Source organism: Dipodomys merriami, unplaced genomic scaffold, assembly GCF_024711535.1.
Source record: "Dipodomys merriami isolate MVZ:Mamm:240054 unplaced genomic scaffold, mDipMer1.0.p SCAF_5, whole genome shotgun sequence".
Classification (NCBI taxonomy): domain Eukaryota; kingdom Metazoa; phylum Chordata; class Mammalia; order Rodentia; family Heteromyidae; genus Dipodomys; species Dipodomys merriami.
This window is the reverse complement of record NW_027206068.1, coordinates 48,321,935-48,386,603: the sequence shown is the minus strand read 5'-3', so window position 1 is coordinate 48,386,603 and position 64,669 is coordinate 48,321,935. Positions and strand designations below refer to the sequence as shown.

General features: G+C 35.9%; 1 protein-coding gene across 1 annotated transcript; it reads right to left on the bottom strand.

Annotated features, from left to right (window-relative positions):
* Nucleotides 1-5,409: 5,409 nt before the first annotated feature.
* Tmem106b (transmembrane protein 106B) lies at nucleotides 5,410-27,071 on the bottom strand. The gene is made up of 8 exons (XM_069996589.1): nucleotides 26,900-27,071; nucleotides 23,958-24,179; nucleotides 20,425-20,488; nucleotides 14,068-14,227; nucleotides 9,927-10,067; nucleotides 9,064-9,113; nucleotides 6,969-7,022; nucleotides 5,410-6,310 (listed from the first exon to the last, which is right to left on the bottom strand). Exons 2-8 carry the CDS (start codon nucleotides 24,175-24,177, stop codon nucleotides 6,172-6,174), a joined length of 828 nt encoding a protein of 275 aa, XP_069852690.1. The 5' UTR covers nucleotides 24,178-24,179; nucleotides 26,900-27,071; the 3' UTR covers nucleotides 5,410-6,171.
* Nucleotides 27,072-64,669: the final 37,598 nt, after the last annotated feature.

Sequence of the window (64,669 nt, the reverse complement as noted above, 5' to 3'; positions counted from 1 at the left end):
TTTAACAAATGTGCCATGATGGTGTTCAGTGTATAAAGAGTGTTAAATGTATTTTTACATATGTACTCCATAATTAGAGTTGAGGTTTAGAATATAGTAATATCGTCATTCAAATATCTGACCAAGTTAATGCTGTAACCAGTGAGCATGCCAAATGTCTTTCCAAAATCTTATTTTAAGTTTAGTTCTAAAAGAAGATACTAAAATACATAGACATGGCTTGCTGTTATTTTATGATTAAGGTCAACCATTACATAATGAAATTTGGCATCTTTTGAAACTTGCTATTTGCTCCACCTCAGCCAATGTAACTAAAACACGTATGTCTAAGCACTTAAGTGTACCCACTACAGCATATTGTGTCTCCTAGGCTTGCAACTTCTAACATTCTGGGGAAGTAGAACAATTTGAACTGTAATAATCTCCATGGTAGTAATATACTCTTTTTTTAGTATGCAAAATATCCTGAAAATATTTCTTAGTACATTTTAATTAATGTAATTAAACAGAGGCAACAATTTCCTTACTTAAACTATGAATGAAAAACTTGCCATATATTTGTTAATGTATGCAATACTTTTAAGAGTAAAAAATAGACCATACTGTACATACTCAACTTCAGAATTGATGTTAAACACACATATAAACTACAAATATAATCACATTAGTTTAAAAATTAAAATTCGGGCTGGGAAGGTGTCTCAGAGTGCTTGGCTTGCATGCATGAGGCCCTGAGTTCTATTCCTCAGTACCACATAAGCAGAAAAAGCCAGAAGTGGCTCTGTGGCTCAAGTGCTAGAGTGCTAGCCTTGAGCTAAAGAGCTGAGAGACAGCGCCCAGGCTAAATTCAGGCCCCATTATTGACAAAAAAAAATTTAAATTTAAATTTCATTTTATCCTTATAATAATCATTTGATTTTATATCCATTTTGCTTTTCTCCAAGGATAAATCTCAAAACTTCACTGGGAAATTTATTTTCTTTTAATTTTTTTTGAATTTATTTTTTGTTATTATAAAGATGATGTACAAAGCGGTTAGTTATATAAGTCAGGTAATGAGTACATTTTGTTTTTTGGACAATATCACCCCTTTCCTTGCTCTCTCATGGAAATCTGTTTCCTAAATAAGCAGTGATATTCAAATGCTAGTTCTAATAAGAAATACACTGACAAGTGAAAATTTGTATTTCAATAGAAATAGATAGGGGTTATAAAAGTTTTTGATACAAGAACAACACAAATATATTTTGTTTTAATGTAAAAAATTAAAGAAATAGTGCTCCATGGTCTTTTTTACTTTCCTATCTCAAATATATTTTTCCTTAAAATAAAATCATTTAAGGTATGCATATCATTTAAGAACTTCACATAAAAATTAGAGAAATAAAACTAATTATTCTTGGGATGAGTTTGAGGCAGTAGCTGCTGCTTCTAGATACTGTGAACTAAAAATCTTTACTTGTAACACAGCAAATAAACTAGTCATAGGACTGGGAGATTACACTGCCTAGCAAACTCTGCTATGCATCTTAAAATGTAAAAATGTCTTTCATTTAAAAAGTATCTAGCTGAAATAATCATTTCATTTATTTGTTTGCCATTTTTTTTATCAGTTCACGCTAGTTACATAGAGGGAAATTTCACTGAGATATTTCCATACATGATTACAATATGTTGCAATCAATCTCACCCTTACCCCTTCTATTACTTTTCCTTCCCCATTCTCAAAACAATTTCATCAGGTTTCCTTGCTCAGTTTTCATAGAAACAAACACAAATTTCGACTGTATGCATCCTTTCCAAAATTACTGACCCTCTATTACTCTTTTTCCCTTCTCACTTTGCTGTTCCTTCCTAAGTACTCGCTTATCTAGATTCATGTTCTGGGTTTAGATGAAATTATTTTCATAAGAATCATTCCATGAAGAACTGTTTTCTCTAAGTAGTGAAAAAAAATTAAAATTTCAACATTCAGAACTAATCTTCAGTAATAGGGCTCAGAACCACAAAGGATGCATGAGACTAAAGTTGTCAGTCTCCTAATACATGCCACTTTACTGTGTTTTGACATTAGCCTCCTCCATTTCTATACTGTGCTGTATCATTTACAAACTACCAATCGGGAGATTGGAAGTGAGTTATGTTTTCTTGTTAACCTTTAGAGATAATAATTACCTCATATGCATAAGCAAACAAAAAGGGTACTAAAAAACTGCACATAAATAAAATTCATTTAAACATTTACACAGTAAAAATGATTTAACAATTACATTTATCTGGAACCTAATAACTAATTATTTTCATCCTGAATTCCAAATCTCAAATGTAATCTCTGTATTGTTTATAAATACTAGCTCTGATAACACATTATTCAAATGATCAAGAAGCACTAAATCTTTTCTCTTTTCCTTTTTTTTTTGTAGTACTGGAGATAGAACTTGGGGTATCATTCTTAAAAAGCTATAAATCATAACAAAAATATATAGCTGTAGATTATTCTTAAAAATATTCCTCAAATGTTCATTCTCATTTAAAATATTTCCAACAGCATAATCTTATGCTATCTGCATCATTGGATCATCATTATTATGTGAATTCTTCCTCTAATATTTATCATATTAGCAAGGCTTTCCAATGACTATTTTCAATGGTTTCCCACAGATGTGGGAGACAGAGAAACAATGTCTGTTCTCGGCTAAACTATTTACAAAATACGCACTCTTAAAGCAAGTCTTCAATGTCTCTATATCTTCCCTTCCACTTCTAGAAGAGGATCCTTTCATCCTCCTTTGAGAAGTAATGAGAGAAGGTCTCAAGAACTCTTACAACAGCCAATGTGTTAGACACACACCACCATGAAATCAAAATGATGAGGCTTTTAAGGTATAACTTAAAGGAAAGTTATTCCTGAAAGCATTAGGAAAAGTTTATCTTTGCCATGTCCCTGCGTAACATGTGCGAGTAATTATAAAAATATATATTAAGACTTATCCTATTTCCATATAAGAAGCTACACTGGCATCTAAGAAAAATGAAAACCTTCAATATTCTTTCCAGATTTTTTTTTAATGGCTATACTTTTGTGTCTCCAAAATACATTTCTTCAGTCTATGTATTTCTAGCCTGTTTTGATCCAGGCTTTTTCTGGTAGTTTTTACTTCTCTGAAAGCAGTCCCAGACAATCTTGAGATCTCTTCTATTGTCCTTTTATTTGCTTTAATATTATTGTGATTCAAATTTCACTAAAACTAAATGAAACTGAGTTTTCAATTTAAAGAATAAAAAGAAGAGATAAAAACTAAGTGACTAAGTGCAAATATGCCTCCATTTCCTGCCTCTGCAAGAGCTATGATGCCTGTATTCCAAGAGGATGTATGAGTCACAGAGCATCAGACAAATTTGTTTAATTTATGGTGTTTAATCTTCCAGGGTTACAATATACAGAGCAAGAAAATGAGAACTGATTATCAGATAATGTATATCTAAAGGATATCTATGAAGAAAGGATATAATTGTATAAGAAAAGATATAATTGTAGCATAAAGATATGGTGAGAAAAAAATAAATTATAGAAAGATTTGTCTGCCAGGTGCTGTGATTGACACCTGTAACCTTAGCTACTCAGGAAGCTGAGATCTCAGGATTGTGGTTCAAAGCCAGCCTGGGCAGGAAAGTCTTCCGTGAGACTCTTATCTCCAATAAACGACTTAGAAAAAGCTGGAAGTGGCACTGTGGCTCAAATGATAGAGCACTAGCCTTGAGCAAAAGGTACTCAGGGACAGTACCTAGGCTCAGAGTTCAAGCCCCAGTAATGGCACAAAAACAAAAACAAAAACAAGGATTTCTCTAACATTTTTTTTGTTGTCCCACAGCAGAGAGTCACTGAAATAATCTAGTTCACTAGATAAATATGAACCTATATATGTGCCAAATTTCACAATTCAACAATGTATTATACCATGATTTTCAAAGTAACAAAAGTAGAAATTTTGATTCAAAAAGGTCTAGTTCATTCATAGACATAAATCATGTCAAAATAAGAGAAAGAGGAAAAATGAAATTTAATTGACTTGAAAAGGCTAGTGTGGTGACAAGTGCTTATCAGAAAGGGAAGGAAGGAGGCTTATGAATTCAAAACCATCGGGGCAAAGTTAGTAAAGCTTTACCTCAAAAATGGAACATCAACAAAAAAAGTATGGGCACGAGTGGTAGAGTGCTTGCTTAGCATGCACAAAGCTTCAGTTCAATTCTAAGTAAAAAATGGAAGGAAGGAAATATAGAAGGAAGAAAGTACAGAAGGAAATATTAAAGGAAGAATGCATGGAAGAAAAGAAAAGGAGAGGAGAGGAGAAAAGAGGAAAGGAGAGGAGTAAGAAAGGAAGGTAGAAAAATGTTAGTAAAATCAATACATTGGAGAAGTCTATGTTTTCAAAGAGATTGGGAGTGGCCAGAAAAGATGGTAGGAGAAAAATCAAAATAAAGTTTGTGTTTGAGCGGAAGGTCTTAGTGAATTGAAAGAGTGATCTGAGTTTAATAGTGAGGAGAGTGAACTTGTCAGTGGATGCAGGAAAGGCTAAACAAAACCAAAAACAAAAGTTAAACAAAAACAAAACATTCCATTTATTTAAACTGCTCATTCTGGAATTCATGGAGCAATCGATACGAAAGCTAAGGGAAGACATGCATTTAAAGGCAGAATAACAAAGTTTATGTTCATTGTTGCAAGAATCAGACTGCTATAGGCAAGTTCTAGAACTGAGTTAGGCACTTGGGATGGGAAGAAAAACCTGACTCTTGCTACTAGAGAACCAAAAGGGAAAGTGATGTGCTAACTTGACCTATTAGTTGGTTGGTGTTTTGTTTTGTTTTTGTTGTGTTTTTGTTATCATAGCTCCTATACTTAGTGTTTAAAAGAGCCTTAGAACTTGGTAAGTGAGAAAGGAAAAAGGCATAGTAGACAATGATATTGAAAACATAAAACAATCAAGTGAGTAAGTCAAAATTTATGGCCGAAAACAATTTTAAGTAAAATTAAAAACAAAAGTAGAAAACCTTACAAATGTTACAGCCAGAGGGATCCTGTCATATAATGTACAAAGTGATTACATTTTAAAAACCACAATTTAGGTTTCATCATTTGATGACAGGATTTCTTGAATAGTTTCAATAAAAATATAATCCTATCCTCTAAGACTCTCACAAAAATGATGACTAGGCACCTATTCTAGTTGAATAAACAGTTAGCATATGTACCATTTCTTAGTATGAAAAGCAACATAAAAAAGTGAAGCATCAAAATGTTTTATTTCAAATCTATTTTATGCCAGATCCAACATATAATTAGAATCTTTTCATACTTTTTAGACTTCTGAATTTCATTTTCCTATTTTATTTTTCTGAACAACTTACTTTAAATTTTGAATGTTTATCACTTTATTGGACATTTATCAAAGCTGTATAAAGGCATGCAGTTTATTTACAATATTGTACATTAAAGGGCTTTGTCACACAACACCTCACAAAGCTATGTAACATGGAAAAACATGTGAAACAGAAGTTTTGAAAGTTTTAGGTAAAATATTTTACAAAGATCATTCTGGTTGGTACGTGATGCAGTGATGCAGTCACTAGGTTGAAATAAGTGAAAGACATGCAAATGAATAGAATTTCAACAAATTAAAACTAAAAATGTTTAGCTAAAAGCTAAAGTGTTATATGGTTGAAATGTTACCCTGTGAAACAATGCCATATATAAAACGAGAAGAAAAGGTTATCTTTTAAAAAAAAACAAAGTCCTCCATGAATAATAGGTTCTTGGTAATTTTCTATAAAAAACATCTAGAAATTAAGTTTCTCAAATTATTTTTGTCACCAAAATTACCTGGCTTAGAGTTAGGGATTCTCTTTATGACTTTTAAGTTATTATGTTACAGGGAAAATATGTTTTTTCTCTTTTAGGGTCAGAGGGTACAAGCCAATCAGTAATTTATGTTCAAGTAAAATATCATGGTACAACACAGACTGGAGAGCTCCAAGTCCACTTTCTCTTAACTGAACTCTTAAAAGAGGCGTAAACTTTAGGGTTTTCAATTTAAGATCGGCTATTAGAAAGTACCTCCTCCTAGAGAGGTCAGAAAGTACCATCTTGTCTCACTGCACCTCTTTCCGCTATCACTGTTCAGGCTGAAGGACATTCAGATATTCAGACTGCCCCAGCTGGTAGGTCGTGTTCCTTCCACAGTCCACATACTGGTACCTCTCCTGGGATATCTGCTCAGAGTGGCCAAAGTATGCTGTGGTCACGGTAACTCTAAAAAGGAGATTATAGATTATTTGTTGTAAATCCAACTTAATCCTAGTTAATACAACACAAGTCATTATATTTTTTTATGAAATAGAATTATTCGTTATGATTAATGATCAATTATTTAGTATTCATAATATTATGGAAACAAGTCTTTTAGAAAGTATTTTTCTACTAGACACAAAAATTCTGGTGGAATAAAACCAAATTATTAAGCACAATAAACATAAAAATAGTAACCTTTAGTTTAAAAGTGGAGTAGTTCATTGCATGCTTAAAAATAATTATACAGCTCCCTCCTCATAGGTAAAATGATAGTCAAATGCTCTGGTTAAAAGACTCAAGCTTTAACCAACCAGGTTTTATTGGCTTAAATACCTCTTCCCAACCCTCGGCTTCATTTCTTTTAGGATTTACAATGACAGTAAAGAATGAAGCTAGGAGTTAGACTTTCTCCAGCTTCTGCATATTCTGAGCTCCTCTGCATCCAGCAGATGATCCTTTACTATCTGAGCAACTGTTTTCCAAATACCTTCTCTAATCATAAAGGGAATACCAGTAAGGCTTAAGATATCATTTGTAAAGATGCTGTGTAGGCCACAAGACAACCTTGCAAATATAAATCTTTAAAAAGAAATGTATTTTCAAAAAAATTCATACTTACTGCATCATGAGTACTATGTTATGCACTTTGATGGATATCAATGTGCAGAAGTCACTGTTAAAATATTAAGAAGTGAATAAATACATGTAATTAATTATAACATTAAAACTCTTCTATATTAAGGGTAATAGAGACTATTTGTACACTTTTTCTTTTTTTTAGAGATTTCCATACATTGCTTGTGGGCTCAAGTAATCCTACCCAAGACATCTAGGAGTGCAAGCACATGACTGGCAAGACACTACTGAGAACACACACACACACAGACACAGACACAGATATAGTGCACACAACATATGTGTATATATATATCATATTCACTGTTCAAGCATTTGGTAGACTTCAAATAATAACAGATTTTTCATGACTTCCATAAAGATATATGCATTCATACCACTGGAGTTGCAGAGTTGTAGAGTTGTTTTACTATACACTATATAATACTTACACATTTAGTTGGGCATCGTGGCTTATACTTGCAATCCCAACTACTTGGAATATAGACAACAGGAGTGGTTTATCAGGGTAAATAGTTAACAAGAGTCGTCATATCTCAAAAATAAGCCAGACATGGTGGCATGAGACTGTGGACATAGGAATGCAAGAGGCCTTAGGTAGAAGGATGGTGGTACAGGCCGCCCTGGGAAAAACCATAAGACCCAATCTAAAATAGTAACCTTGAGCAAAAAAGGGCTGGAAGTGTGTCTCAAGTGGTAAAAGCCTGTTAGCAAACACAAGGCCCTGAGTTCAAATGGCAGTACAAAAATGTTACACATTTCATCACCATTGTGTGTGTGTGTTGGTGCTGGAGCACAAATGAACTCAAGGCCTTTTGCCTTTATGCTCAAGGCATATTATATACTATATTATAGTATATATGATATACCATATAAAAACTATAGGATATTCTATATGAAATATTCTTGTATATGAAATAGTGTATGCTATATGAAGTATGTATATATATAGTATATGAATATATACTATATGTACACATATAAACACATATATACATATATACTCTAGTATATGTATATACCTATATACTAGTATATATAGTATATTAATAATAAATGATATATAGCATGTTATATACTATTTATATAGTATATGTATACCTATCTATAGGTATACATATATACCTATCTATAGGTATACCTATCTATAGGTATATACTATACATACTATACTGCATATTCTATATGTAAATATAAAATATATAGTACATACACATAAGTTATACATACATAGTATATACATACACTATATAGTATATATGTATAAGCATAGTACATACTATATATGTAGCATATACATATATATATACAATATATGTGTATATTTTATAGTGTACTTTTATCTTCTTACATTAAAAGAACAAGAATATTTTAAGATATGCTTCTTAGTATAACAAATAATAATGAAGAGGGACATATTTATATAAAGTAAATTTAAGTCTATAGATATTACATATAATAAGCCTGACTTATTAATATTTTACTACACATGGTTTTGACCAAATATGGTCATAAATAAATATCAAAAAGAAATTTCAGAAACTAAAAATTCAAATTCTCATAGGTGTACTACATAGCTTAGATGATGTGGCGAAGCAGTCGCTTGGTCCCATATTACCATCAGTTGTGTTTAAAACATTGTGTGCTCTACTGTCCTTAATCTACCTCCCATAGAATAATGATGTCCAAAAAGCAAGATCAACTTTATGATACTTAATTTAAATGTTAAAGTTAAATGTTTTATTAATTGAAAGGTATTGTGTCTTTAGTAGAAGTATTATGGGGAAAATATATCAAGCATCTGGAGGTCATTGCTAAATTCTGTATCTTGAGCATCTGTGGGTTTTCTCAATGGTGGTCTCGTAGGACCCAGAGACCCACAGATATCATATGTCTACTGTACATAAAGATTATCTATGTTAAGACAGTGGCATGAAGAGAAAAACAGATGATTGGCAGCCAGAAGGAAAATAAGACAATGTGGTTATTTTTTAATTGAAATTATGAAAATTAAGAAAGGGAAAATATTCCTTATACTTTGTTATTAGATAATAAAATCAGCAAAAATCCACACTTACTACATATAACTCATTTCCTCTGCTATCACAGTAGGTACTGTATAATCAATCTGAAAGGCAAAAGAAAAAGAAACAATGAAATCTCTTAAAATTGTATTAGTCAGGGGAGGGATGAGAGAGAATGGTTGGCCACTGATTACAATAAAATTGTAATACAATTTCTATAATGAAATCCTTCCTTGTACAGCTAATCAATGCTACTAAAAAAATCAATGGCAAATAAGACTAAAATACCAAATATTTCAATTATCTGTCAAATAAAGAACTAGAAATCTCTTTTTTGTTTTTGGTCGGTCATGGGGCTTGAACTCTGGTCTTGGGCGCTGTCCCTGCACTCTTCAGCTCAAGGTGAGCGCTCTACCACTTGAGCCACAGCATCACTTCTGGTTTTCTAGTGGTTTTTATTAGCCTGGGCTGGCTTTGAACCTCGATCCTCAGATCTCAGCCTCCTGAGTAGCTAGGATTATAGGCGTGAGCCACCGGCGCCTGGCTAGAAATCTCTTTTTTTAGGAGATTGATTCTAAAATTTAATATTTTTGTTTATTTATTTGCCAGGCCTGGGGCTTGAACTCAGGGCCAGGGCACTGTCCCTGAGCCTCTCTGTGTTCAAGGCGGGTGCTCTACCACTTGAGCCACAGCACCACTTCTGGCTTTTTCTGTGTATGTGGTACTAAGGAATAGAACCCTGGGCTTCATGCATGCTAGGAGAGCACTATACCACTGAGCCACCTTCCCACCCCACTGAAATTTAATCTTATACATGTATGGGACATATTTGAAAATCAAGTGTTTGAGAAAGCAACCCTCCTCTTTCAAGAGAGATAACACACATGGCTAAAACCTATCTCAGGACAGAGACTTACCTGTTTCATATCTAGAGGCCCAATATTGGTAATGTTGTTTAAGCGTGCCTTTCCAATAACTGTTTTTGAAAACTGAACTTGTGCAGTGATATTTTCAACTTCAACTGAATAGTAATTATTGTTTGTTATATTTAGAGTATTCTGAAAAAGAAAGGCAGAAAACATACAGATTATCTGAAAATAACATATTTATACCTATATTATATATATATATATATATATATTTTTTTTTTTTTTTTTTTTGTAGGTAGGAGGCTTGAACTCTGGGCCTGAGTGCTGTCTTTCAGCTCTTCAGCTCAAAGCTAGCACTCTACCACTTGAGCTACAGCGCCATTTCCGGTTTTCTCGTGGTTTATTGGAGATAAAGAGTTTCATGGACTTTCCTGACTGGACTGGCTTTGACCCCCGATCCTCAGATCTCACCCTCCTGAGTAGCTAGAATTACAGGCGTGAGCCACCAGCGCCCGGCTAATATTATAGTTATAAAAACAAAGACCAAGCAACAGTGGCTCAAGCTTATAATCGTAGCTACTTAAAAGTCTGAGAATGGATGGAATGCAGTTTGAGGCCAGCCAAGGCAGAAAAGTTCACTGAGATCCTTCTTAACTCATACCTGGGTGTGGTGGTATACATTTGTCATCATAGCTTGGTGTGAGTCTAAAATTAATAGGATGGCAGATCTAGGTCAACTCAGAAAAAAAGTCCAAAAGTCGCTTCTTTGTGGAAAGAAGCTGGGTTTGGTGGCATGTACCTGTCATACCAAATACAGCAGAGAGCTTAAAATAGACAGATTGTGGTTCAACTGCAAACCTGGGCAAAGAAGGCAGACCCGATCTCAGAAATAACCACCACAAAAAAGGCCATGAGGTATGGCTCAGAAGTAGAGTATCTGTCTAGCATGTGCAAGGTCCTGACTGAATTCAAACAGCAGAATCTCTCAAAAATCCCCCAAAACAAAACAGATTAAACTTATAAAAAATAAACTAAGATAGTCTAAATAGAAATTTAGTAATAAAGGACAGATTTTTGTCACTGGGAGCAAGGAGAATCTATTTAACTTAAAATTTAAAAAAGAAGAACCTCCATACTGCTTTCCAAAGTGGTTGAACAAGTTTACATTCCCACCAACAATGAAGTAAGGTTCCTTTCTGTCCACATCCCCTCCAGCATCTGTTGTTGTTAGAGTTCTTGATTTTTGCTGTTCTAACTGGAGTGAGGTGATATCTCAATGTTGTTTTGATTTGCATTTCTTTTATGGCTAGGGATGTTGAACATTTCTTCATGTGTCTATTGGCCATCCTTCTTTCTTCTTCAGAGAAGCTTCTCTTTAAGTCTTTCGCCCCCTTATTTATTGGGCAGTTGTTTCTTTGAGGATTTGTTGTTGGGTGGTTTAATTTTTTGAGTTCCAAGTATATTTTAGATATGAGACCCTTGTCCGTTGTATGGCTAGTAAAGATCTTCTCCCAATCGGTGGGCTTTCTATTGATCTTGCTAGCTATGTCATTTGCCCTGCAGAAGCTCTGCAACCTTATGCAATCCCATTTGTCCAACCTTTCTTTGATTTGTTGTGCTTCCGGGTCTCTATTCAGAAAATTTTCGGCCTGAGCCAAGGAGACCTAGGGTTTCTCCTATTCCATCCTGTAATGTTTTCAGAGTGTCTGCTTTGAGTTCAAGGTCTTTGATCCATTTGGAGTTGATTCTGGTGCAGGGTGATATATAAGGATCTAGCTTTAGTTTTCTACATGTAGTTAACCAATTTTGCCAGCACCATTTACTGAAGAGGCTGTCTTTCTTCCATTGTATTGTTTTAGCTTCCTTATCAAAGATTAGATGGCTATAGGTCTGTAGGTTCATTTCTGGGTTTTCAATTCTATTCCATTGGTCCTGAGGTCTGTTCTTATGCCAATACCAAGCTGTTTTGATTACTATGGCTTTATAGTAGAGTTTGAAAAAGACTTCACATAGATCTCCCCTATGATCCAGCAATCCCACTTTTGGGCATTTACCTAAATGTTTACAAACAAGACCACACTAAAGCTACCAGCACAACTATGTTTATTGCAGCATTATTTACCATAGCTAAGATATGGAACCAACCCAGATGCCCCTCAGTAGATGAATGGATCAAGAAAATGTGGTATATATACACAATGGAATTCTATGCCTCCATCAGAAAGAATGACATTTCCCCATTTGTTAGGAAATGGAAAGGTTTGGAAAAAATTATATTAAGTGAAGTAAGCCAGGCCCAAAGAAGCATAGGTCCCATGGTTTCCCTTATTTGCAATATCTAGTATAGGTATGAGTCAAGCGGAAAAGGTCAGATAATGTGATGTTAGGAAAATGAACCCTTAAATATGTATTTTAATGTTTTCGTTTCTTTCATGCATGTGTTTCTAACGCATTTATAAGATGTCCCTCCCCCACAGTGTAACCCCCGCTTTCACTATATTTGATGTCAGTATAACATGTGGAGGAGATGGGGACAAACAAGTCGTTTAAGGATTCAGGTGGACCTGTTGCAACAATGAGAAGTACAAAATGTCATGTCAAAACCAACTTTACAATGTCGGTGTGTGGGGGGGGAGGGGGGTATAATTGGGTGGGGGGAGGGGGGAGGCTGGGAAGGGAGGTGAAGGGTAAACAAAGGAGGAGGCTGCAATGCTTGGTAAGAAATGTATGCATTATCCTGCCCATGTAATTGTAGCCCCTCTGTACAGTATGTTCTCAAATAAAATAAAATTAAATTAAAAAAAAATTTAAAAAAGAACCATGATAATCAGTTGCATATATATAATATGCTCTATTACCAAGACCTTAAACTATCTATGATCGTGAATTGGCAATTTTACTTTCAGAAAATTTACTGGGCAAAAAAGGCAGACCCTATCTCAGAAATAACCACCACAAAAAAGGCCATGAAGTATGTTAAAGAAATAGCCTTAAATAAAAACAAATTTAAACATAACAATGTCTTCTAACTAAATTTCTAATAATAAAATAAGACCACCTATTAAAAAAAACATGAGTTATAAAGCAGTCATATGAAATATCATAAAATGATCTAATTTGGGATAACAGTATTATTTCATATGAAATGTGAGCATGTATGCACACACACACACACACACACACACACACACACACACACACACACACACACACACACACACACACACACACACACACACACACAGTCTGTCCCGTTTTCCTAAAGATGAGATTAACAAACCACATTTTTAAGCAAATTTTAACATGCAAAAAGCAGATGGAAGGGGTTGGGAAGGTGGCTTAGTGGTAGATAGAGTGCTTGCCTTGCATGCATGAGGCTATGAGTTCGATTACTCAGTCCACATAAGCAGAAAAAGCTGGAAGTAGTGCTGTGGCTCAAGTGGTAGAGCGATAGCCTTGAGCTGAAGAGCTGAGGGCACAATCCTTCCCAAGAAACACAGAAGGCACTTTCATATATACCAATTTACAACCAAGAAAACAAACTGTCATTTGTACTTCATCTTTAAACACGATAAAGAAAAGATCTGGTAAAGATGGCAGAACTAGACTTCACAAAATTCAAAGAAGCAAAAGTGTTACCTTTATGACATCAACTGAATCAACTATGTTAACTCCTTGCTAAGAGCTTTGAGACTTGAATATTGAAAAGTAAATTGACTGTAGCACTTTTTTTTTTCTTTTAGGTCGTGGGACCTGAACTCTGTGACTGGGTGCTGTCCCTCAGCTCTTCAGCTCTTTAAGTGCTCTACCACTTGAGCCACAGCACCACTTCTGGCCTTTTCTGCTTATGTGGTGGTGAGGAATTGAACCCAAGGCCTTATGCATGCAAGGCAAGCACTCTACCGCTGAGCCACCTTCCCAGCCTTGTAATATTCTTTTGTTAGAAATTGTTTAGCATATTGTGTCCCCTTAAAGACATCAAATTTTAAATGATTCTGTATACACAGAATTGCTGGTTTGTGACCTTGGCTACTGTCAGCAGAACAGGGATGGTAGGGTCAACGTAGCAGGGAAGGCAACTAGTCAGGGCACATTTGAAGGGCATCCTCTCAATAGGAATCAAATGCTGCTCAACAGAACAGTAATGATGTAAAACTTTTTCAATGTAAAGTTGTAAACCTGTACTTACTGTGATATTCAAATATATTATTCGCTTTTCCACATCATAACTGACATATGCTGACTTCACTCCAATATATTTCACATCGATAGAACGAGGGAAAAGGAAAAAAACAGCCAGTCCAGAAAGGAGCAGACAGACAAACACCGATGCCATCACATACAACTTTCTGAAAAGGAAAACAGAGTATAATTAGTTAAATATGTATATTAAAAATTACATAACCAATATTCAGAGAAGACATTTTCAATATTAATTTCTAGGCTTAGAACATTTACATAACTGGCCCCCAATCCATTCTTCAAAGTAGAAGCATGCTCAGAAACACAAAATTCAAGGCTTCCTTCTGAATTCACAGGAGCATGAGTTTTACCAGTTATGATCCTTAAAAAATATGACTGCTTATCCAAACCACATGTGGGAAGTGGGGTCTGGCTCAAGTTGGTGGAGTAGCAATAATGAGTAAAAAAGTGGAGTGCGAGTAAGGACCTGAGTTCCAGTAATGAAACCTCCTATAAAGCTCTTCAAATAATAATGACATAACAGATACCTCATCAATCTCACTGGTTATGATCTGGTCTTTCTAGTTTTTTTTTACCCCCAAATACTTGTGTATTTATTTAAAAAAATTATTATAGGGCTGTGAACGTAACTAAGTAGTAGAGTATTTGCTTATTAGCACATAACTGGGTTCCATTCCATTTCCTGTGGAAAATAAAAATCATTTACACTGATCAACTTGATTTGGAAGATGTTATAGCTTCTATCAAGAAAACAGATAATATTACACTGGTATAAGACAAGAAAAATAAATGACACAGCTTTATGCTATCTTTATAATGCCCCTAAAATGTACTCTTCTATTCCTTCCAAGTTTCTTTCCAACTGCATATAGGAAAATGTCCCAAAGTTACTCTCAAAATTAGACTTTCAAATTTTCCGATCACTCCAGTTTATAGCTCTCTAGTTAAAAACTCTTCTCTTTTAGTTTTTTTTTTTATTTTGGTCAGTGGTGAGGCTTGAACTCTGGGCTTGGGCACTGTCCTTGTGCTCTTCAGCTCGAGGCGAGCGCTCTACCGCTTGAGCCACAGCACCACTTCCAGCTCTTCTCTTTTAAAGACTTACTTACCACTCACTTCATTATATACCACTCACTAAATTATAAGGAATTATAATTTAGACAAGAGTATTCCTTTTTTCCTTTCTTCCACCATCTTCTCCCAGAAAATTTTGTAACCTCCTAACAGCTACTGAAAAGCTTCTTAAAGACATATTCTAAAATTTTCAGGGTAATTAACTACTGGGTTTCTAAGAAGTAGTTTAAACATAGGTTTATAGTTAACTACAATATACCCAGACACCTAAATGTTTGTTATAAAAACATTTAAAAATTAACGTGACAAAGTATCTGTACTTTCTTATATTTTTATATTTAAATGATGTACTGGCAAGTGAGTCTTCCATGACTTAGTGCTTAGGTCCTCTAAATTAGCTCCAGTGACTATATGTATCCACTGTGTTCTGAGTGAGCTTGATGCTGAGTTATAGAAAATATTATTAAGCCTAGTGGGACAATAAAATGACAGCCCATTTAGTATTTCATTCCATATAGGAAAAAATGGCTAATTTACTGATAAAATATCTTGATATTTATTAGAATTTCACCAGTGATAAATGTTCTTACGATCACAGTGACAACATTCAAACCCTCAGAGTTTTGTAGTACTGATAAAGTTACAATGGTCTGTGGTATGTATGAAGTACAAGATAGACCTCTATGTGTGACGTTTCCTACCTCCACTATCTATAGTAACTTATTCCCTCCTTTCACTTTAAAATTTACAGGTTTTGAGGATTAAGTAGTATAACTAAATTTTGTAGAGAAAATATTTAGTACTATAATTTCTGGATTAGCTTAACACAGCTCTCTCCAACTTATAAAGACCCAGAAATAATCCTAAAATAATGCCATCTTTTTACAAATTCATGAATTCTTAAAGGCCTTAGGTGAGCTCTGCAGATTATTCCTTCTGCTCCTGCTGGTTAGTCTTCCCTGATCTCAGGACTTGTGTCCTACTGAGCTGCAGGTTAACAGCTCTCCCTGCAGCTCTTGGCCTCTGCTACTCAACCCCTCAAGCCCAGTTCCTCACTTAGGAAAGCCTCCTAAACTCCACAGATTCCTTTCCTTGTGGTGCAGTCCAGAACTTGTTGCTGGATAACAAGCTGGTACAATCTCATTTGTTTTCCCCCTTTTCAAAGATGACTATCCTGTCCTGCCTGACATCCATTGAATATATTGTTCCATGCATCTGTTCCATGTATTTGTGCATGTTCTAGTTATTTTGGGAGGGAAAGTAAATCAAGTCTTTGTTATTCCATTATTTCTTCCCTTATTTTAAAATTAAAAAATATTTTAATTGCCTTTATTATTTAGAGCCCTATTAAGAGTCACAGCAAAACTAGTGGAAAGCACAGGATGTTTCCACATGCTCCTTACACCTACACATATTCAGCCTCTCCCTTACCACCAAATCCCTCACAAAATGGAAAAGTATTATAATCATCTGCATTCAGTGGATTTTGAAAAATGCATCATGTCATGTGTCCATGAGAACTATATAGTATAGCTTCACTTTCCTAAAAATCCTCTACATTATCTGGTTCAGCCTTGCTTCTAACACCTGATCTCTACTGTCTTTTTGCTGGCTACAAAGTTTATCTTTTTACAGAATTTGTTGTACCACCTTTTGTCAGAACTAGAAAATCCAGTTTATTTGATATGGTATCTCTTTGCTTTTATGCTGAAAATCTAGTTCTCTAATGGCACATACATAATTACGTATTTTATTTTTTCACAACAATTTCAAAATTACACTGGCAATACTTCTAACAGTGAAACTGTTTAGAGCAGTTTCAAATTTGTTATCATTCTCTTGGCCACTTAGAGATCTTACTAGACAATCCAAATAGGCTTTCAAGTCGATTACTTAATCTGTATTTACTGACCAACTTGATAAACAGTTAGGATAATTCATTTCATTTCAATTTTAGGTGTTACTGTATTGATTTAATCTTTTGTGGAAAAAAATAAGATCAAAGATGTTACTTAGCTGTTCCTTCGTTTTGGAATTCCTTCCCAAACTCTGAGGAAAACCAATTTTATAATTTTTAGATTAGTATTCTATTGTGTACATGTGTTTCATATAAAAATATGTTCTAAGTATCACATTGTGGGAAAATATAGTTCTTTCTCATTCTATCTGAGTACTGTATACAGTAGAATCTTTTATTACTGGCTATTGTTTCTAACTGTTTACTGTTATAAATACTGGAAAAATGAATACATCGTGTAAATACCAATTATTATACTTGACAACTATACTGACAATAATTTTCTTAAGTAGAATTTCTAAGCCCTGGAGCGAACACATATGCAATTTTGCAGGATAATACCAAACCTCTGGTCACTGGCAAGCAAGGTGTGGGTTTGTTTATATAAGATTTTGGATTTTTGTTAATCTCCACGTAACTTTAATTTGCATTTTTTATGAGCAAGATGAAAACATTTTTATAAATTTAAAGGTCATTTTGGGAACTAGGTGGTCATAGTTTCTATTCTGTTTTCCTCTGATAGCTGGCTTACCCCCAGCTCCTACCCAAAAATTATTGAAGCTTTGTATCGAGAGTGTATTGGACCCCTGCATTTGATTGATTTGTAGACATTATTTGTTTGCCATTGTATTTCAATATCAATTTTTTGTTTTCAACTTGTAAAATTGTACCTGAACTATGACATATTTACTTTTTCATAATTCTTAGATTCTAAATCATGGTTGAAAAATTTTCCCACACTGAGGCTATAAGGATTTTAGTCCTAAACTTTCTCTTGTTATCTCTTCATTTATTTTAAGATAATGGTCAGTCTGACAGTTTATAATATCCTTGTTTTATCTCTATGATTACTAAATATGTGATTTTATGAATTATTGTACTGTGGCCAGTAGTCAAGCATGTCAATCTGATTTTCTACCCCTCTCTTATCAAGTATACAATCCTTTTGCCTTAATGTTGAAAGACTTTTTTTTTTGTCAGTCGTGGGGCTTGAACTCAGGGCCTGGGTGCCGTCCCTGAGCCCTATTGCTCAAGGCTAGCATTCTACCATTTTGAGCCATAGTTCTACTTCCATTTTCCTAGTGGTTGATTGGAGGTAAGTCTCATGGACTTTCTTCCTACCTTTGAACTGTGACCCTGAGGTCTCAACCTCCTGGTGGCTCTCAGCCACCAGTACCTGGCTCAAAGACTTTCTTAAAAATGATACGTGTACTGAATGAGCCCAGAGTCTGGGACTTACAAATCCTACAGCCTTTGAGCTATATTCCCAGCAAGATTTTTTTTTTTAATTTTCAAAGTTCATCAATTTCACTGGAATGTTTTCAGGATGGTTGGTGTTTATTTTTAAAATACAAAGCTGTGTCTTCATTTACATCATGGTTGTGTTGTCCATTTAAATGGTTACTATTAGTTCTGTTCTAGATCACTGATTTTCTTGTTCAGGGGCTCCAGTTACGTATTTGTTGAATTTTCCTTGTCTTTTTTCTCAAATCTTTTTCAATCATTTGTCTCAATTCTCTATCTCCCATCTTGTGCTTTCTTGGCTATTTATTTGCACTTGCGTTCTTCCTCTTTTAGAACTAAACAGTATTTTCTTAATTCTTTTAAGGAGCCTGTAGACTCTGTTTTCACATCCTTCCACTGTTTATAGTTATCTCATTTCTGAACTTTCCAACTTTTGACTTATGACATTTTATCATGGTTCTGTAGGTTTGGAATTTCTTGATTACACTTCATGTTAAGTATATTTTGTGCATTTACTATATTTCAAGATAAGTTTTCATCAGTTTTTCATACACTTTTTTTTTTTTTTTTTTTGGGTCCGGTTGTGGGGCCTGAACTCTGGGCCTGGGCGCTGTCCCTCAGCTCTTCAGCTCAAGGCTAGCGCTCTACCACTTGAGTCACAGCTCCACTTCCGGCTTTTTTCATTTTGCTTATGTGGTGCTGAGGAATCGAACCCAGGCCTCAGGCATGCAAGCAAGCGCTCTACCACTGAGCCATCTTCCCAGCCCTTCATACACTTTTATCACCTTTCAGCATTGTACATTTTTCAAATTAAAAAATAAGTCATGATGCTGGAGTCTAACATTTCTGTTGTTCATGTTAAATATTGAGTTTTTGTATATTCAAAAAAGATTTCAGGCAGGAGCAGGTGGATTACACCTGTAATCCTAGTTGTTAGGAGGCTAAGACCTGAAGGATTGCTGTTTGAGTCAGCACAGGCAGAAAAGTCCATGAGACTCCACCTCCAAGATAATCAGCAAAAAGTTAGCTGGAAGTCTGATTCAACTAAGCAAACAAGTGTGAGGAGGCCCTGAGTTCAAATTCCTATACAAATATAAAAAAGAAAATTCTATTTTGGGTTGTGAAGATGGGTCAGAATTTCAGTTTAAAGGCTCCATTAAAAAGGATGGCTTTTATGAGTACCGACCTCTCTAGTTCTGAGACTGTCTCAGAACACTGGGCAGAGCATTTGCTTTGTGCCTCAGGGCTCTTAAACCACTGGAAAATCCCTTTTGCTTTTATCGCAATTTCCATGTGGCCTGTTGAGCCATGTGTGGGTCCCTACAGTCATTACAGTTTAATACTCATTTTTATTCTGGGGCTGGTGACAATAGTTTATCACCTATTTTTTGATGAAAATGACATGTATGCATGTTTGTTCCCTACTACTATTTTAAATCTGTGTTAATAAATTCAGAAGATACAGATATTATGTTGCTTCCAAATCTCACTGTGCACTGATGATAAAGAAGTATACCTAAAAATTAAACTTTAAAAAGGAAATCTCACTCTAACAGTGTATGTGCCATGTGTCCAAAAGTGTGTGTGCATGTTTGTGTGCACATGTGTGTGTGTGTGTGTATGTGTGTACATGCCAGTCCTGAGGCTTGAACTCAGAGCCTGAGCTGTGTCCTTGAGCTTTCTCACTTAAGGCTAGCACTGTAACACTTGAGCCACAGCTCCACCCTGAATCTACTGTAGTTAACTGAAGAGTCTTATAGACTTTCTTGCCCTAGCCAACTTTGAACTGTGATCCTCAGATCTCAACTTCCTGAGTAGCTGGGATTACAGGTGTGAGCCACCAGCACCTGGCTAGGAATCTTTTTTGCTTAATGAAACAAAGCATTTAATGCCATAATTGGAAATGTTGATACATTTTTCCTTTTAATTTTCTTAATTACCTAAGTATTTATGCAAACATTTAAAAGGAAAATGATACAAAAACACTGTCATCTTTTTATAATCACTTACGTTCTTCTTGGTCTTAATCTTTGATCACTATATGGAATCAATGCCACCAGCTGGTTTTCTTGTCCTAAAAGTGAAAGAAGCAGGGTTAGATATTCATTAACACAATGAATTAAGAATAGTTAATCAGAATCTGGTTTGGGAGGAACAAGATATCTTTTGGTTCTCATCTCATTCCTTCTCTTTCCATATAGATGTGTAGCTAGTGAAAAGAGTGTTCAGAATAATGGCTGTAGTACTCTTTGATCCACTGAAAGATATCTAAAGATTTCTTAGCTTTAGAAGATCTAAATGTACCATGCCTCCCTTTAACTTCACTAACTGTTTTCCATCAAGACTTCGATTTGGTTGACAACAGAATATACAGAGTTGCCTCTCTTTCCAAAAACTTCCATTACCACAGGAGGTCTTACACTACTCCTCCCTGAATACCAAAGTTCATTGGTCCTTCTGAGATTACTAATTTTAAGTGACTCACAATGACACCAACAATCATACTGTATATTCCTAGTTCATACTTTCAATACAACTCTCCAGAAAGACAATTCAAAATATCAACTCTTTTTTAACTATTCATCTTGGACATTCTCCTTAATCTTCATTCCTGACTCATGATGGGGAAAGAAGGTGAGGCGAGGAGAGGGGAGAAGCGAAGTCTACAAACTCCTACCATCATATTGACAAGAAAAGAATTCTTACATGTCCTCCTCAGTTAAATTACAGAACATGGAATGGAATAAAAAGAAAACAAAGGAGGAGCCAACAATGCTTGATAAGAAATGCACTCATTACCTTGCCCATGTAATTGTAACCCCTCTGTATGGTATTTTCACAATTAAATAAATAAATAAATAAATAAATAATTTTTTTAAAAAAAGATAAGAAAAGTTCATGTTAACTCACAGTGTCAATCGAAATCAACAAAATGAAAAACAGCATTCTATATTTCTTTCCCAAATTAACTAAGAAACATCAAAACTTCTTTGTGAACTGTCTTACTATCCCAAGAACTTGCTTGATTTCTGTTATCTTACCTATAGCCGATGTAAGTTCAATGTAAATGATTTATGTGTCTTCTCCTAAAATTTCATTATAAAATATTTGGCCCCTTAATGTCCAGCAGACATTATCTAACAACATTGTTGGGAACTTAAGGAATTTGTTTCAAGTTTTTTCCACATCTGTCCAAAATCTGTAACAGTTCGATTAACCCTGTGTTTCAGAGACCTCTTACTCTGAAAATGTGATATATCAGTATCTACCTATTAACCTGCTTTTCTGCCCAAACTCTGTACCTTCTCTAAAGACTAAAAATAATCTTCCTATATACCTAGATAAGAACAGTACTCTTTTATATACTAGATTTCATCCTCATCTTCCTTTCCTACTTAAAAACACTTTTCCAACACTTGTCCCATCACTTGCATACTAATTTCCCCCCACAGACCACTTTCATCACTACACAAACATCTTATTATTCACACCATTTTAAAACAAATCCTGCCAGGTGCTGGTAGCTTACACCTGTAACCTGAGCTACTCAGGGGACTGAGATCTGAGGATCTTAGTTCAAAGCCATCCTGGGCAAAAAAGTCCGTGAGACTCATATCTCAATTAACCACCAGAAAAAAAAAAAAAAAAAAAAAAAACTGAAGTAGCAATGGGGCTAAAAGTGGTAAAGCACTAGCCTTGAGCAAAAAGAGCTCAGGGACAGCGCTTAGGCCCTAAGTTCAAGCCCCACAACTGACAAAAAAAAAAAAAAAAATACCTTTCCTGACCTCCCAACCCTCTCCAACCACCTCTGTTTTCTCCTCTTTCCATAAAGCCAAACACTTCAAAAAAACCAAAAAACTATTTTTCTCCAAACAAGTTTTCCTAAATGTTCTTGTCCCCCTATTATATATGGTTACATGCCTGTCCTTTTTTATTAGCATACATTAATAAATCAAAATAATGTGTTTGATCATAGCATTTTCAACACATGATTTTGCAATCTACCCAGGCTGTTCTTTTCCAGATCTCCAGTTCCGTATCATTAAATCAGATGATCAGTTCTCAGCCCTCCCAGTAGCATTAATAGCTGACTGCTCCTGTGTGCTCATTGCTCATCAAGACACTCTGTTCACTTATCTTGTAGGACATTACAGGCATAGGAATTTCTTTCTCCCACTCAAGCTGCAAATTCTCATGCCACTGACCTTGCACTAACAAGCTTAGTGGTCTCATTTTTTTCTCATCTAGTTTGGGGGGTTACCTATACAGTGAGGATGTCTTCATTCAGGCTAAGTATAGCACTTGAAATTCCTGATCCCTATAATAACTACAGACAGAAATCATCTACCTCAACATCAAACAGACAATTCAAAATACACGTACCTAAAGTTGAGCTCCGAATCTTGCTCCTGACACACACACACACACACACACACACACACACACACTCAACTCCTCTTTTCTCTATTTTAACAAACTGCTATTTCATTATCCCAAATTACTAAGAAACAAAACAAATTATAGAGTCATTCTTAGGTTATCTACTCTCTATGGTTTTTATCCAAGCTGCAAAAAAAGCCTATTGTTCATACTTCAAAAACATAACTAGACTGCCAAAAATGGTAACCATGCCCCAATAATGTCTTGGAGAACAGTAATTCTTTTGTTTTCAACAGCTATTTTCCCTGAAAAGTTAAAACCATCATATTCCACAGCCAATGCAAATGTAAACTTACCATGTCTAATTCAAGGCTTTCTCTGAGCCTCTGGTCTAGCTCATCTTTGTTCATCCTTCCGTTAGGGTCTTACATCAACATTTACCAAGGAGAAAATGAGACCAGTCCAAGGTATCTTCCCTATTTTGACTTACTACTTTTACAAACAACACATAGCAATTATTTCCTTTTGACTTCCCCTGTGATTGACCACAAATTAAACTTTTGGTCCTACTTGGGTTATCTTCAAGTACCACAGAGTTCCTTTTAGAAGTAACCCACTAGGACATAAACAACTTGTAATGATTTACATATTGAGTTACAAGTGGTAGATCAGTTAAACTTTGGTGTATAATAGCTATAATATGTAGGAAAGAAAAAAATCTGTACACTAAATAAAGTGAAATCATTTTCATTACTACTTTAGGAACCTAAACTACTATTTATTTCATTCTATCTTTTTGACTGAAGATAATTGACAGAAAGTTTGTAACATAAAAGTAGAGCTACTATGGGGCTGGGAAGGTGGCTCAGTGGTAGAGCGTTTGCCTTGTATGCTCAAGGCCCTGGGTTCGATTCCTCAGCACCACATAAGCAAAAAAGAAAAAAGCCGGAAGTGGCACTGTGGCTCAAGTGGTAGAGCGCTAGCCTTGAGCTTAAGAGCTGAGGGACAGCGCCCAGGCCCAGAGTTCAGGCCCCACGACCGGACCAAAAAAAAAAAAAAAAAAAAAGTAGAGCTACTAAAAGTAGAGCTCTATTAAAAATAGAGCTGCTATAAGCCGCAGGTTTTATATTATTTGAGCAAATGAATGGAATCATAACACTTACCCCTAGGAATTCTTCCTGTTCCTTGACAAGTGGGACAAGTGACACTGTCTCTTCCTGTGAATTCCACATAGGGAAACTGAGAGACATCTCCATTTCTTCCATCTTCATTATGGACTTCATTATTAACTAATCCACTCTTCATATTTTCATTGGATATGACTCCGTCATAACCATCTTCTTTATTTGAATGCAAAGGCAAGTGAGAAAAAGACTTTCCCATGTCTAATGAAAAAGAGAACTCTTACAGTAAACCAGCAGAAAAAAGTATTCTCAAATTCTGTGAGATATAACTAATTCAGAACAAACTCAAGAGTGTTCAAACTACTTTGGGGATTAGAATTAGAATCAAAATGTTTTCTGAAACACGGGGGCCTTTTACTAGGTTTCATAAATGCTCTAAAAACATTACAAAATGATAACCTTTGGGACTTGTGATAAGAATGAGCTTTGCCAGCACTGGTGGCTCATGCCTGTAATCCTTGCTATCTATGTAGGAGGCTGAGATCTGAGGATCATTGTTTGCAGTCTAAGCCAGCCACAGCAGGAAACTCCATGAGACTCTCATCCTCAATAAACTATTCAAAAAAGCTAGAAGTGGTGTTGGGGCTCAAGTAGTACAACACTTGCCTTGAGAAAAAGCAGATCAGGGTCAGCAGCAGGCCCAGAGTTCAAGCCTCTATCATCATCATTATCATAATAAACTTTCAAGTGCTAACCTCTAACCAAAGTCTGCTCCTTCTAAGGTTCTCTGAAACACACATTTCATTTTCTTATTATTAAACACAGACATATTCTATCTTGAAACTCCTTGGTAATAAAGGGGAAAGCTGCTTTGCAAAGATGACTAAATGTTATGTATATCACCATGTAATTTTCTTTTTTTTGGGGGGGGGGTGCGGTAGTGGGGCTTCAACTCTGGGCCTGAGCGCTGTCCCTCAGCTCTTCAGCTCAAGGCTGGATCTCTACCACTTGAGCCACAGCACCACTTCCGGCCTTTTTCTTTTTGCTTATGTGGTGCTGAGGAACTGAACCCAGGGCCTCATGCATGCAAGGCAAGCGCTCTACCATTGAGCCACCTTCCCAGCCCCTCACCACATAATTTTCTTAAGTAGTACTTTTTAATCATTTAAAATCCACTTTAGTCATTTTAAATTCACTCCCATTCTTATTGTTCTTTCAAGTATTTAAACATTTGCAACAATTCTCATTCGGAAAAAAAAAAAAAACTTTTAGAAACTCCGAATCATGTAGCATTTTCTTTGTTCCATGAGTTTGCAGGTAATACTTCAAAATATTAAGTATTATTTTCCAATATCAGACAGCAAAATTTAGAACACTAACCTCAATTTTTTAGGATAATAGTACTTAAGGGAAAGTAGCAAAATTTAGAACATTAACCAGGCACTTTTAGGATAATAGTATCAGAGCTACTTAAGGGAACTGAAATATAAATGTGAAAACCAAGGAAGGAAAAATAATTAATGCCAGTACCAATACAAAAATAACCCCTGCAAATAAGATCATATTAGTTCAAGGCTGAAAAGAACTTAAAATCCATTGTGCTGATACTTTCTCAAAACAAAACAAGGAAAGCAAAATTTAAAAACAAGGTAACCTCATTCATCCAAAATTTGAGCGAATATCAATTTGTAAGAAAATATTCTCTTTTTAAAATCAGCAGGCTCTGCACTTGTTAGAGTAACTTAAACACAGTATGAATAACAAGATTAAAAACAAGACTCAATTAGCAAAGGGAAAACTGCAGAAAGATGAATAATTTTCCATTCTTTTCCCATTTAAAAAATAACTTGTCCATATTAAGTTAAAAAACAGAAATGAGTTGTGTTTTCTAAAATTGCTCGATCTTAATGTGGCTCAGTGGCATTAAAACTGAGTCAAACCAACACTTGTCAGCCACAGGTTGTTCAGGGGTTGAATGTTAATTATCAGTATCCCACAGTGACCTTGTAGTTCAGGAGGAAGGGCTGGCTCGGTGGGCTTTAGAAGAAGAACACTTGAAGAACACTTCCTAGGGATCTAGGAGGACACTGCAGGAGTGGAAGGTGCATCCTGGCAAAAGTCTAGGAAGGAGAAAGACTCAGAAGCAAAGCCCAGTGTGGGTCGGCCCAGGCCTTCTTTTTAGTCTAATCCACAGCTACCAGACACTGTGAATCTCTGCGTGTCTTGCTAGATTTTCCTAGGAACACTGACAATTTAACGACTTTTATTTGTGGAGAACTGGTTTCCCAAGGAGCGCTAGCCTCTCCTTTCTCTTCCTCCTGGTGCAGCTGAATGTTTACATCAGTACAGTCATTTAACTAGAAGGCCACACCTTCCCGGGACCCTGTCGGGAGGGGGAGGGAGAGTAACAAAATTCCGTCCATTTAAATGGGTCGCAATCTTCCCGTGTTCAACTCGGACAGGGTTTGGGAATGAAGGCAAACGAGGCCTGGCAAGGCAGATTTACACACACAACCCAGCACCACGGCTTCCTTAGAATTACGATCGAGGTCACCATGCCAGATTATTTACACACACACACACACACACACACACACACACACACACACACACACACACACACACACACACACACACAGAGCTAATGTTAAGGTATTTATCTATGAAGCACAGTACGATCCAGGGACACTTGGCCGCTCCTGGTGGGGAGCCAGGGCCTGGCACCGACCCGGGCTGAGCGCGGGCCCGGCAGGAGCCGCGGCAGGAGGCAGGTGGGGGGTGGGGGTGGGGTGAGGTGCCCAGACACCCCCATCGCGGCCCAGCTCGGCGCCCAGGCAGGGGAGCCCCGCTCCCCGCCGGCCTCGCCCCCGCCGCCAGCTCCGCCCGGCCCGCCCGGCCCGGCAGGGGCCCAGGGCCGCCGCCGCCGCCGCGCAGCCCCCGCGGGCAGGGGGCCTCGGGAGTGCGCGCCCGGGATCGCTCACCGGCACGTGGGGAGCTGGCTCGCTGCGCAGTCCCGGGGCTGCTCCGGCGCGGGCAGGCCCGGACACGGGGTCACGCCGTCCGCAGTCCCAGGTTTGGGGAGCAGTCCCAGCTGTGGGGGTTCGGAGCGCGCGTCAGCGGCAGAGCCGGGCGGGGGAGGGGCAGCGCGACCACGGAGTCAGCTGAGCCCGGGCGCTGCGGCTAGCTGCGCTGCGCATGCGTAGAGCCTCGCCGGAGGTGGTGGGGGGGGCGAAGGGGAGGGAGGAAATTCCCAGGGAATGTGCACCGCGCACGCGCGCCTCTCCTCCGTCGGCGCTGAGCCTTGGAGCCCAGTCTGGGTGAGGACGCGAAGGCCTCGAGTTCAAGTCCCTACACTTTGGCGTCCAGTACCTTTGCAGGCTTAAGAATGGACTCCCCTTCCCACCGCACCTCCCACCAGGTGTTCGTTTAGTCACTGAAGAAATACATGCGCTTCTGGCTGTGTGGCTCCCGGGCCTCTCACCGGGGAGTGGGTGCTGGCTGTGCTCACTTCCCAGGCCGCACAGGGCACGGTGCGCCTTTGCAGAGGCCTTTCCGCCCCGCAGACACTCAGGCGCACAGGCCTGCCCTTTTCTTGTTTTCCTCCTATGTTATTTTATGTTGGTCTTCTCTGCGGCTGTCAGGAGTCACTTTAACCCCGCTGGGTAAGTCAGGAAAAGTTCAGGATCACACCGAGCTCCTCGCAGAACTTCTGCTCTTGGTCTTGAATTTTGGCCTAGGCGATCTCATTTTGAAAATAAGAATAAATGTTGACATTCTTTGGCCCAGCAATCCCATCGTTTGGAATGTATTCTACATCCAATGAGGACTCTCAAAAGATTCACTGAACAATGTGTCCGTTCAAAGACACTAGCTGACAATAGTGACACTGAATTAATAGTACTTTGCCAAACTCTTTTACTAAGCCTCTATTTTCTGTATTTTGAAATTTAAAAATAAGTAGGTAGGTTGCAATAAATTGGAATGGTGAAGGAAGAGGGACAATTCTTGAATTGATTCTGTCACTCTCCCTAAGAACTATCCTTGGTATTACTGGGCTACTAAGTATAATCTTTCCAGGCAATGAGTTATATTAAAACTGATTTTTTAAAAAATCTGATGTTTTATTACATAGGAAGTATTAAATAATTTAGCAGTCAAAATCATTATGTGCAGATAAGATATAAGCTACTATAATACGATGCAGTGGATGTTCACATTTAGAGTACAAAATATGTATTATCTTTAAATGGAAAGAAAATATAAAATCTAATCTTAAACTTGAAACTAGATATCTATCAGTGATTAAATCTTAGAATTTTATAATAAAACTATAAAGGGAATATAATTACTATAGCATTTTATGGAAGAGCATAACAAAAGTAGCAAGAATAATTTCTTAAAGCACTTTGGAGAAAACATGCTCACAGATATTTCTTTTTCGAAGATACTCTTTTTTTTTTTTTTTTTGCCAGTCACGGGGCCTGAACTCTGGGCCTGGGCACTGTCCCTGAGCTCTTCAGCTAAGGTTAGCACTCTACCACTTGAGCCACAGTGCCACTTCCGGCTTTTTCTGCTTATGTGGTACTGAGGAATTGAACCCAAGGCCTCATGCATACAAGGCAAGCACTCTACCACTGAACCACCTTCTATCCCAAGATACCATTTTTTTTAACATTATCTTCCAATGAATCTCCAGAGCCACCCAACAAAAATATCATTTATCAACAAATACAATCCAGAGATATAATTTTAATTTTTCTAGCAGCCACTTAAGAAAAAGTGGCCAAGTGCTGGTGGCTCATGCCTATAATCCTAGCTACTCAAGAGGTATAATCCTAGCTACTCAGGAGGTTGAGTCTGAGGATCGCAATTCAAAGCCAGACTCTCAACTCCAATAAACTACTTTAAAAAAGCTGGAAGCCAACTGGTAGCCCTCTAGTCTTGAGCAAAAGAAGCTCAGGGATAGCACCCAGGCCCAGCGTTTAAGCCTGAGTACCAGGAAAAAGAAAAAAAATGAAAGAGGTAAGTGAAACTAACTAGAACCCCAAATGATAATGAGGTTGTAATTCCAATATGTAAATACAAAAGATATTCCTAACATTTTTACTATTTTATTTCCTCTTTTATATTAATAAAATTGAGAGAGGTGAGAAGTCAGGTAAATTGACAAGTCAATTTAATATAACAAGAAAGTGAATGTCAAAAGTATGTATGGAAGAGTTTTAAAATAACTAGGATTAAGCAAATGATGAAGATCCACTGAAAACATGAATCTTACGAAAAGCAAAGTTTCTTAATTTTTATTTTCTAGTTTTGCTTTTGTGACAGGATCTGACTATATATTGTACTCTGGCTTTGAACCCACAATCTTCCTTTCTAAACCCTTCCAAGCACTGGGATTACAAGAACGTTTCACCATACCTGAAAAACTTGTTAAAGTTTGAAAAAATTGAATTTATCAAAATAGAAAAGTCAAATGAGGAAGAGAGCTAAGTAAAAGATGCTAAGGTAAATGGTTATAGAGAAATGGCATGGTTCAGAATTAGTGATTAAAAAGTACTTTTTTGAGGAGCAGATACTTTAGGAGCTGGATAATCCCACAAGCCAAGGGCAGGCAATGGAGCACCAAGTGCAAAGCCCATGTTGTGAAACAAATTAGTATATTTAACTACTAACGTTTGTCTGTTTGTGAGTGAGGGCACAATAAAAAATAAAATCAGGCTGAAACTAATTAAGAGAAACAACTAGAAACCAGAACCAGTGAGATTTGATTGTCATGTAATATTTTCTGAAAGAGTTACAAATAGGAGTTTTGAGTGGAACTTGCAGAAAAAGAGTCACAGCTCAAGAAGAATCAGTGATTCGTATAAAAAGAAGTACATAGTAGACGTTTCATTATTTGTATGCACTTCATTCCCAGACAAACAAGTGAGGTATGATCAATGGGAAGGATTATGGACTTTGGCAATATCTATATTATTAATAGCCAGTAATATATAAGGAATGGATGAAGCTCACTATATTCAAATTGATGATATTACAAGAGTCTTTCAGGTTATCATCTTATGTCCTCTTTATTAATATCCTAAAAATATGCACGCAATTGATCTTTTATCAGTGCAACCAAGTATCCAAAAAATCAGAAATAACTTCAATGAGGAAAGATTTACTTTATCTCGTGTTCTGTCTGTGGTCACTTTTGGGTTTGAGATGAGGCCCAAGCTACATGGTTGGAAGGCTGTGGTGGGCCAGAGCTGCTCCCTTGTGGTAGTTAGAATTAAGAAAGATAATGGGGGAAGGAGCAAGAAACCAGGCATAACCTAAAAGGATAGGTCTCTAATGACTTATTTTCTCCATCTACATCCAACATACCCAAGTCTCTGCTGCCTCCCAAAAAGGGCCACCAACTGTAGACCAAGACTCAACACATAAGCTATTGGGGAAATTCTGTGTTCAAATCATAAATGCATTTAAACCAGTAGAACAATCTTTGATGAGATTACTGACCTAGGAAGTGACCTGCCTGGTTACAGCCCCATTGTTCCTGATGGATTAGTTCTGGAAACCATTATTGGTTGGTTTTGTCATTGTATGAACATGTAGCATGTAGTTATACAAACCTAGGAGGTGTAACCTACTGTATACTTGGGTTATGTTGTGTTGTCTATTTCTCCTAGGCTAGAGCCCTGCAGGGCATGTTGCTATCTTGAATGAAGTGGGCAACTGTACTACAATGCTAAGCATTTGTGTGTGTAAACACATCTAAACATAGAAAAGGTACAGTGAAAATATTAGGCAATAGGAATAAATGGCAGCCATAAGGAGATAAAAGTTGCTTTTCACCACATGGATACAAATGCCAATCATAAAGTAAAATGTTTAAAGGAAAGAAAAAGAAGTATTTCAAGTCTTTTCATTGTCTATGTGATCATCATCATTGTAGAAAAGAGGAAAACCAGGTCCAGAAATCCAAAGTCCTATTAGTTTAAGTTACAAGAGACTCTCTACTCATGAACAACACAAACTAGAGAAGTTTGTTTTAGATTTAGAAAGGTAAGGACACAAGTAAATAAACTTAAATCCAACAAGCAATGCAAACTTTCTGAGAGTGGAGAGAATTATGGCTGCTTTTATTTCATATAAAACAATTGACAAGGAGGAGTGGACCATAATGAAAGAAAGACTAGCCAAAGATTTATTGGCGATGTGTGGGCTGGAATGACAGGTTATAGTCTCATGGAGCTCCAGTCTCAGGGTGAGTCTGCAGCCACCATTTAGCTCTTTATGGAGGTTTTCAGGAAATGCTCAATTGTAGTAGTTGAATATAGAGGGTAGAGCAGCATGACTGAGATTAATCACTTTACAGATCCCAGACTCTCTTCTGAGGTACTGTGGCAACTCTCTAAGGGCTGAAAACAGGGCAATAGGTGGAGAAAATTCTCCTGAGGCAGGTCTGGAAAATAACGATAACCCTATGGGCATGCTGGAAGCTTGACTTTTAAAGTAAAAAAGTGATCTCCAGAGTTTTGTCAGTGCAGAAAATCCAAGCCTATTTGAAGGAAATGGTGAACTGAATCTAATTAAAGCTTTAACAAAATTAAGACTTGGCAAAACTAAAGATTTGATTGATTAGGCCTTCAAGACAAGAAGCCTAATAGAAGTGAGAAGATACTTTTAAAGATACATATTATATACTGTACCTAGTATACAATACCATTAAGAATTATAAGACTAGCTAGGCACTGGTGACTCATCCCTATAATCCTATCTATTCAGAAGGCTGAGATCTGAGAATCTCAGTTTGGTGCCAGCCCAGACAGACAAATCTGTAAGACTCTCATCTCAGGTTAACCAACCAGGAGTAGAGATGCAGCTCAAATAGAGCACCAACTGTGAACAAAAGCCACTGGAAATCGTGGGACCAGAATTTCAAGCCCCAATTACAGCAGAGTTTTTTTTTTAAAGAATTATAAGATTTATAATATTACTTTTTATTAAGGAATTGTTTAGAGGGGGTTCAGTTTCACAAGTCAAGTTATAAATACAATGCATCTTGATCAATGTTACCTCTTCCAGTGTTGCCGCCTCATCTTTCCCCATCAATATACAAGATTTAGTCAGGAGCAACAAAATGTGGTCAAAGAACAATTAATGTGAAAAATCATAGAAATGGCCTGGATTTTGAATTGTCAAGTAGACATTAAATTCAATCTGGTAAAAATTCCCCTATTCCTTCTTCCTCCCATATCTTACTGGAACTGTAGAAAAATAGAAAACATGAATGATTAGAGAGAGTATTTTAGAAAATAGGCTTTTGTGGGGTTTTTGTTTATTTTGTGAAACTTAGGCTAGGGTGCCATTGTCCTCTTGAGCATTTCTTTGGCTCTTTCCCACCTCCAGGCCTTACTAAGAATTGTGAAAAATAAATGGGAATACCACAACTATGCATTAGTGGCTGTGGGCTTGCTTAGGATGCTCCAAGCTCTCGTTTGATATTTTAGCAGCACATTCATGCATGTGTGTGTACATATATACCCACACACACGAGTAATTAGAAAAGTTAGAAAATTAAACATGAAAAGTTCACTGGTTTGGATTAGTAAATAATTCACAATATTAACAGAAAAATGGTGTCAAATAAAATCCTGCCACTTGCTACAACATGGATGAAGTGATGTAAGTGAGGCCCAGAAAGGCAGGTAGCTCATGACCACTCACATGAGAAATTTAAAACAGTAGACTGAGAGTAAAGTGGTGATTAATCTACTGGGAAGTAAGAGCGAAGGGAACAATGTGGAGAGGTTAGTTAAGGGTACAATGGTGTTGGATTGCAGGAACAAGTTCTACTATTGTACCCATGGCAATTATAATTAACAAAAGTACGTTGTATTTCAAAATAGCTGGAAGAGTAGATTCTCATCACAAATGATAACATTGCATCACATTCCATAAATTCCATATAATTGTTATGAATCAATAAAAAATTAAAAAATAGGAAAACACTATATGACTACAAAAGGATTATATAACACTATACTTAGTAGAATTACACTGATTGGGCCTTAAGTTTAGAGGAGGGAAAATCACCAAATATTCATCAACTGAATAAACAATGTGGTTTATATTTGTGTATTCATTAACAGAATACCGTTTAGAAAAAAAAACTACTGACAAAAGCAACTGAGAACATTCTATTGTATAAAAGTTTCTAAATGCCAAGAAAATACACAGTGTGATTCCATTTACCTGGATTCTAAGAAAAGACAAAATAAACAAATAGTTATAAAAATTAGATACTGGCTACATCAGTTAGAAGAAGAAGAAATTAGCAATAAAAGGGGCAAATTGGATCTTTCCAGAATTCAGTAAATATTTGCCTTGTTTGAGATGATAGTTATGAGGTTGTGTATCACTGCTTAAACTAAAGGTCTTCAATCTATTATATAAAAACTATGATTCAGGGCTGGGAAGTTGGCTCAGTGGTAGAGCGCTTGCCTTGCATGCCTGAGGCCCTGGGTTCGATTCCGCAGCACCACATAGCAAAAAGAAAAAAGCTGGAAGTGACGCTGTGGCTCAAGTGGTAGAGCACTAGCCTAGAGCTGAAGAGCTGAGGGACAGTGCCCAGGCAGAGTTCAGGCCCCACGACCGGAACCCCCCCCCAAAAAAACAAAACAAAACACAAACAACACAAAAAATCCATAAAGACTATGATTTAGTAAACATTAAAATTATATTCTTATAAAAAGTAGAGGTATTATCCTGATTTGTTCTTCAATTCTGAAGCTTAATTCTTTGCACCCTTTATCCTCAAACTATAAGGAATTACACAGATTTGTAACTCAAATTCACTATTTCTGGGCTTATTTGGTGTTTATATCCTCTAATCCCCGTTAATATTTAGATTTGGCCTCTGCATTTCTATAAAGTTCATAAAGTTCATAAAGTTCACTTTCATCTGGGCTGTGTCATCCTGTATTTTTGTCTCGTTTTTTAATTTTTTTTTTTTTTTTGTCATGAGACTTCAACTCAGGGACTGGATGCTGTCTCTGAGCTTTTTTGCTCTAGGCTAGTGCTTTACCACTTTGAGCCACATTCCACTTGTAGTTTTTTGAAGATAAGCATCTCATGGGGACTTTTCTGCCCAGCTGGCTTCGGATCATGATCCTCAGATCACAGCCTCTGGGTACAATGTTGTTGGTTTGCGGAAACAAGTTGGATGATTGCACCCCATGGCAATTATAATTAACAGAAATACTGTATTTCAAAATAGCTGAAAGAGTAGATGTGTATGTTCTCATCACAAATGAAAGCATCATATCATATCCCATAAATATTTATAAACATTATAAATCAATAAAATTAAAAAATAGAAAAACACCAAATGACTACAAAAGGATTATATATATTTAGTAGACTTACGTTGATTGGGCCTTAACTTTAAAGGGGGAAAATCACCAAATATTTATCAACTGAATAGTCAATGTGGTTTACATTTGTGTATTCATTAACAGAATACCACTCAACAATAAAAAAGAACTACCATGATCCGCATATCTCAGCCTCTTGAGTAGGGAGGATTACAGGCATGAGCCTTGGGTGCCTGGCTTGTTTTCTAATCTTTTTTGTCCTATTATTTATCACCTCTTCACCTAGGTGAACTGTAAAGTCACCTTCTGGGCCTGTCTTTATCATTCATTATATTTTTTATCCATAGTGCTTTTCTATGAATCAGAGGAATGATATGTTGGGGAAAGTATCATTTTGGTTTTTGTTGTGAGAGAAGGTCATATTATGCTTTCTAGGACTTAAACTTACAATCCTTCTGTTTCAGCCTCCCAATTGCTAGGATTGCACATGTGCCACTACATCTGGTGATATGTTCATTTTAAAATAAATGTTAACATTGCATACTATAAAGTTGAAAGAAAGTAGTTATGAAAAGTAACTTTATAAATAAAGAGCGGGATATTAAGTGAGATTTGGCACTTCACATGTAAATAGATTCATTTTCTCTTGAACATCTGGCCTGCCCTAATCCTAAATATTTTTGAAAAAGCTTTCAAATTTAGTACTTATAGTAAATGCCATGAAAATAAGTGCTATCTGGAATCTTCTAGTTACTAATTAACCTAACTACTGTTGTTTTTTTTGACACATTTTTAGGAACAACTGGGACATAAAGACTAAGAAGACAAGAAATAGGTATATGTGATATATAGAATTTTGAAACAAAATGCAAATTGCTGCCTATCAAATGTAGGGAGCCGAGGCGAGACTCCGCCCACTCCCTTGCAGTTTTGAGGATTACCACTCCAGATGGCGGGACGCCTGGGCTGTGCGCGTGCGCGAGCCTGGTAGTGTCCCCAGCCAATCCCATGACACCTGGTGACGGTAAAAGGCAGGCGACCAACAAATAGAAAAGACCCGTGTTCGAATTCCCTATATAAGCGGCTGTATTTCGGGTGCACGCTCTCTTGCGCCCAAGCTCTCCTACAACTAAAAGGCTCTCCAATAAAGCGTGATCTGAGAAGACTCCTGGTGTGGTGGTCGTTTTTCCTCGCTGGTCGAGTAGGCGGTCACTACAATCAAATATGAAATAAAGTTAACAGAAATTTTAAAGAGCCAATATCAGATGAAATTTGCACTTGCCATTTGTTCCCTAATCTAAGGCATGAGTTAGAAGATGCAGTCAGATATAAGGGAGAACAAATATATTCCACACAGTTGCTAGATTAAGTCCACAATGCATCCAGTCCTGCTGAGCACGTTTATTATAGGTTTTAGCCTTAGGATCTGTCCTTGGGCACATGTTTGCTAGGATGATATTAAGGCCCTCTGCAGGGAAATCTTATATGATTCTAAGACATCTAGTATGCTCTATTCTAAAATATTTTTTACAAAAATTTTATTTGTTTCCTTATACTATCTATATTTGACTTATTTTTGTACCAAAAAATGTCAAAACTGAAAATACTCTCATTTGTGGGTAAAATTAGGATATTTTTGTATATTAGAATTTCTGGTCATTCCTTAAGTGGCATATATTGTGAAGTTAAACAAAATGAACCCCAAGATAGGGACACAAGTAGTTTTTCTTTCTTGCTATTGTTTGTAACGTATTTATAAGGTACCATGTGATATTTTTTGTTGCTTTGTATGTTCCTCCCCCACAGTATAATCCTTGTTTTTACTGTATTTGATGTCAGTATAATTTGGGGAGGGGAAGGGAAAAAAAAACAGAATGTTTAATTAGGTATACAGTTTGACCCATTGTAGCAATGAGATGTACAAGACACTATGTTGAAAATCGAACTTTACAATTTAGGCGGCGGGAGTAAGAGGGGGTTTGGGGGGGGGGGAGGGTCAGGGCAGGTGGAGGAGGGAAGTTCAATTGTGGAGGTGGGAGGGAAGGGATGGTAGGGGAAAAACAAAGGAGGAGGCAACAATGCTTGATAAGAAATGTACTCATTTCCTTGTTCATGTAACTGTAATCCCTCTGTACAGTATTTTCACAATAAAAACTTATTAAAAATAAAATAAAATGTGAAATAGATACAATGTTAATTCCTAATTTAAATCAAGTGTTTGAATATAATAACAGAAATAGATTCTATAGAACTATTCTTTAAAGTTTTTTGTTTTGTTTTGTTTTGGTCAGATGCTTATAGCTTACACTTGTAATCCTAGCTATTCAGGTGGCTGAGGCCAACTTGGGTAATAGGAAAGTCCATGAGACTCTTATCTCCAATAAAAACTACTCAGAAAAAGCCGGAAGTGATGCTGTGTCTCAAGTTCTTTTTTTTTTAAATTTTTATTGTAAAAGCAATGTACAGAGAGGTTACAGTTACAAAGGTCAAATAATGAGTACATCTGGGTTGATTCCATATCTTGGCTATGGTAAAAAAAATACTGCAATAATTATAGTTGTGCTGATGGCTTTACTGTTGCCTTGTTTGTGGTCAATTAAATAAATGCCCAGGAGTGGAATTGCTGGGTCATAGGGAAGCTCTATGTTTAGTCTTTTGAGGAACCTCCATACTGCTTTCCAGAGTTATTGAACAAGTTACATTCTTACCAACAGCATGGTAGCTTTCCCTTTTGGCCACATCCCCACTTGTATTTGTTTAAAGTTTTATTTGTATATATCTAAACTTCTTTAGCACAATGAAAAGAAATCAATAAAATTTTGGAATAGGACTAGGAATGTGGCTTAGTGGTAGAGGGCTTGCCTTGCATGCATGAAGCCCTGGATTCTATTCCTTAGTACCACATAAACAGAAAAAGCCACAGTGGCCCTGTGACTTAAGTGTTAGAGCCCTAGCCTTGAGCAAAAGAAGCTCAGGGACAGTGTCCATGCCCTGAGTTAAAGCCCTAGGACTGGCAAAAAAAATAAAAAATAAAAATTGGAATGAGCCAAATTCTATTTGTTTTTTTTTTGGGGGGGGTTGGTGGTGGTGGATGCTACTTGACTATGTTTTCTTAATATATATTTTTATTGTAAAGATACTCTACAAAGGGGTTACAGTTACATGAGCAATGTAATGAGTCCATTTCCTACAGAGAATTGTTACTCCTTCCTTTGTTTTAAACCACCCATTTTTAGATATTGTAGCCAGCAATGGTAAGGCTCAAAACACTTAAATATATTCAGAATCAGTTGACGACCTTGCAACATCAAAACACTTAAATATATTCAGAATCAGTTGACTACCTTGCAACATAAATTAGTTTATGGTTAATATCACAGATGTTATTTGGAGTAAGTTAATACAAAAAAAAACCAATGTGGTAAATTTCATGTTTCTTGGGAATCATAAGGAATTGGCCAAAAGGAAGATAACTTATTTATATACACAAAGATAAACCTTATTGTAACTTCTTAGTGAAAAGGGGATCTGGAAACACACTGTTACACATAATTGTGTTCCCAGTTGATTGCACAGGAAAGTTTATATGGCACTTTTTATTCCACTTATGACTGCAATGGTTCACAGGTAAACATAAAATCCTCATAGGATTGACGCAAAATAATTTTTCAGGCCTTAGTCACAGCCATTATCCATGCATAATTAATTCAAGCATAATTCCAGTTCCAAGAATGTAAGGAAAAGAGAACCTACTCAAACATGATTAACTATCTCCCCCAAGGCTTATTTTTTTGAGTGCTGTACTTATTACATATGCATGTCTGACCTCTTGTGAAAGATATGCCTAGAATGTCAAGGTTAGAGGTGAGGTTCAGTAATTTTCCATTAGTCATCAGTAAGTACATTCCAACAGTAGATTGTGTCTTTGATTGGTTAACTTGGCTTGTACTATGCTGTCAGATGTTCCCTGTGTCTTGTTTACTTTTGAATTTGAGACTCAGTATCATGCTGCCAAGAATTAAATGAACTCACCAATACATCTCAATGGCAATAAGCTAGCCCATATCACAATTCAAGGAAACCTACAAGCAAGTGAGGAAAAGAAATGTACTTCCATGTAGAACCTTAATTCTTAATAATGAGGATAATAGCTGGGGGAAAAATGATTAAATAGTAAATCACACAAAACATTAATAGGAAGGTAACAAGCATGTCTAAGTAGTAAGCTCAACAGGAATGAACTTCAATGGCAAAATCAAGCCAGGAAAGCTAGGACAAGCATTATATCTGAGAGACTGTATATTTCCCATGCAGAGGGCCTTAATATCATCCTAGCAAACATGTGCCCAAGGCCAGATGCTAAGGCTAAAAACTATAATAAATGTGCTCAGCAGGACTGGACACATTGTGAAATTAATCTAGCAACGGTGTGGAACTTTCTGCCTGTGCTGGCTTTGAACTATTGTCTTCCAAGTGACAACATCCTGATTATCTTGGATTATAGGCATGAGCCACTTGTGCCATGCTCTTGTTCATGTTTTTTGGGGTCAGAAGTGCCAGATTTGGGAAGCATGTAAGAAGGGTTTCATGACCAAGACAGTGATCAGTACTCATGATAAGTGGGTAGATGGGGAATATTGAAGGCAGAGCTATGCAGACTCACCATTGGATTAAGTAAATTCAGTGGAAACTAAATCATAGATTCCTGTAAGTTTTCTACCCTAAAAAAAGTATATACTTAGTACTGTTAGTTGAAATGGAAAAACAAATTTGGCTAGAATGAGTGGGGATAAAACAATTCTTTATTTTTTCTTTTGGAACAGGCTCATTTTGACATATTTATTTAGAATAAAGCAGAGAAATTGGAGGGCCTTTTCAGTCCAAGAGAGAAATTAAGGCAAGATATATTCACTGGGTTTCTGTGAAGGTCATACCTTCATATGGAGTCATGCTTTTGGTAAAGCTCTGGAATGTCGTCACACAACCTATGACTGGGTTCTGATAATTACATGAATAGGTGATAAGGTAGTCACTCCTGTGATTACTTTTAGTTATGTGGTAAAGAGTCATTTGGATGTTAATAATTTTGGGTGCATTTTCTGAATTGTTTAAAAAATAATTTGTACATAGCACAATTACAGAGGCTTGTCTGTCCTTACGAAGTTAGCATTCTTAATAGCTATTGTTTCTTTTTCTCTTATTTTTGTTCCTTAGTATTCTGGACCATACAATTAGGATGAACCATATGTAATTGAAATTTCTGCAGTTTCTTTCAGTTGGCTCCAATTAACGTAAGAGAAATGACAATAGGACTGGATAAGTGTTTATGATGTGAAGATCATGCCTTTGAAGAACCACTAAATAATACATGTCGATTTTTTTTCCATTGGATAAAAGATGAATTGGAATTACTGGGCAAATCTTTGCTATAGTTTCATCAATACAAACATTATATTTAGCTTCATCAAGATTCCATGAGCAATTCATCTGAAGTTAACCATGTTATAGATACTCTTATTTACTGTGAATAACATTTGTCTTATAAATGTGGTGCAATATTTCTTCATGAAAGCACATGAAATCATTTCTTCTTGATTAGTCTTCCTTGTTCACCCTGTTGATGAATGACCAGTCACCAGACTACAGAATTATGAATTTCATGTAAATTCATACTTATTGTGCAAGTAGCCTATCTTGGTGCACTGATTGTATAGTATCGTCTAGCTTTCCAAACAATCTGGCTGAAGGATTAACAGCCTTTAAAATAAATAAGAAATATAGAATAATAAATTACATGTAATAATATTTTCACAGTAAGCTTGAAATTATGTTCTATGTTAGTATAAATAATAATTAAATTGATCTCCAGTGCTTCATCACTTCCTTCTTTTTGATTTTAAACTAAATGGAATGTAATAGAGCTATGGGATAAATAAATGGGAGTCATATTAAAAGCTATGTCTTTCTTCCTGTCTTATACTCCAGTTAGATGGATGGGGAAAATATTTCAAAAATTTTATAAGCATATCTTATTTGTACAAAACATTTTCATACATATGTGTGCTTTGATTATATTCCTCCCTATCCAATTGCTATTTCTTTTGCTCCTTCCTTTTGACAAATAGTCCCTCTGACTTTTCTGCTTCCTTTTTTTTGCTGCTCTCCCGTCAATGTCAGAAAACATGTGATATTTGTCTTTCAGAGTTTATTTCAATTGACATGATAATCTTCAATTCTATCACTTACCTGAAACTGACAGGTTCTTGGTCTTTCTTATGGCTTGGGATAATTGTGTATAGACACCTCATTTTCTTGAGCCATTCACCCAATGATAGGCAATTTGGCTGATTCCATAACTTAACAATTTGAATAGTGCCACTATAAACATAGGGTCCTATTATATGCTGACTTGGCTTCCTTTGTATTCACACCTAGAACTAGTATGGTTGGATTATTCAGTAGTTTTATCTACTCATAGTTCTTTGTCAGTATAGGGAAGAATGCCATACTGAGTTCCACAGTATCTGGACTAATTTATTTGCACTCCCACTGATAGTGTGTAAGGGCTTCTTTTGCATGTCTTTTGTTTTCTGGATGATAGTCATTCTGTCTTGAGGTGAGGTGAAATGTCAATGTCATTCTGATTTGTATTTCCCTGATGGCCAAAATATGTTGATTTTTTTTTTGCAAACATTTTTTTACCTCTTTTGCAAACTGCCTTACAAACTGAGGATTATGTCAATTTTGTTGTTTCACAGAAAAATGTCCTTGCTTCTATCTATGGTTCCACCTTCCCTTTTCTTCCTGTTTCCCTCCTCTCCTTCCTTTCTTCTTTCTTTCATTCCTCATTTAATAGAATGAACAAGGGGAATGGTTTGCATAAGAGAGATGAGAAATGGTGTTAATATTGTGAAAATTTTTAATGATTAAAATGACAATCTTAAAAGTCAGGGATAGATTTGTTGATTCCTTCATCCATGTATTATTAAGGTCCTTTCTCCTTACACTGCTATCTGTGAGATGGCAATGATCTATCTTAGCTCTCCTTAGTGCTGCTCTGTCCATTTGCTCTTACTGTAAAGCTCTTTATCCAATTTCACAGATGATAATTTCTGGTTTGTAAACCATTGGTTATCAATTAAAAGAAATCATCCAGAACTAACTCTTGGCTAGTATAATTAATCTTTATGTAGTCTAATCCCTATCTGATGAACCGATCTGCATCCAAGGATGGAATATTTACTCCAAAATTATATCCTTAGTGTTCCGATAATCAATTTTTACTATCATTAAAGTCAGCTAGAAGAAAATGATGTATCTCACATACTGTCTCTCATTTATCATGCTGCAAATCATAATTTTACTCAAGGAAAAAATCTGAATTTTCTATTTTCCTTTGTGAATTTATATCTAGATTAAGAAAGGAACAATGAAGAAAAATGAAAATGGTACAGAAATAATAGTTTACTTAATAATATTGTTTAAACAACAGCAATAATAATATATTGTTTAGTTAAACAACATAATGAATATCCAAGATCTTCACTCACTTTCACCAATAGTACATAGCAAATTACTATATTGTCGTATAAAGTGTATACTATTGCTGAACAAAACCTGCATTTAAATTTTATAGCTGTTCCTTTATATTGAATATGACATAAATTTTAAACCAATGGTTCTCAACTGGGTTGAGCAGAGATGACAATTCCCTCTGATCCATTGCTCAACTTCAGGAGCTATACTTGTTTTACTATGACTTAAGCTGTGCTATTGTTATAGTGTAGGAGGAGGTTGGAACTGTTAAATAGCCATCAAAGCACAGGACAGCTACCTACGACAAATATCTGAACCAAAGTATTAGCTGAGACTGAGAAACCCTGACATAAGCATATTCACTGAGCATTTCCAATATGCCTAATGTTGTGCTAAGGATATTTGGGGATACAAAATGAGCCTGGAAGTTAGCACATTCTAGAAGCTCAAAATCTCAGAGATGAATTGAGCACAAATGATCATGAAAATAAAATCACTTTGATATGAATGATAGTTTTAAACTGATTAATACATCTCAAAAAGACAAAACAAAAATGCCATAGAGGGTTGAGTGATAGAGCACAATTCAGATTTACTTGGGGAATAAGTAGAGGTTTTGCAAAGATTAAATGGACATATTGTTTCTTTTACCTAAGTCAATTGACTAATGCACAGAGTTATAAAATACAAATAGCTCAGTAGAGTATTCGGTAAAAAGCATCTTCTCTCATCACCCTGGTTACCAGTTTCTTGTCCCAAAGGCTGTATTATTATTTTTTTACTTCTTTATCAATTCTACTATAGCAGAAGGATCCAATTTGTTTATAAAAAATACACACATATGATATTATAGGATTATATTATAATTCATTCAATCAGATCCCTGTGGGCTAAATGGGTAATTATCTCATTTAAAAAAATGAGAATGTATCGAAACAATAAGGGGAATTTCTGTTTTAGCATTTACATGGAATTTTCTTCAATATTTGCCAAATCATCTCCTGTGGTAGCCACCATTAAAGTGAACCCCAATAATTCTTTCCTTTGAAACATCTACCCCCTTTAGACCACTCATACATTACAGTATAGAAGATGAGCATAAAATACATGTCAGCTTCCATGTTGTTTGCTTTGGATCTCTGGCTCAGGGCCTGCCTTATGAGAATTCCTAAGCAGCCCTGGGAGAGGTCTACAAGGAGAGGAACTGAAGATTCCTACCCATATCCAGCACCAATTTATCATCACTTGTGGACATTCAAAAAAAATAAAACCATTCAAATTTAAGAAAGCCTTTCCATCACTATATCCCTGGCTACCAACCTGGATACTTCACAAGTGCCAATAAACTAGAATTGCCCAATCTGATCTGTTTCCAAATTATTGACCCAAAGTATTGGAAAAAATATAAATGCTTATTAGTGTGTAATCTTTGACATTTTGGGGTGATTATATTTAGCAATAAATACAGTATACAATAGCAATAAATACAATAGTCCAATTATAGCAGCTTAGAAGAGTGACTCCATATCCTTTATGTCCCTGTGATGGTTAACTTTTTTTTTTTCCCAGAGGGAGAGGGCAGGCAGAGTTTCACTGTGTCCTCAAATTCATAATCCTCCCCTCTCAGCTTCACAGCACCATGGTTAGCTTTGTGATGCTTCACTTCTATAATTTGACTGGATTGAGAAATGCCTAGATTAGTAAATCACACTCCTGGTATGCCTATGAGGGTGTTTCCAGTTGACAGCGTGGGTCAGCAACTGAACAGAAAGGATCTGCCGTGAGTGTAGGCAGTGCCATCCTGTGGGCTGAGACTGAGGCAGAATAAAAATGAAAAAGAGGAAGCTAGCAAACACCATCCTTCCCGAGTAAATGCATCTGTTGCTCCCTATGTTCACGTGCATATTGCACTCCAATCTCAGCTTTTCAAGGCTCATTTACTCATGCCTCTATTCTTCAGGGAGTTTCTAGCTCTGCAATACGGTTGCTTAGGTCGTCCTTGTTCTGAGATTTTCAGCTGGTTGGGCTAAGCTATTGAGTTCTACTATGTGTGGATAGGCATGGTTGGAACTATACAATCTCCAATCATTGATTTGTGTAAGCCAAACTAATAATCTCTGCATTCCTGCAGAGAATACTAACTACACACTATCTTACCTAATCTAGTATTATATATTTGTTTTCTACATTGTTCTATTAAATAGAGTGAATACCATGTTATTGTAGCCTAATAACAATCTCTTCTTATAAGGGCAATTATGTATCTTTTTATATAATTAGAATTATTTAATTCACTGTTTCCTGACTGCTCAATGCTTTGTTAAAGTGTCTGCTTTTTAGTTGTTTTATTATATATTTTTAGAAACTCATTGTATATAGACAATACTAACTTTTTGTGTGACAAGAATTATATATATATATATATATATATATATATATATATATATTCCTTTTGGTCTTGTTTATGTGGTTTCTTTCTCTAATAAAGATATTAGAATTTTTTTACAACCAACATTTAAAAAGAGTTCTTGGGATTTATGTTTGCAAAACTCATTCCATTCCTTTTTTTTTTTTTTTTTTTTGGGTCCAGTCATGGGGCCTGAACTCTGGGCCTGGGCACTGTCCCTCAGCTCTTCAGCTCAAGGCTAGCACTCTACCACTTGAGCCACAGCGCCACTTCCAGCTTTTTTTCTTTTTGCTTATGTGGTGCTGAGGAATCGAACCCAGGGCCTCATGCATGCAAGGCAAGCACTGTACCACTGAGCCACCTTCCCAGCCCAGGAATTTGTTTTGTTGTTTTAAATTCTTAATTGTATTTTGTTGTTTAAATGGTTACTTAGTCATTTGAACACCATTAAGAACTTTTTCCCTACCTTGAAGTAGTTTCTGTCTTTTATGCTAAATATGATTTGCATTTGGTCTGTTGCTGATTCTTCTAGTATATTCAATTGACTGAGATCTCTATACCATGCTAGCAAGAGAAGACTCTCATAGGCTGTTTATTTATACTTTCTGTTTTATTGCAGGCACATAGTTTTTGCTTTTGTGCTTCAAAATAAGGTGCCTAGAGAACCATGTGTTTTAACAGGATTGTCAAGAATATATGGATGGGGTCATCCCTACTCTGCCCTTTTTTTTTTTTCATCTCTGATTTATGCTGTTTTCTGTCACCTCTGTCATCTGTTCTATCATCCTCTTGCCAACAGAGTTTACATATCTTTTCTAGAATTTTTTGGTTGGGTGAAGGAACAAGAGATTGTGATTTCTGGAAGAACAGACAAGTATTTGATTTGTTTAAGCTGCTAAGAGCTTTAGTTCCAATGACATAGCATGCAGACTTAGTTTTGGTAGAATTGGATCGTGAACGAAGTACCCATAGGATTGATAGGACAGTGTTATAACAGTTGAAAAAGCTCATACTACAACTGTATTTTGCAAGCTATTTACTACATACTGAAACAAGCCAGATATCACACTAGACACCTGTTGTAAAGGAATCCTGAATGCATGCATTCTCAGGGAGATTGAAGTGTGGAAGGACTGGACTGATGGAGTTTGACAGAAGCTGAGTAATCATAGAAATCAGATTAGTCTGGGGCTGAGGTTTCTGGCTGCATTTCAACATTATTCTTCAACAAGCATGTGATTTATCAGGCAAAGCAGCTCATGCTTGGGTCAGTTAAGTCAGACAACCGTAGGCTTTTGAGTAAGGACTTTGGAGCTAAACTTCTTAAAAAGTGATAGATTGCCTTAGTAAACAGAGGCTTCTTTTATTTATTAAAGTGTCATTGCACAATTCATACTTGGTTTTCTGTCTGGAGCATACAGGATCCTTTGTTTTGTATAATTCAATTTCAGTAAAAAATTAATGCAAATCAGGATGTGGTTTAGTAGAATTAATAGCTACTCTTTTACTGTAAGAAAGAACTATAAGAGGAAATAGATTCTGCAGTTATAGAAAATTATTTTGCTAATAGATGCAATTATAATGGAACATTAATGTGTTTTTCCAAAAACTTATTTTTTTAATTTCACAAAATTTTTAGCGTCAGGCACAGGAGTTATTATATAAGAACAGATTATTATATAACTTTTCATCCATATATTGTTTTTCAGTTCTTACAGTTCAAATAAAAATAATGTTGCAATCTTTATAACTTACTCTCTTTTGCAGAACTATTATTTTCCTGTTTTTTATTCAGGGCTCAAGGAAAAAACCATAAAGGCTTTTTCCAAACACTGGTAAGTAAGGGAAGTGGAGGGATTTTGGTCGGAATTTGAAGTATTAGTTAAAATAAAGGGTATGTTCTAATGATCTAGTATAAGCTTCAACACAATGAATTTGTTAGGGAAGATTTTAAGCAGTCTCACCCGCCCAAAAAAAGTAACTATATGAGGCAATCATGTGCAAATTAGCTTGATTAATCATTATTCAGTATATCAGATCTTCACATTTTATGTTTGAGCAACCTTATTAATTGCACCTCCATAAAACTAAAAATGCTCACTTGTAATATTTAAAAGGGAGTAATCAACCACAGGTATTTTAAAGTATCAACATAAACACATCAGTATATGTAGTAATAAAAGAAATCATGCTTATATTCTAGGATCCATATTGTTATAAGTCTTCCTATACAAAAAATACTAGAGCAGCTGGGCGCTGGTGGCTCACGCCTGTAATCCTAGCTACTCAGGAGGCTGAGATCTGAGGATCGCGGTTCAAAGCCAGCCCGGGCAGGAGAGACCGTGAGACTCCTATCTCCAATAAACCACCAGAAAACCGGAAGTGGCGCTGTAGCTCAAGTGGTAGAGCGCTCGCCTTGAGCTGAAGAGCTGAGGGACAGCGCTCAGGCCCAGAGTTCAAGCCCCACCACCGAAAAAAAAAAAAAAAAAAAACTAGAGCAAGAGGTGTGGAAACAGGAAAAACAGGGTTTTACTTAGTTCTGCATAATAATTGAACAGATTATTTCACTTTCATCAGGACCTGGATATGGAGTGTTGTTTTCAACACTCCATACTGTGGTCTCTGATACATCTGTTGCTTATTAAATATTAACCTGAACCCTCCACAATTTTATAATATTATGCAGTTGTCATCTGGTGTCCATGCACTTCGGTTTTAGAATAAATTCTTACATTTTCACAAGCAGTAAAATGTCCAGAAATGTCTAAGGTATATTGCGGTTACTTTATAGAAGCCATGTGTGAATGGTTCTAGTAAATTAGGGAGGGAGTCGAAGGATATCTCTATAAACTGTCACATATTTAGGATGTGTCCAAGATCTATCTCCAGCTGGGTTCTCTTTTATAACTCTAATAATAACATAAAACAGAAGTTACATATGACAAAATTCACCAGTGAGTGCACAAATTGATGAAATTTGAAGGTATGGTGAAGCCCAGTTATTTAGGAACTTGTGAAGGATGGTAAATAATGAATATGTAACAGAAGAAAATTTAAAAACACATAGTTTAAATTCCTGCATTTGAATTATGCAGGTTCAGTTGATGTGGAAAAGCGTTATCACCATGTGTGTTTAAATCATTGTGTGGTTTGCTCTTTACCTGCCCATAATTTTGTGAAACTATGCCTCCCCCCAAAAAAATGGTTTCCCCAAATCAAGGTAAAGGAAGCGTGTTAAATTAATTGGTAAATATAAATTACAACTTAAAGTGAAAAAAAATTAAATTTGTTGAAAGGTGACATGACTTTATTGGAAGTTGGATAGGATTATGGAAAAAGATGAACCAAGCACCCGAAGTACAGTACAGAGCTCTATGTACATTGAACATTTGTAGTTTTTGTTCAACAGGACTATATTTGGAACAAAATACCCATATACCCAATAGTTTCTAGTGCCCCCAATCCATTAAACCTAGCTACAAACATGCACTTACTTTGATTTTTCTCAGTAATAAAATAGTGTTTTTCAGGATATGTGATATTGATTTCTTTCATTTTGAAATTCATGCAGGTTACAATCCAGAATATCACACTATGTCTAGGCATCACATAAATTTAATTTAATTGTTTATAGCAGTTTCTAGGCATTTTCTTGATGACTATGAAATTTTTTTTTTTTTTTTTTTTTGTCGGTCATGGGGCTTGAACTCTGGGCTTGGGCGCTGTCCCTCAGCTCTTCAGCTCAAGGCGAGCGCTCTACCACTTGAGCTACAGCGCCACTTCCGGTTTTCTAGTGGTTTATTGGAGATAGGAGTCTCACGGTCTTTCCTGCCCGGGCTGGCTTTGAACCGCGATTATCAGATCTCAGCCTCCTGAGTAGCTAGGATTACAGGCGGGAGCCACCTGCGCCCGGCTGACTATGAAAATTTTAACAATTACTAGTCAGGTGTTTTCAAAAATGTATTTCAATTTGGATTAATTTGAACATCTCTAGTTATTATCGTTTCAAACGGATACTGTAGAAGAATATCACCAGCTGAGGTGTCTTTCATTGTGTCACAGGTTAATCATACCAGCTTGATTGTCAGTGGCTAGCTTAAATTTTGATCACTTATTTAACATTAGTACATCTGAAGGTGATCCTTTGAGACAGGTATCTAATTTCCCCATGAAGTATAAATGACTAATAGTAACACACTCATTCAGATGGCCTTTGTGCAGCAATTGCTCCTATTGGGTTCTAGTAGGGCCTTCCTATTCTAATTACTTCTGTAGTTAATATTTGGCGTTCTATGTAAGGGAGCTGTCCTTTCTCTTCTGTTTTATTTAATTTGCAGGATTTGATTTTTTTTTAAGTATAAGTCAAGTAAAAAGAATTTCAAGTTCTGAAAACTGCACTTTAAAGGCACAAAGTACTATTACTTTGATTTGTCCTCAGTTCTTGTCTCAAACATTTTTGATTTTGACATCTATGAGATAAGACAATTCTTAAGTATTTACATGCAAAAAGACATGTCACAAGAGATAGCTTAAAATAACTTAGAGATAATTCTGCATTACCTTCTGAGTGTTTTAATAAATTGGAAATATATGCTATGGTAAATTTGGTGGTCTTTTAAGATTTGACTTTGAGGAGGTATTGTTTCCTACAACATCTCATAAAGCTTAAAGGTCAAATTTAAAGGTCATTTTATATATTTTACAGAAGACAAGATAGATCTTGAAGAACTTAAGACTTAAGTAAGGTCATATCCATACCTAGGACTGGATACTATGCTCAAATATTAGTAAATTGTGTCTTCTTATATCTTTGCTGCCACAAACAAAAATAAATGAGTATGTTAGGTAAAAAAATACAGGGTTAAATTCTTCTTTAAAAAGTTGTAACTAAAATGATTTAAAACTATCAGGCATAATATTAGAACTAGGGAATCCTTGCCTATTACGTCTTTATAATTCTCTGCTATGAAATAAAATAAGTTCACAGAAACAAAAACCACTGCTGAGGCAACCATTATTTTGAAAATTGTCAGGAAAGATGAATTAGTCAGTATAAACTCTCTAGAGATGGCATGATGTGTAAGACTAATAAAAACTATACCTGATGATTCCCTCAGAGAGTGAGAGAATAACCTCAAAGAAGGATCAGAATTAACAAGAAATGAGACCAATCTTTCACAGGACCATGAAGGTTAGAAAGATAAAGCTATAGCACTCTAAAAGCCATGAAATTACTTCTAAAGGCAATAGACAATTTAGTGAGAAACATTAAAGAACTACAAGTAAAAAAAAACACAAAACAAAACACAAAAATGGTAAGCCCTGGGGGTCACGGTCACGGACAAGCTGGCTGGTAAATCTTGTTTCCATCCCCCTGCTTCTTGTCTAAGATTGATTCATGTCAGTTGCAGAAACTGAAACTACTCTCTTTAGAAGAGAAGCCATTTTAATTTCTCAGAATTACTTTTTGTTCATTTTTTTGGGGGGGTCCGGTGGTGGGGCCTGAACTCTGGGCCTGGGCACTGTCCCTCAGCTCTTCAGCTCAAGGCTAGCACTCTACCACTTGAGCCATCTTCCCAGCACCTGTTCACTTGCTTTTTACAGAAAAAGAATAAAGGAAGGCTGGGAAGGTGGTGCATGAGGCCCTGGGTTCGATTCCTCAGTACTGCACAAACAGAAAAAGCCAGAAGTTGTGATGTGGCTCTAGGGGTAGAGTGCTAGCCTTGAACTGAAGAGCTGAGGGATAGTGCCCAAGCGCCGAGTTCAGGCCCCATGGCCAAAAAAAAAAAAAAAAGAAAAAGAAAAAAAGAACAGAAGAATAAAGGAGGAAAGAAGAAAGGAAGGAAAGAGGGAGGGGGGAAGAAAAAAGGAAGGAACAAAGGGATAAAGGAAATGAGGGAGGAGAAATAAGGTAAAACGAATCCATTACCTATTTTCTTCTTTTATTGTTTCTTTGCATTGATCCAAAAGCACTCAGTAAAATAGATTTATTAAGTATCTTTCATTTCTCACAATAATGTAAGTGTATAAATCCTCACAAGTAATGATTTTCACGATCATTTCAAGTCTTTCCTGAATATTTTGTATTTCTCTGAGAGCTGATATTCTACATTGAGTTACACATTCAATAGAAAAAAAATTCAATGTACAGTTACTTATTGAGCTGACATTTTTGTATGCTTTATAGATCCTGAGATGAGATATTGTTTCAGTATTCAAGTAAAATCCAGATAGGTCTAGTTGAGTGTTTTCTTAATCAACTTGAAGCCATCATTTACTGTGTGAGATAGAACACTCAACATGTGGCTAAGGTGAAAAGACAATTTTCTTTATTATAAAATACACACCTACTTTCCTTTTCCTTCCTTCCTTCCTTCCTTCCTTCCTTCCTTCCTTCCTTCCTTCCTTCCTTCCTTCCTACCTACCTTTTTTTCTTTCCTTCCTACCTTTTTTTCCTCCTCCTCCTATTTCTCCTCCTCCTCCTCCTCCCTCTCCTCCTCCTTCTTTTTTGTGTCAGTCCTGGGGTTTGAGTTCAGGGTCTGGGCTCTGTTTTTGAGCTTTTTTAGGTTAAGGCTGGTACTCTATTACTTGAGCCACAGTTCTACTTCTAGACTTTTCTGCATAATTTATTGGAGAAAAGATTCTCACTGACTTTCCTGCCTGGTCTGGCTTTGAACTGTGATCTCAGTCTCCTGAATAGCTGAGATTGCAGGTGTGAGCCACCAACACCCAGCTACCTACTTTCTTTTATAATCATAGTAATATACTTTTCACATTTTTGTACATATAAGATTTTAGAGATACAAATTAGAAAGTATGACTTTTTATTTCTTTAATTTGACTTATACATTTAATGTTTGAAAAACATTAATTGTACATTTTTGCACCTAATTACTTGAACAAGAAGGTTTATTTTCACATGCCCATAGATAGACAGATAGATAGATAAATAGATAGATAGATAGATAGATAGATAGATAGATAGACAGATAGATAGATCTCTCTATATATAGTATATACATAATAGCTTCACCCTCCCAAACCAGTCTCAACAAGCTTCATTGTTGCAATTTCCACACATGTACAAAACTGTTCTTTATCTTCTCTATTTGCTCTTCCACCTCCACCCTCACCCGTGTCTCTCTAGGTTTTGCTCTTTAGGACAGGATGCTTCCAGGTTTCATGGGCCATAAGACACAGTATTTTAAAATCTCTTAAATTTCTGAGAGAAACCATTTTCTAAGTCTCTTTTCTCAGTTGCCTGAAAGCTAACTCCAAAAGCAAACATCTTTAGCTGCTTTCTTCCTGCAAAGATCTTCCTCTGATTCTCCCACATTTGGCCTTAGACTTGTCCTTTCTTATTCTACTATCTATACTTTTGCCCTCTCAGAGACAATTTTTTGAGTTTATACAATTTCTGTAACCAGATCAGGTAGATTATTCTCTGGTAATGAATAGCATCTAATTCTCAAGTGCCTACTAGAGAAAGGAAAAGGAGATGTTGTTCATGATGCATGCATCCTATTAGAAGAACTATACAAGGTTAATTCATACTTCTGTGATTATGGCAACAACAGGAAGAAAAATAAGTCATTTCTATTTATATTTGACTAAAAAAGCAAGTAAACATAGATATCTAACTTCAATAGGACAAGAGGTGTAATAATTACATTAACTTGTGCCATGAAGAATAAGTTGAAAATTTTAAGGTTAAATTTTAATTTTTAATATTTTAAAGACTTTATAGTAAATACAGAATATACAGTTTTTACTCCTAAAATATTAGCAATTTATTTTCTATAATAACATGAAAATAGTTACTATTTACATTTAAATCATCTTACAGTGTAATGAAAAGTTAGTTATGATGTAGATCAGAAATAAAAATATACAAAAAATAGTTTGAGAAACACATCATGTATCTTTGCAAGACACATAATAATTTTTAATGTATGTTTTGAAAATAAAACCAATCATTATTTTGATGATTTTAGAAATGGAATCTAGTGATTATTTTCCTGACTCAGGCTAGCCATAAAAAGCAATCTTCCAGATCTCAGCCTCCTGAATAGTTAGGACTACTGGCTTGAACCACTGGTGCCTGGCTTCTATATTTGAGAGCAAAGCTATTCAATATTTATTTACTGCTTTGGGGAAATACAGATAATAACATCCATAAATCATTCATAATACCTGATATACGTGCTGCATTTTTTAAGTTGTACTATTTTCCCCCTCAGTACTGGGGATTGAGTTGAGGGTCCTGCATATGCTAGGCAAGCAACACACCACTGAGTTATACTGGCAGCCCCTTCCTTCCTTTTTAAATGCAGCATTAATTTTATTGAAAACATAATGGAGAGCTGAGAGTATGTGGATCTCAGTGGGAGAACATTTGCCAAGCAAGGCTCTAGACTTGATCCGGCATGGTAAATAAATAAATAATAAATAAATAAAATAGAATGAATAAGTAAAAATAGAATAAAGGGTTTTGTTGTTTCGTTCAATGAAGCAAAAGCAAAGCAGGAAATGCAAGAGAGATAAGAATAATGCTTCAATACTGTGGTTTTCATAGACATCAAGTTCAGGCCTCATCATTTTGCTATAATTTAAATAAGTCTGCAGATTCTAATAGACCTAAACGATATTAGAGAGCTGAGTGTACAGCTTACTGGTAGAACACTTGCCTACCATAAACAAGAACCATGGTTTCAGCCCCAGCTCCACTAATGTTTGCTCCACTATTAAAGTAATATTTTCCCTCTGAGAGTTGATTAAAAAAATGACCAAACATGATTTTTTTTAGCTGAGATGAAAAACCCATTCCATAAGTTCATATGTAAAGTTCACTGCTTGAGTGAAAATTCATCGGATGTAACTAAGTGATAAACCACAATACAGAAATAAGCCTTTCAAGTTCCATGGCATCCGTAGACACACGTCGCAGGGTACTTTTCAAATTTGGGCAGAACAGTTTCTATTGCATTCACTGACGTCTTACGTGAAATGGGTTTCTGAAATGGTAGTAGAGACACCCCCCTCCCCCCCCACACACACTATTTATACCTACAATCTAGCAGGAGTTAGAGAATGTCTTCACCTCAGGCCAGGAAGCTGTACAGCCTGCAGAAGTTTCAGTAGGTCAGAAGTCCTCCTTTTCTGCTACCTTGGAACAGGAGGTAGGGGCTGAGTCCCTGCCAGGGCCCCTGTCATCTGGATCAAGGCCATAATAAGAACCCGTTTTACTAAGTTAGGATTCACACAGATCAGAACCAAGGCCTGTGTAGGCAGTGACAGAGACACCTGCCATGGGTGGGGCTGCATGACCCCTGGGGTTTTCATGACTCAATGCTGACTTCAACTGTCTTGTGATTATTGACGTTCCTCATATTGAGAACAAAGGAGGCTTATATAAACAGCCTTTTTTTTTGTCAGCCATGGGGCTTGAACTCTGGGCTTGGGCACTGTCCCTGCGCTCTTCAGCTCCAGGGTAGCACTCTACGACTTGGAGCCCAGCACTACTTCCGGGTTTCTGGTGGTTTATTGGAGATAAAAGAGTCTCACGGACTTTGCTGCTCAGGCTGGCTTTAAACCTCGACCCTCAGATCTCAGCCTTCTGAGTAGCTAGCATTACTGGCATGAGCCACCTGCGCCAGGCAAAACAGCAATTAAAAAAAACACTTATTCATGAAGATATTTCTTGTTTTCATTATGTATGTTTTGACAGCTTTTAGGAAATGTAAGGGTCCCAATTAATGTGACTTCTGAATAACTCATCTACTAGAGCCCAGGTCAACTGAATAGAGGAAAATATGCTTTCCCTTATCTTGAAGTATCTTAAGAGTGTTCTTTTGTGAGTTTACTTTGAAATTTACTAATTATTCAATTAACTTAAAATGTTATAAAATATACTTGAAATTTCCTAAATATGACATCCCATCTTCTCAGAAATAAAGTCAAATTTATGCCAAAACCGTATTTACTACATGCACTTTTGGTTTGTTACTAAAACTTTGTGGATTGATTATTAAGTATCTAAATAATGATGTTGAAAACTTTTAATATCACTTTGTCTCAGATAATAAAATTTTAGTCAGAACTTGAATACTATCCAACCTCACACTTTAATTTTAAGGTCTTGGAAAAACAATATTAAGATAATAATAATGAAGACTTTATTCACCACACAATATATTTCTCATTGCAAATGGCTATCATTTCAGGTCCAGTAAGCAAATAGAAACTAGTCAATCATTTTACGCAAGCCTCTGCTTGGCTGCTGATGGAAACAAATGTCTCCCATTGCTCAACTAGCTCGTGTTCAAACTGGTGACTTGGAGGTGAAAGGTTGTGGGTTTTGTTATCAATCATCTGAGCTACTCACTCCCCCTGCAACTCAGTCATGAAGAGAGGGGAGAATTATAATTCAATTCATTAGCTCATTATTCTCCTCTGTTAGCAAAATGTCATACTGGACAAAATGTGAGCATCATTAAAAGTAGCTTTGTTTTATTATAACATACGGAATGGTGTGAGGAAAATGGGCCAAACACGACATTCTGCAAATTGCTGTGAGTTGTTAGTAAGAGAATTCATCTGCAGTTCCATGGTATTTTTTTCTTGTCTGTGACTGTCAAATAATGACAGGATGATAGATCGAGTCACTCCAAGCAGATCCCGTGTGAACACAGTCGCTGGCCTCTGTTGAATAACATTGCTGACCTGACTTGCCTACTCCTTGCAGCATACTTAAGGAATAAGTTATTTAGTTTTTGACTACACTATTTTTTATTTCATTAAATATGCAACAGAGAGTAAACAAAATGATGGCTATGATATGACTAGCAGAGAAGTTCAAGAACTCCAGTTTGGGATATTCATTGTTTAATATGAAAGATTAGCATTGACTAAGAAGCATTATTTTTATAACCTGACTTAGGGAATTGTAACCTCTTTGTACAGCTATATAATAATTAGAATTAATAATAAAAAATTCATTTAAGTTTTTTCTCAGAAAAGAATACAGTGAGGAAGACGAATAGGCTCATGACAAGTTAGCATTAAATATCCAAAGTTTAAAGTGTCCACATATATATGCTTTTATTGAATTTCCAAAAGTACTGTGACCTAGAAAAATCATATAGTGGTGTAAATTGAATATGCCAAATTGATCAAATGCTGATTTTGTTATGGAATATGAGAATAAAACTGATAACTTACTTAGCATCACATCGATTGTATTCCAGTGAGTATCAAAACAGAAGTAAGTAAAAATAAATGCTAATGGTGACAGTTTTAATTAGGACTAAGTCATATAAAATCCATTTTTCTAAGGTAAGTTAGTTAAGAGTCACACAGCTTCTACTTAAGTAAGTCATAAGGCCTAGTGAGTGGAAATTTGGTTACAAAAATAAAGCAAATCAGGAAATACTTAAGAGAAAGTCATTTAAGATAGAAAGAGCTCCAAATCATAAGACCATGGTCCAGAATTTTCTTTACCTGTGCAATAAACACCAAGGAGATCAATGTGACTAGAAGAAAAATGAACTGAAGAGAAAAGATGTAGGAAATGAGGTAAAAGAACACATCATGGCAAGATGTTTCAGACCTCTAAGATTTGATATTTTCTAAGATGTTCTACCTGAATGGTGCAGATTTTAATTTAGGGAGCACTAGAAGAGGTACGTAATTGAATGGCATGAAGAATATCACTCCTATTTTGACGCAATGAACTGTTAGAAGATCTTAGATTCTAAGATCAGATCCTAAGATCAGATCCTAGTGTCTTCTATGCTGCATAACAAATGACTATAAGCTTGATGATTTAAAACAGCACTAACTTATTAACTTGTGTTTTCTGAACAGCTGAACTTTCAGCATTGCATACGTTGGTTCTCTGCAAACAAACAAATAAACAAAAAAGAATATCAGCCAGATGAGTTTTCATCTGGAGGCTTGATGGGGCACAGTCTGGCTTCTAGCTTACTCAGTATTGACAGTCTTCTTTCTTCCCTGCTTTATGATTTAATGAAAGATTTTTCTTTAAAACTTGTAAGGAGAATGAGACTCTTGTCCAAGACAGTTAGCAAGGCAGGGTCTCCTATAATGTCACAGGTCTTGGCTGCCTTTGGACTGAGATGACTTTCCAAGAACACACACACAAAATCAAGGATGTAAGGATGATGAAGACAACATAGCCTGTAAATGCCCAAGTAGACAAACTGATCAGGTAATGGAATTTCTTTCTCGAAGAAATAGCAAGACTGAAAATAGCAGTTTTGTTTTTAAAGCTTTAGATCTGGGTGAAAATATACTCAAAGATATGCAGATGGTGGATTTTTGTTTCAATGTACGTATGCAAATATCCAATGTACCAATCAATGTACATACACAAATTTCATAGACAAAGGGATGCAAAGAATAATTTTAGGATTAATTCCGTCACTTAATTAGTTCAGTTCTTGTGGCCTTACTATAGCAATCACTCTGTAAATTACTAGCTCTTTACAGATATGTAGTATACATCACAACAATGTTGTGTTAAGGGTTTTAGAGTGCTCATCTTACTTTATTCCTGTGATAAACTAATAACATAGATGATCAAACTGTTTCTTCTTAACTGGTGGGAAAAGGGATGCCAAAGAACATACAATGACTACACGATAGCACTAAAAAATGCACTTAACCATATTCTTTATACTGCCTCCATTTGTGGTCAGTTTAATTTGAGCTCTGCATTCTTATTTTCCACTTTTGTTCATTGACTGATATTATTTATGTCCCTATGATTTTGCCGATGTTAGTTTGTCCTTTTTCTTGTCCTCCATCCAGATCTTATCAACTTCTGTCTCTCTCCCTCTTCCTTTCTTTCTTTCTTTCTTTCTTTCTTTCTTTCTTTCTTTCTTTCTTTCTTTCTTACTTTCTTTCTTTCTTTCTTTCTTTCTTTCTTTCTTTCTTTCTTTCTTTCTTTCTTTCTTTCTTACTTTCTTTCTTTCTTTCTTTCTTTCTTTCTTTCTTTCTTTTTTTGCCAGTTCTGGGGCTTGAACTCAGGGCCTGGGCACTGTTCCCGAGCTAGCACTCTACCACCAAATACTTTCAATAAATTAAATGCAACTTTTTCCATTAAAAATTTTTCTTAATCTCACAAGCATTTATTCACTTGAGCAACAGCTCCTCTTCCAGCTTTTTCTGTTTATGTGGTACTGAGGAATTGAACCCAGGGCTTCATGCATTCTAGGCAAGCACTATACTACTAAGCCACATTCCCAGTTCTTACCAACTTAACCATCATATACTGTTTTTTACAGACCTTGTGTTTTCACTAAGGATTAAGATATTTGAAGACTTTAAAAATCAATTAAACCAGGCATCAGTGCCTCATGCCTATACTGAACTGCTGTTTTTTTGACTGTCATGGGATAATTCTTCATTCCTGCCTCCACCATATCTCCTTATTTGGCTCATGGGAGTAATGGGGTGGGTGGAGCTGTTGGATCTGATGTGGAACTTGTAGACTTTGAGCCTGAGTTCTAAAAATCTTGTTTCATTTTTTACTGTGAATGTTATTATCTTTGACAATATTTAGAGTGAAAAATATTGAAAGTAAGATATTTTAAGAATTTAAGTAAGAATTTAAGAATTTAAAGTATATAAGAACACAAATAAACTGTCTTCTTGGAAAGTTAAGACACAACTATTCTTGTTTAAACAAGTCTTCTGGGGTGGTGGGAATGTGGCTTAGTGGTAGAGTGCTTGCCTAGCATGCATGGTTCAATTCCTCAGATCCACATAAACAGGAAAAGCTGAAAGAGATGGTGTGGCTCAAATGGTAGAGTACTACTCTTGAACAAAAAGAAGCTCAGGGACCGTGCCCAGGCCCTGAGTTCAAGCCCTAGGACTGGCAAAAAAAAAAAAAAAAAAGTCTTCTGGAATTTATATGAGCTTTTCTTACAGAGAGCCTCAATTCGATTTTTCTGCATAAAAATTTATACATTTTTGGGGTGTATGAGAACACAATGATGAAAATATTTTTCATGCCTGCAGTTTCACACCTTCAGATTTAGTATTATTTCTAGAGAGCTGTGTCATCCCTATATAACCATTTCAGTTTGAATGAATAAGAATTAAGATTGTGCCACAGCTAAACAATCAAAAAGTGGGTGCATCTCTAGAAATTGCAAAGCCTACATATAGTTTTGATTTTAGAAGCAGTATTTTTTGTTTTTTTTTTTCCTATCGTCTCTCTCTTATATAAAAATTCAGTATACTGTTTTACTTCTCAGAGCCTCTGTAGCTAGGTACCACACCCTGATAGACTCATAACAGAAGATTATTATCTCAAGTCCTGGAGAAATCTAGTGACATTCTCAGCAAAGCCTCTTTCCCTCTAAAGGTGACAGGAAGGAACTGCCCGTGTTTTCTGCTCTTGAGGCACTCTTCTCCCACCTCAGGCAATTTTTGGCTTATAGACAATTCATTCCAATCCTCTGTCTTCACATGACATTTTCCCTGAGTGTCTTTACATCAGCTTCTCTCAGTTCACTTCAGTTTCTACATTCAAATTTCCCTCTTTTATAAGAATATCAATCATAAGATAGACTCATCTCCAACATTAACATTAACCAACAAAAAGCTGGAAAATAAGGCATGGCTTAACTAGTAAACTGGTGCTAGCCATGCCACCATTAAAATATAGTAATTGAGATTATGGGGCCCTGAGTTCAAGCCTCAGTATGAGCACACACACACACACACACACACACACACACACACACACACACAATCACCATTTAAAGTTGTGCTGATTTTAGAATTTAGTTCAGTAATTAATATTTTCAACTTCATGTAGGTATATTATATTGGTATTTAATTTGAATTAAACCTCTATACTATTGCTATTCATTGATGAAATACAATTATTTTTATTTTATCTGCAAGATAAGAGACTGTGGACCCCAAAAGAAGTCAATAGTATTATTATAACAATAATCTAGAGGAGTCTGATCAAGAAACACTGGACATTTAGATAGACACATTAAATTGTAACCCTCTTATTCAACCCTTTGAAGTTCAGAAAAATAAAAAAAATCAAAGATACAATAATCTACAAAAGAGAAGCTATAAATAGTAAGCTGTAAATATTTACTAAACAGCTCAGCTGTAACATTGCAATGAAGGTACATATTTATGAGTATCATATATCAACTTGTACTAAAATGGCATATCAAATAAATCAAGTATACTTAGAATGGCTTTCTATCCCTTTCTCTATTATATTCTAGTTGTGCATGCTTGGTGATCCTGAGGATATTCTCATGCTCATGCTGCCTGAGTCAATGGTATGATAATTTGAACTTTGTAAGCTTAGTGGCTTCTGTTTCTAATTTGTTGCATCAGTTTTCTTGATGGGAACCATGGACATCAATGACCTTAATGGTGATAGGGAAGATTGTGGTATCAAAAGGACAGAGAAAGAGGTTTGGTTAAGTTGCTTTTGGTAAATAAAATCTATGTGTGCAATCTCCACTAATTTTCTGTTATTGCATTACTGAAGAATTATATAGTGTATCCTAAACATTCACCAAAGAATAATGGCAAGAGTATCTATTTATACCACATACACTGCAGTCTGCAGAACTGAATGTATTAGATTTTTTTGTTTTGATTTTTACTAATGTTATGCATTGATACATGTTATATGTTAAATGTCACAAATATTCTTCACAGCACTGCTTCATTTACTGACAAATAGTGATATGTTTATTTCCATTTTAGTGTACCATTTGGATCTATTTTGTGTGTGTGTGTGTGTGTGTGTGTGTGTGTGTGTGTGTGTGTGTGTGTGTGTGTGTGTGTGTGTGTGTGCTGGTTCTGGGGCTTGAACTCAGGGTCTGGGCCCTTTTCTGGAGATTCTTGTTCTCAAAGCTAGAACTCTAGCACTTAAGCCACAGTATCACTTCTGGCTCTTTCTCAATCATTTATTAGAGATAACAATCTTATATGGACTTTCCTGCCTGGGCTGGCTTCAAACTGATCCTCAGATCTCAACTTTCCTGAGTAGCTAGGATTACAGTTATAGCCACCAGTGCCTGGCTCCAGATTTTTTAATTTAATTTAATTTTATTTTTTTCATGGGGCTTAAAACTCAGGGCCTGGGTGCTGTCCTTGAGCCTTTTTGCTCAAGGCTAGTGATCTACCACAGCTCTACTTCTGGTTTTCTGGTGCTAGTCTCTCAGGGTCTGTTCTGTCCAGGCTGGCTTTAAACTGCAATCTTCAGATCTCAGCCTCCTGAGTAGCTAGGAGTACAGCACCCAGCTCTCTATACTGTTTTTGAAGTATGCCTTTTTCATATGCCCTTTTTTAAGACTCTGTGTGACAACTACATGTTTTCACTCTATCTATAGATCAGTATCCTTACTATGTTGTATATGTTTGTGCATACATGTATACACACATACATAATCACAGTCTATTGTCATTTTTTAGCCATTTCAGGAAAGGGTAAAAACCTTAAATTCACCTTTATTTATATCCCTTCATTCTAACCCATTTATAATTTTCTTAAATATTTCCTCGAGATGTATTTTAAAAGTGTCACCAGACACTTTTAGAAGTTTTGCGTCATTGAACATGGTTTTACAAATTCAAGAGAATTTTGCTTATGGTGATTTTTGGAAATAAATTCTCTTAGTTCTACTTTGTCTGAATATTTCTCTAATCCGCTTTCAAGAGAGATTTTTATTTATTTTTATTTTTATTATTGTATTTAAGTAGCCATGCAAAGGAGATGCCATTTAACAAAGCAGTTTATGAGCACAATATAATCATGATCAATGTCACTTCTTTTAATACAGATGAGTATTCCCTAATGCAGTTAAGTAAGCACCTTGATATTCCCCAGTATGAGAACAGTCTTCCAAAAATTTTACGCAAAATCTTTTCCATAACTGGGAAATGCTGGTACAGTATTTTCCTTCTTTGTTAGTTGTTGAGTGTCAGCTCCATGAAGAAAATAACTATTGTGTTAGTAGTGGCCATCATCTGAATATATAACATTGTTGATATATAGGTAGACAATAAATATTCAATAATACATGACAATTCGAGTAGTTTAGAAATTCCTATATGATCTCAAGTTATTAAATATTCCAAGTTAGCCAGGCGCCAGTGGCTCATGCCTGTAATCCTAGCTACGCAGGAGGCTCAGATCTGGGGATCATGGTTCAAAGCCAGCCCTTTCCGTGAGACTCTTATCTCCAATAAATCACTAGAAAAGTGGCACTGTGGCTCAAGTGGTAGAACACTAGCCTTGAGCTGAAGAGCTGAGGGATAGCGCCCAAGCCCAGAGTTCAAGCCCCACAATTGACCAAAAAAATAAAAAATAAAAAATAAATAAAATAAATATTCCAAGTTTATTTGCTTTACTTGTCCATCCATGATGTTTTGTCAAGATGCTAGTTAAGGAGTAAGTCAGAGATAAGGATTTGTTGAATAGCTGCAGTAGGAAAAGAGGTAAATGTTAAAACATGCTAAATATGAATTTTTTCTCTTTTTTAAAGTTTAAATTTTATTGTAAAGGTGGTGTGTAAAGGGGTTGCAGCTACATAAGTCAGGTAATTAGTAAATTCATTTTTGAATAGTGTTACCCTCATTTCTTTCCTGTTTTTCCCCTTTTGGCCCCCTTGAAAATGAAATATTCTAAATTGCTGAGATGAGAGAATAACATTACATTTTTTTAAGACAGTAGAGCCATTATCCAGAAGGTACCTCTAGTTTTATCTTTCAAAACATTGCAATAGAGTTTAATGTTAGTTAATTGGTGAATATAGTTTATTTAATGCTACTGTTTAACGGCCAATTAATTAAGCCAGTATCTCCATTATCTTTATTCCTGTTTACTTTGTGCATTCATACTGGCCATTAGCACTTGCTATAGATTGCTCATGTGAAGGGAGTGGAGTCGAAATGTAAACCAGGCCATTTACTTCCTGTTGACAGATTTTGTAATGTGATTGATGGGGGCAGAAGGTGAAACTATTTGGTAAAATGAGGTTTTTGCATTATCTATGTATTTCATATATCAATGCCAGTATTTCTTAAACTGCAGGTCAAGACTCCAGAGGGATGGGTTGCAATATAATTTAAAGAGTTTCATATATGGAACTATGTAGAGATAGATGTTATTGGTTACATTGAAAATATGGGTCTACTTCCTCCTTCCTAACCTATTAAAATTTGTTAATCTGATAATAAAGCACATACAATGTTAGTCAAATTATTAGAAATATAAAGACGTTAAAAAACAAACATTCAAGGGTTCCAAAATTATTGGTCTGTAAATAGTACCTTGAACAGACCTTTTACAAAGAGTATTTGTGAACTATTTACATTTCATTTATTCAAATAAAAAGTTGGGAGTATTTTAAGAGAAAATGATAAAAATTGAGCCAGAGCTAGGCATCATCTATTTTATTATCTTAGAGCTATATCTTAGAGAAGAATCAAACATTGAAAAATTGTCACAGAGGTGTTTTGATGCCTTGAATAACATTAACTCCAAAACAAATCAGATTTTCCAGAGTGCCTTTTATATTCTATATTTATTTCAAAACTAAATTGCGCTGTCATGACACATTTCCATTTCCCTTTTCATCCTGTCCTTATTTTATCCAAAAATTATTTTATTTTTTATAATATTAAGATTTTATCACATTAAAAGTAATACTTATTAAGGTTTATTACTACTTAAAATTGCTACTTGATTACACACTCACACTGAGTCAAGCAGCTTTGATTGAATATTGAGCTGATGTAAACATTTTTTTTCAGCATATAAATATATAGAATGGGAGAAAATATAAACCATTTTCTTTGTCAATAATACAAAAAAGGTTAGTTTAATACAATTTTATATTATCATTGCTTTCTGCAGATTTTTATTGGTATTGATAATCTAAATGTCAGTAAATAAATCAGCAGTCACATATTCTATTTTCCTAATATCTATTACAAAAATGGAGAAAATACATTCTAAAAGTCCTAGTCAAAAGTAAACACATTCCTTAAATAAGAAAAATATACCTTTACTTTAAAATCTTAATTTCAAGTACAATATCTACCTGAAAGTGATAGAGCCTCAGCTTTGTGATGGTTGAAAGTCTAGTCTTTAAACATGTAACAGTAAACTTTAATTAACAATAAACTTTATTCTGCTTTGGTAACATTATATAGAACTGAGTATTAATCATTTTAGCTTAGAATAATCACAATATTTGCTCTCTAACCAATTAAGGTTCTTATTTTATTTTACTTTTTTTTTTTTAATAAAACGCTGAGTTGGATGCTGGTAGCTCATGCCTGTAATTCTACTTAGGAGGCTAAGATCTAAACATTGTGGTTTAAAGTCAGCTCAGGCAGGAAAGCTTGTGAGACTCTTATCTCCAATTAACCACAAAAACTGGAAATATACTTTGGCTCAAGTGGTAAGAGTGCTAGCTTAGAGCAAAAAATGCTCAGGAGTAGTACCTAGACCTTCAAGCCCCAAGTCTATCATTCACACAAGAGAGAGAGAGAGAAGAGAGAGAAAAGAGATGAGAGAGAGGGGAGAGACAGAGAGACTTGGCAACCTAAAGCTATTTGAATAAATAGTGAATAAATTGTAAATTTAAGAGAGGAGGTTTTTTTTCCCTCTGAATAATAATGCATTCATATTTGTGCACTTATTTCCTTGGTTATCATTGATAAATATGCCTAGATCAATGTGGTATTGGTGTAATCATTATCAAAGATGGTGTGGGAATATGAGCTCTTTATAACATAAAATACTACTAGTGAATATCAAAAAAGTAGTTCTCAATGTCTACCACATTGGTACATAGCCCATATATAGCAGGTGTGACTTAAGTACAATGTACATTTAGCAGTACATATTAATGTTCTATCCATTTGATATATAGATTACATATCTTTTCTTTAGATATTTTATTGAAGTTTCATAACATGCATTTAATTAAGCAAATTAATTAATCATAAAACTCAAAGAAAATGTTCCAAAGTGAATATGCTTATGAATCTTCACTCAGGTCAAGACATCATGCAGCATCAGAATGTTTTATTCACACCTCGCTCAGTCTTTCTTTCATCTGAAACTCACTACTATGCTGACTTCTGTGACCCTAGGTCTAATCCAGCTAGTAAATAAATCTTTGGTCTTCTCACTGATTGCTTTGCAACCTTATTTTCTTGGAGATCTATTGAGGTTTTTTGACATAGTAATAATTTGTGTTTTTAAATAGCTGCATAGTATTGCCCTTGCAATACTTGTTAATTATGTTATGAGATAATTTAAGAGTCTTTATCAGCCGGTTGTTGGTGGCTCATGCCTATAATCCTAGCTACTCAGGAGGCTGAGATCTGAGGATCACAGTTCAAAGCCAGCCAGG

What these genes read in the sequence shown, in the direction of transcription:
- Tmem106b (XM_069996589.1), bottom strand. Translation starts at nt 24,177, where the DNA reads ATGGGAAAGTCTTTTTCTCACTTGCCTTTGCATTCAAATAAAGAAGAT. An exon ending in AGATTAAGACCAAGAAGAAC is followed by an intron (nt 14,228 to 20,424) that starts GTAAGTGATTAT and finishes TTTCCTTTTCAG; the next exon opens with AAAGTTGTATGTGATGGCAT. An exon ending in TAATATATTTGAATATCACA is followed by an intron (nt 10,068 to 14,067) that starts GTAAGTACAGGT and finishes TTTCTTTTTCAG; the next exon opens with AATACTCTAAATATAACAAA.